The sequence below is a fragment of the Macaca thibetana genome, chromosome 3, assembly GCF_024542745.1.
Source record: "Macaca thibetana thibetana isolate TM-01 chromosome 3, ASM2454274v1, whole genome shotgun sequence".
Taxonomy (NCBI): Eukaryota; Metazoa; Chordata; class Mammalia; order Primates; family Cercopithecidae; genus Macaca; species Macaca thibetana.
The window spans coordinates 145,272,918-145,344,757 of record NC_065580.1 but is presented as its reverse complement, the minus strand read 5'-3'; the positions used below and the strand labels follow the sequence as shown (position 1 = coordinate 145,344,757).

Below are 71,840 nucleotides of genomic sequence, written 5' to 3'. Positions count from 1 at the left end.
TGCAATAGCCCAATTTTACTAAATTTTACCGATTTCCCAATAGCCAAACCAGTGGCACCAATGATATGCTTCGAGTATGATCAGACTCAATACAATTGTAAGCACTATTGGTGGCACCAAAGTGCCGGCTGCCCTTATAACTATTGTATCGTCCATAAATACCAATGGTGGGGTGGAAAAGAACAGATAGATCCCAGATGGCCCTTCCATCGTAGACAAGATGGAGACCTTTCATATACATGGATAGTTAGAGACCCCTGGAACTCCCGCTGGACCACGCCTCAACATGGGGCTGTATACTACTCCTCCGCCTCCACATGGCCTAGCAGTCACCTCTATCTGTGGCGGGGTCTAGTGCAGGTACGGCCCCTGGTCCATGGAAATATCCAGTGACAAGAAAACCGCCTGACACAAGATTTATGTCCTTTTTCCTGGTTAAAATTATTGCAAGAAGGATTAGAACTTGCTAACTTTACAGGACTTCACAGCCTGTCTGGCTGCTTTCTGTGTGCCACTCTAGGGCGTCCACCGCTAACCGCTGTCCCCCTGCCGTGGGGATCCTCTACCTCTGCCCAAGCTAACAACCACCGAAACCTCTCATATGCCCCTATCCCTAACGTGCCACTATACCTAAACCCCAGTCAAGAAAAGTTTCCCTACTGTTTCTCAGGAACTAATTCCAGCCTCTGCAGCATCACTGCAACGCCCCCTAATATCACCTTAAGGGCTCTGTCAGGCATATTCTTCTGGTGTAATGGAACATTATCTAAAAACCTATCAAGCCCCTCTGTTACCAACCTACTGTGTCTTCCTGTCACATTAGTTCCCCAGTTGACTCTACTTACTGCCGGAGAGTTCCTAGGGTATACCGGTAACTGGACTAGTGCTGTTATTCACCCAGTCCCTAGACCGAGACCTGCACGAGCCATATTTCTCCCCCTTATTGCAGGAATCTCCCTCACCGCATCCTTCATGGCAGCCGGACTGGCGGGGGGAGCCTTAGGTCACACCCTCATAGAAAGTAACAAGCTGTACCAACAATTTGCCATTGTTATGGAGGAGTCAGCTGAGTCCCTTGCCTCCCTCCAGCGGCAGCTCACGTCCCTAGCACAGGTAACCTTGCAGAACCGGAGGGCCTTAGACCTACTCACTGCTGAAAAAGGGGGTACGTGTATGTTTCTAAAGGAAGACTGTTGTTTCTACATAAATGAATCAGGACTTGTGGAGGACCGGGTCCAACAGTTACGCAAGTTAAGCACAGAAGTAAGAACACGGCAGTTTGCTTCAGCTGCAGACCAATGGTGGAACTCATCTATGTTTTCTCTGTTAGCCCCCTTCCTTGGACCCCTGCTGAGTCTTCTATTTCTGCTTACCGTAGGACCTTGTGTTGTTAACAGAATTTTGCGGTTCGTTAGAGAAAGATTTGACACTGTACAACTCATGGTCCTCACAGCCCAATACCAACCTGTAGACGCTGAAACAGAATCAGACTTGTAAGACCCAAGATTGGCTCTAGAGATACCTGAAAAGAAGGGGGGAATGAGAGGAGCCGGGCACATTCCTCAGCCCCGGGCTCAAAACAAACAAGCCCAATACAAACACATCCCATCCTCCCATCCCACCACATATCGCCATATATCTCTCAAACTTCCTGAGCCCAGTACAAACACATCCCATCCTCCCATCCCACCACATATCGCCATATATCTCTCAAACTTCCTGAGCCCAGTACAAACACCACCTGGAAAAGTCTCCGATAAGAAGGCAGCCGTTCAAAGTTTTACTGAAAGCGCGGGAACCAAAAGAATTCCTTTGTTCCCCTGTAACTTTCGGGCTATAAAAAGCAAACACTCGCATTGTTCGGGGCCCTCTTGTATGCTGTGTAATGGAGGGACCAAGTTCGAACTTGTCGTAAAGATCCTTGCCGCTTGGCTTTGACTCTGGACTCTGGTGGTCTTCTTTGGGGAACAGAGGGTCTGGGCATAACACTACTACCCACCACACTTCAGCCAACCTACAGAGCCAATCTACTCCTTCCCACCGTAACCACCCCCCATTTTTCCTTCTACACCCACCCCACTATCCATGATTAAATCACTCCCTCCCACTTCCTCATCTTTCTGTCATGCTCTAATGCCTCCAAAACCACCCAATCTTTGCTAGCCACTACTGAGCCTGCTTCTACTTTTTCAGGTATCTGTATAGCAGGTTGGTTATGTAGCAATAACACAAAACCCCATTTAAGGGGAAAAATTCAAGAAGATTTCAGAAATTTGCATATCAAGAAGCCCTGTGCTAATAGCCCAGACAAAGGGAAAAAGGCCTTGAAGGTATTTCACACCTCTCTCTGCAGTTCTAATTTTCTGTATTATTGCAAACCAAAGAGATTTAATTGACTCATGGTTCTGCAAGCTGTGAAGGAAGCAAAGTGCCTTTCCTGTTTCTGGGAGGAATCAGGAAGCCTCCTAATTATACCAGAAAGCCAAGGGATAATGAGCTGTCTCCTAATGCAGGAGTAGGAGCAAGACAGAGTGAGGAAAGAGGTTCCACAGCCTTCTAGACAACCAGATCTCGTGAGAACTCACTCACCATCAGGAGGACAGCGTCAAGGTGCTTTATCATTCATGAAGGATCCACCCCTCACCCTTTTATGACTAAACCTTTTTCCACCTAGGCCTCCCCATGTGGAGTAAAATTCCACATGGGTTTTGATGGGGACATAGAGACAAACCATATTATTCTGTCCCTGACCCCACGAACGTCATGTCCTTCTCACATTGCAAAATACGGTCATGCCTTGCCAGCATGAGTCTTAACTCATTTCAGCATTAACTCAAAGTTACAAAGTCCAAGGCCTCATCTGAGTCAAGGTTACAGCCTCTTTCGCCTATGAGCCTCTGATATAAAAAGCAAGTTCACTCCTTCTAAGGTATAATGATGGTACAGGCATGGTGGAAGCTTTCCATATCCAAAAGGAAGACATTTTCCAGAAAGTTTATTTCTATCTGAGACCTCCTCAGCCTGGCCTTCGCTGTCCATGTTTCTGTCAGGAATTTTGTCACAACCACTTAACCAGTCCCTAAGACACTCCAAAAATTTTCTCGTCTATCTTTCTTTTTTTGAGGCCTCCAAACTCTTCCAACCTCTGCCCAGTACCTGGTTCCAAAGTTGCTTCCACATTCCCAGGTAGCTTTACAGCAGTGCTCCAATCCTCATTGGCCATTTTCTGTATGATTTATTTTGAAAAAGAGGTTTAATTGGCTCATGACTCTGCAGGGTGGACAGAAAGCACAGTGGCTTCCAATTCAGGAAGTCCTCAGAAATCTCTCAATCTTCATGCAAGGCAAAGAGAGAGTGAGTTGTCTCACATAGCAAAAGAAAAACACGGCGAGTAGGGAGGTGACAGAGTTTTCGGTGACCAGGTCTCACGAGAAGTCACTCATGATTGTGAGGATGGTACAAGGGGATGGCGCCGAACCATTCATGAGAAATTTGCCTTCATAATTCAATCACCTTATACCAGGATCCACTTTCCACATTAGGAAATATAATTAAATATGAGATTTCGTGGGGACACATATTCGAATTGTATCATCAATCTCTGAGTATCAAGACATCCACAGCGGGCTTTATCCAGCCAACTTCCTTGAGATTCTTTATAGGGTTTGAGGTCTACAGCATAGACACTACAATATTCACACTTCAAAAAGCAATAAAGTGGCATTCTCATTCATTCCAAAAGGTACAACGGTAGTGCAGGCGTTCGTAGCATGACTTAGTTCATGTTTGCTACTGTTTCTCTTCTACCACCATATTAACTCTTACCTACACAGTTCCGTATTCAGCTGGATTTCAGTTGAGCACAAAACCATCCTGGCACTACCACCGATAGCTGGCACTAGCTCTTTGTTAGTGTTATTATTCTGCTGTAGAAAGTATCCTTGAACTGGAAACAGTCCACAATCAAATATCTAGTCATTCAAATCTATCAAATCCTGGGTGACTTTTTAAAAAAATAGTCTCTCTTTTGCAAGAAATGCTGCATCCGTGATTTCATGTCTCTCATTCAAATTGGATGGAAGCAGCGAATTTCCACTGAAGTAGCGAAATAAATGCTGTTCCTGTGATTCTGACGTCATCAGCCTCCGCACCTCTATCTTCTCTTCTGCCACGTGTTGCCTGCTCTCTGTGACTTTGGTAAGAGCTTCCTTGTGTACATGGATGAAGTTCAGGATGTTGCCTGGTGTCCCTGAGACAGCACTAACAGGTCCATGACTGGGTCCAGGTCCTGCCTGGAATGATTGGCAAAACGCTCACTGACAGTGTGTAAGGCATCTGTGGTGAAGTGGGTGGCGTGGTCCAGCTCCAAGGACTGGCTGAAGCTTGAAGACGAACTGGCCACCTTCCGATGCTCTTTCTTAAAGCCTGTCATTATCACCTGCTTGTATGTCAACTCATTGGCTGTGAAGATGAGCTGAGTGCCCTGTTGTCCACCTTCTTAGTGAAGCACTTGAAACTGTCCATCTTGCTCTCCCACTCCCAAAGGTTGAGTGTCACCCTGGGGTTAGGCTCAGGGCCAGGGAGAGTCTGGCACTCACCATCTCAGCCTTCCTCTTGTCCCGTCTCCAGGCTGTCTCTTCAGTGCTGGTGGGGCACATCAGGAAGTGACAAAAGCTGTGGCACTGTGCCCGCACCACCCAGAAGCTGGCCGTGTGCTTCATCGACCAGATTGGGCCCTTTCTACACTTGAACACAGATGTCACTTCACCACAGGTTGGCTCACAGCAACCTCTGTCTCCTGGGTTCAAGCGATTCTCTGGCCTCAGCCTCCTGAGTATCTGAGATTACACATGCCTGCCAATATGCTTTGCTAATTTTTGTATTTTTAGTAGAGATGGGTTTCATCATGTTGGCCAGGCTGGTCTCAAACTGCTGACCTCAAGTGATCCACCTGCCTTGGCATCCCAAAATGTTGGCATTAGAAGTGTGAGCCACCGCGCCCGGCCAAGCACAAAGCTTTTCACATAAAAATGGAAATGAACTTTTTAGTGTTTCATGTAATTCATAAAATGCAATTATTTTGGATTCTACTATATAATAAACATCCATATGTGGGCTAAAGTGCTTGGATGCCAATAATTCAGTTGTGATTGTGGGTGGGAAGAGTTGAGATGGTGCAAATAAACTTTAAATATTTTTTTTACTTTCAAGATGGAGTCTCGCTCTGTCACCCAGGCTGGAGTGCAATGGTGCAATCTCAGCTCACTGCAACCTCTGCCTCCCAGATTCAAGCAATTCTCTCTCTCAGCCTCCCTAGTACCTGGGATTACAGGTGCCCACCACCACACGCGGAAAATTTTTTTTTTTTGAACTTTTAGTAGAGATGGAGTTTCACCAACTTGGCCAGGCTGGTCTTGAACTCCTGACCTCATGACACACCTGCCTTGGCCTCCCAAAGTGCTGGGATTACAGGCATGAGCCACCATGCCCGGCCACTGCAAAGAAACTTTAAAAGTGACATAAGCCAGGCACGGTGACTCATGCCTGTAATCCCAGCGCTGTGGGAGGCTGTAGCAGGCAGATCACAAGGTCAGGAGTTCGAGAACAGCCTGCTCAAGATGGTGAAACCCTGTTTCTACTAAAAACACAAACCTCAGTCAAGTGTAAGAGCGGATGCCTGTAGTCTCAGCTACTCGGGAGGCTGAGGCAGGAGAATTGCTTGAACCTGGGAGGTGGAGGTTGCAGTGAGCCGAGATGGCACCACAACACTCCAGCCTGGGCGGTGGAGTGAGACACTGCCTCAAAAGAAAAAAGAAAAAAAAATGTGGTATGAACCACAGCTAAACTACAGTCAAATAGAGAGTAAACCAAAACATCTCAAAGTATATCATCAGTTATCAGGCAATAACATGCAATTTCTAAAACCTAACTTAAATGCAGCTTTTAAAGACATTTTAAACATGTCAGTTGAGTCAGATTTGTTGAATAAAGTTAGCAAATGGATATCTCTTGAAAATGAGAGCTCCAGGGAATTAAAAAATATAAAATTCCCATTTCCTTTCTGTGTTAACAGAGCTAATTATGATCTTTACTTAACATGCATAAGTCAACAGAACAACTCAGTATTCCACCAAATTAAAAACAAGGATTATATTAGAGAAGTGTAACCCAAAAGAGAAACGGTCATATAACTAACCTCAGTCAAGTCGTTCTTGCAGTCATTTGAAGTCTGTGGGTTGGAAGTAGGAATTCTTACGGGCAGCTGGGGAATCTATTTTCCGTTGAGTCCTATACTAGAAAGATTTTCAACACAAGGTGACTCTGGGTCTCACCTTGTAGGAAGAGTGCTGAGAAAATATTTCACCCGTTCTTTCTCCATAAGGAGCTTGGTGCTGATCATTGCTCTTTTCTTATTCGATCTGTAAAGATAGCAAAGACAAAGGCTTAGTGTTTCATTTTTCCTTAAATGATTCTTAATGACTTGCAGTTTTTAAAAACTTGCCCTGAGAGTAAACCAAATAACCCACTAAACAGAGCTTTCACACCGAGGATGTGTGAGGGCATACCTGTTGTAAGGAATTATAACTTTAAAATCGTTCTAAAGGAGCACCTGTGTTTCTAAGGTGTTTTATACTAAACAAGCAGTTCAAACAAAGTAGACACGGAAGGCAAATGGCTATCAGTGATGTATGGCTCAAAGACAAAACTTGCTGCCTTCTAAAACGGCTCTATTTGTAAGATTCTGAAGATTCCATTAGAAATACTTGTATTTAAAGGGTAACAGCATGGGACAATGAATATGTTGATTTGCTTGATTATAAGAACCACTTCACTAGAAATAATTTTATCAAAACGTCACATTGCACTCCTTAACATAGGTTAAGAAAGCTAAAATGGACAGAAAAAAATCTAGGAATACTTGCGTTCAGTAAACCAGTTTCAGGCTTCACAAGGGTGAATGGTACATTTCACCCATTATCTAGGAACAATTAAACATTTGGCACTGAGGAATAATTCAGAGCCACAACCCCTAGAGGAGAACTAGATTGGTTGGGGATCAAAAACAACTAAAGCGTCTCTGAAGGCAATTAGCCCCCAACACTGTGACCAAGGCACTGGAAGTGGGGCTTGTTCTTTCTGCCTTCCGCACACCTCTTCAGGCTGAACAAGGTGTTATTTTCTAACGACTTTGTGAATTACGCTTCTTTAAATTCCTGTGATAATCATTCCCTATTTCACAAGGACGCCTTTCTGTAACATCTTGAAAATGTTACACAAAGAGGCTTTCTAATGATAATACTAAAGATCACCGTCAAAAATGATTGTGCCCAGAGTAGCAGTACCACTTGACACTTTGGGTTTAGGTTGTGATCTACCGAAAAATAAATTAAAATAGTTAATATTTCTATTTAGGGAAATTCTGACAAGTTAATCTTATAACAAGATCACTTTATTAATTAAAAAAGTTCAAAAATACTTAGTGAAAAAAATTCACAGATCAGGTTATCTACATGAGACTTTTCAGGGGAAAAAAGCCATATGAAAACAACAACAACAAAAAAAAATGAGAGGAGAGACAGAAACTACTCTTGACTATTAATCTCTATCTCTCTCTGATTATCTTTCTGATGAACATCATCTAGTTGCTGCTCAAGCCACGGATTTTCACCTTGGAGTTGACATATCCTCTCTTCTACACAGTTTTCAGTGGATTTACTCACCTTAGCTTCTGCATTTTGATACATCTTTTTCATTTTCCTAGTCTGATTCTTTGGTCACCCCGAAGTCTATATCCTCACTCTACCAGGGTTCGGGATCATCTCTTATATTGTAACATACTACTCCGGAAAAAAAGAACAATTTGACTATATGGGCATAGTCTGAGCCATGATATCAATTGGATTCTTAGGCTTTATTGTATGAGCCCATCACATGTTCACAGTGTGTACAGAGGTAGATACACGAGCCTACTTCACCTCTGCCACTATAGTTATTGCTATCCCCACCGGTGTTAAAGTTTTTAGCTGACTTGCTGCACTCCACGGAAGCAATACCAAATGATCCCCCCGCAATACTTTGGGCCCTAGGCTTTATTTTTCTCTTCACAGTGGGAGGCTTAACGGGCATTGTATTAGCAAAGTCATCATTAGACATTGTATTACATGACACGTACTATGTTGTAGCCCACTTTCACTATGTCCTATCAATAGGAGCTGTATTCGCTATTACAGAAGGTTTTATCCACGGATTCCCCTATTTTCAGGCTACACACTAGACCAAGCTTATGCCAGAGCCCATTTTGCCATTATATTTATAGGCGTAAATTTAACTTTTTTTTCCACAGCATTTTCTCGGCTTATCTGGAATACCCCGACGCTATTTCGACTACCCTGATGCATATACCACATGAAACATTCTATCATCTATGGGCTCCTTCATTTCCCTAGTAGCAGTAATATTAATAATCTATATAACCTGAGAAGCTTTTGCCTCAAAACATAAAGTCTTACTAATCGAACAACCCTCTACTAACTTAGAGTGGTTGCACGGCTGTCCCCCACCCTACCATACATTTGAAGAGCCAACCTACATAAAACCTAGATGACGGCCGGGCGCGGTGGCTCAAGCCTGTAATCCCAGCATTTTGGGAGGCCGAGACGGGCGAATCACGAGGTCAGGAGATCGAGACCATCCTGGCTAACATGGTGAAACCCCGTCTCTACTAAAAAATACAAAAAAAAAAAAAAAAAAAAAAAAAAAAAAAAAAAACTAGCCGGGCGAGGTGGCGGGCGCCTGTAGTCCCAGCTACTCGGGAGGCTGAGGCAGGAGAATGGCGTAAACCCGGGAGGCGGAGCTTGCAGTGAGCTGAGATCCGGCCACTGCACTCCAGCCTGGACGACAGAGCCAGACGCCGTCTCAAAAAGAAAAAACAAAACAAAACAAAACAAAAAAAACCTAGATGAAAAAGGAAGGAATAGAACCTCCTAAAACTGGTTTCAAGCCAACCCTATAACCCCTATAACTTTTTCAATAAGGTATTAGAAAAACTATTTCATAACTTTGTCAAAGTTAAATTATAGGTTGAATCCTGTATATCTTAATGGCTCACCCAGTTCAACTAGGTCTTCAAGACGCCACATCCCCTATTATAGAGGAACTAATCACCTTTCATTCACGACCACGCTCTTATAATAATTTTCTTAATTAGCTTTCTAGTTTTATATGTCCTCTCCCTAACACTCACAACAAAACTTACCAACACCAATATCACAGATGCCCAAGAAATAGAAACCATTTGAACCATCCTACCCGCTATCATTTTAGTCTTAATCGCTCTCCCATCCTTACACAGCCTCTATTTGACAGACGAAATCAATAACCCTCTTTTACTATCAAATCAATCAGACACCAATGATACTGAACCCACGAATACACAGATTATGGAGGGATAATCTTTAACTCTTATATACTCCCACCATTATTTTTAAACCCAGGAGACCTTCAGCTCCTCGAAGTTGACAACCGAGTAGTTCTTCCAATTGAAGCTCCTGTTCGTATAATAATTACATCTCAGGACATCCTACACTCATGAACCCTTCCTACACTAGCGTTAAAAACAGACGCAGTCCCCGGATACTTAAACCAAACTACCTTTACCGCCATACGACCAGGCGTCTACTACAGACAATGCTCAGAAATCTGCGGTGCCAACCACAGCTTTATACCCATCGTCGTAGAACTAATTCCACTAAAAGCTTTTGAAATAGGACCCGTATTTACTCTATAGACCCACCACACTCCACTCTATGCCTCTAACACACCCCACCCATAAATCTTTACAAAATATCTCTACAGACCCACTGTATAGCTGCCCCAGCATTAACCTTTTAAGTTAAAGACCGAGAGAAGCAACCCCTCTCTACTGTGAAATGCCCCAACTAAATACAACTACATGACCAACCATCATCACATCTATACTCCTCATCATACAACTAAAATTACTAAACACAAATTACCACTTATCCTCCTCACAAAAAATTAACACACAAAACTACAACAGCCCTTGACAATCAAAATGAATGAAAATCTATTTACCAAATTCATCGCCCCAACAATTCTAAGCCTGCCTGCTGCAGTACCTATTATTCTATTTCCCTCCTTACTATTTCCAACTTCCAACCACCTTATTAACAACCGGCTAGTTACCGTTCAACAAAAACTAACTCCACTTGCCCTAAAGCAAATAATAGCAATTCACAATACCAAAGGGCAAACCTGATCCCTCATACTAATATCCCTAATTATCTTTATCACTATAACCAACCTTCTTGGACTTCTACCTCACTCATTTACACCAACCACCCAATTATCCATAAATTTAGCTATAGCAATCCCCCTATGAGCAGGCACAGTAATCATAGGATTTCATTTTAAAACTAAAAACTCTCTAGCTCACTTTCTACCACAAGGTACACCCACACCCCATATCCCCATATTAGTCATCATTGAAACCATTAGCTTATTTATTCAACCAGTGGCCTTAGCTGTACGCTTACTGCCAACATCACAGCAGGTCATTTACTCATGCACCTAATTGGAAGCACTGCATTAGCATTATCAACTGTTAGCCCCTCTACCACCTCAATTATCTTCACACTCCTAGTACTCTTAAGCATTCTGGAAATTGCCGTCGCTCTAATTCAAGCCTATGTCTTCACACTCTTAGTTAGCCTCTACCTACACGACAACACCTAATGACCCACCAATTCCATGCCTACCACATAGTTAAACCTAGTCCCTGACCACTAACAGAAGCCTTCTCAGCCCTCCTAATAACATCTGGTTTAATTATATGATTTCACTTTTATTCCAACACCCTATTAATACTAGGCCTCCTAACTAATATGTTAACTATGTATCAATGATGACCCGACATTGTTCGAGAAAGTACTTACTAAGTCCATCACACAATACCCGTCCAAAAAGGCCTCCGCTATGGAATAGTACAATTTATTATTTCAGAAGTCGTCTTCTTCACCGGTTTCTTCTGAGCATTTTACCATTCTAGCCTCGCCCCTACCCCACAATTGGGAGGACACTGACCACCAAGTCTTATTTTGTCAACCCACAAGAGTGAGTTAAAAAAGTCTTTATTAAAGGTCTTGAGTGGACTGATTTCTTTGTTATTTTAAAACAGCCCTCATGCTTACTGTGCACTATGACTCACCAGGTATTATCAACATCCTTCTTAAGCAAAATGTTAACAGCTTACTCAAGACGTGTGGATGAGAGGCCGAAGATTACACTCTTGTGGGTTGACAAAGTAAGTGTTTATGTTAAAAGATCAGTTAATACTAAATTGAAGTTTAAAATAATTGCAACTATTCCATCTTATATATTAGGTGAGAGTTCATAGTTTGGTTCTGGTAGTTTGAAATAGCAATGAGTTAGTCTACCTTTTAGTCAGAAATGAAGCAGAAGTCTAGATTAGTTAAAAGTAGAGGGCAAGCTTTCTTCAGGATTTTTAAGACCTTTATCCCTAGGGATCTCAATGTTCATTTTAGTCTAAGTATAATCCCCATGCATGGGATAAAAGGAGCCACATCTTTGACTTCTTTTATTTTCTTTTTTTCTTTTTTCTTTTCCTTTTTTTTTTTTTTTTTTTTTTTGAGACGGAGTCTCGCTCTGTCGCCCAGGCTGGAGTGCAGTGGCCGGATCTCAGCTCACTGCAAGCTCCGCCTCCCGGGTTTACGCCATTCTCCTGCCTCAGCCTCCCGAGTAGCTGGGACTACAGGCGCCCACCACCTTGCCCGGCTAGTTTTTTGTATTTTTAGTAGAGACGGAGTTTCACCATATTAGCCAGGATGGTCTCGATCTCCTGACCTCGTGATCCGCCCGTCTCGGCCTCCCAAAGTGCTGGGATTACAGGCTTGAGCCACCGCGCCCGGCCTTTCTTTTCCTTTTCCTGGTAGAGACAAGGTCTCACTCTGTTTCCCTGGCTGGTCTTGAGCTCCTGAGCTCAAGTAATCTTCCTGCCTTGGCCTCTCAAAGTGTTAGCCACCATGCCAGGCCTGAGTTTTCTAATAGTATGTTGGGTGTTGAAATGTTCAAGTTAGACCAGGCGCGGTGGCTCAAGCCTGTAATCCCAGCACTTTGGGAGGCCGAGACAGGCGGATCACGAGGTCAGGAGATCGAGACCAGCCTGGCTAACATGGTGAAACCCTGTCTCTACTGAAAAATACAAAAAACTAGCCGGGCGAGGTGGTGGGCGCCTGAAGTCCCAGCTACTGGGGAGGCTGAGGCAGGAGAATGGCGTAGACCCGGGAGGTGGAGCTTGCAGACCTGAGATCCGGCCACTACACTCCAGCCTGGGCGACAGAGCAAGACTCCCTCTCAAAAAAAAAAAAAAAGTTCAAGTTAGTTGACTATTTGTTGAGTAGCTCCAAGGAAGCAGTGTGAGTGAAACCAAAACGGGAGACACCCAATACTGAAATTATAATTATCACTCTAAAACTGTTGATGTACAGTGATCTCTGAAATGAGAGCAGAGCTGAGTAACAAGGGGATGTTACATGTTGTTGGTACATGTCTTGGAAATGGGAAAATGCCAACTTGCCTTGCCTTCATGGAACTGAAAAACAAAAAAAGCAGGGTTTTGTCTTGTCTGGTAGTTGGAGAGGACCATGGAGATCCAGCATCCTAGCACGGATCTGATGGCCCAGAGTGTGAGGAGGTAGAGAAGAAGCTGTAGTTATTCCAGCCAGGTTTTGATACCTGTTTGTTTTCTGTCCTTGGTGTGATTGATGAGCTCAGTGATAGGAGACAATTAGGTAATCTATTTTAATGAGATTTTATATATATATATTTAATATACACATCAATATATATATATATATTATATATTTATATGCTTATATATTAATATATATTAATATAGTTGTATACTAAATATATACATATATACACACATATATATATTATTACAGAGGAAGGACTTTGCTGTACGAAATTGCATTGCCCAAAACTAAAACCATGCTACTTACTCAACTGAGGTAAAAAATGGAAGACTATCACGCCTGCAATCCCAACACTTTGGGAGGCCAAGGTGGGTGGATCGAGGTCAGGAGATGGAGACCATCCTGGCTTACATGGTGAAACCCCGTCTCTACTAAAACTACAAAAAATTAGCAGGGCGTGGTGGGGGGCACCTGTAGTCCCAGCTACTGGTGGGGGCTGCAGCAGGAGAATGGCGTGAACCCGGGAGGCCGAGCTTGCAGTGAGCCGAGATCGCGCCACTGCACTCCAGCCTGGGCGACAAGAGCGAGACTCCGTCTCAAAGGAAAATAAATAAATGAAATAAAAAATAATAATACTAATCAAAAAGACTAAGGGGGGACTCTCAAGGGTCAGGACAAGAATAAATACCTTGGAATATTAATATCCATCTCATGAAGCCCGAGTTTTAATTGCCCCCTTTCAAATAAAACAATACCGGCAGGGCACGGTGGCTCACGTCTGTAATCTCAGCCGTTTATGATGCCAAGGCGGGTGGATCATGAGGTCAAGGGATCAAGAACATCCTGGCCAACAGGGTGAAACCCCATCTCTACTGAAAATACAGAAATTAGCCGGGTGTGCCGGCGTGCGCCTGTAGTCCCAGCTCCTCGGAAGGCTGAGGCAGGAGAATCGTTTGAACTCAGGAGGCGGAGGTTGCAGTGAGCCGAGCTCGCGCCACTGCACTCCAGCCTGGCGACAGAGTAAGACTGTTTCAAGAAACTATTCAAACAGAGTAACATTGCTACTATTCTGAACTCTTAAGTTAGGATAAGTATGTAAGATTTAAATTTTTATTGATGTATATAGCATGCATACAGAAGTATATATGCAATAAAATATTAATGTAATGTTCAATAAATTATAACAAAGCTAATACATTAGTGTAACTATAGAATGGAAATACCTTTGTTTTTGTCCACCAACTATTTCCTCTTCCTCCTCCCTAAATGTAAGCACAAGCCTAAGAGCTAGTGTTCTAGATGACTTTTCTTTTTTATACTACTGTTTTATTGGAGCATGTTTTAAATTCTTACACACAATGTCCAAAATAGTGCAATAGGCTGATGCTCAGCCTCAACATCTACTAATTCTGTCTCATTTCTGTTTAATTTCTGGTTCAGCTCCTTCCCCACACCCACTTTATTGTTGTGTTCATTTTCTGTAAGATAAGATGTATATGCATTGAAACATACAGTCTTTGTCTTTCTGACAAATCAATACAGCCATATATCCATTTCCCTTTCAAATATAGAATCACTGCCACCTAACAATTGTTTACGTGCGTGTGAATCACCTGGAAGTCTTTGAAGTTTAGATTTTGATACAGTGTATCTGGGTTTTGCCCTGCCCCTCCCTGCCCCGCCCCGCCCCGCCCCGCCCCGCCCTGGCTTCGCCTCGCCCCAGCTTGACCCCGCCCCAGCTTGACCCCTCCCCAGCCTCGCCCCTTCCCCTCACGGCCCCCGCGCCCCGCCCCGCCAGCGGTTCTGGGGAACCTAGAGTCGCAGACGCGTTTCCAGAGGACGGAATTCGGCGTCGGACTCGGAGCCCCGCGTAGTTCCGGAGGCGACTGCGACGCATGGCGGCGAGCAGTGTGGAGAAGACGCGCGGGTGGCGGGGCCTTGCACTGGGGCGGCCCTCCGGCACCCTCGTGCTGCCCGCCTTCCTCCAAGCCCTAGGACCTCATGCCCGGGAGGCAGCGTGGGCCCCAGGCCCGGGTACTCACTGCGCCTCCCGCAGACGCCGGCTTCCCGGCCCGGTTTCCAACACCGGGAATCCTTCCACTGTCTGTCTCTGCCCAGGACAACCCGCGCGCAGTAACACCGACCCCAGAGCGCACCCGTTAGGCGATGAAGGCACAAAAGAAGAGGAAGAAAACCTGGAACAGGGCCTCGGTGGCAAATGGAGGCGAGAAGGCCTCAAAGAAACCCGCCCCAGAGGAAGTTCCCGTAAGCGCTGAGGCTGAGGCAGGGGCGGGCGTCAGTCGGGAAGGGTGGAATCCCCCGGTGCGAATCCACGGGCACGTGTGATCCACGGGTCCGCGGAGTTAAGGCGGGGAGGGGGATGGAGTGGTGCTGGGCGTTGTGTTGTGTCCCAGCGCCCTCTCACAGCCGCTGCCCCCAAATCCGTCACAGGTACAAGCAGTTGGCCCAGGGATTGGCTTGGTGCGTGGAGCGACTGCAGCTGGGTCTCAAGAGGCAGAAATTTCCATCCCGACACAGAGTAAGGGACGTGGATTGTGTGATGCCCCATTATTTTATGTTATCAATAAGATAATTTTTAAAATGCTACAAATGATTTTGAGTCTAGCTCGAGCAACTTAGTGAGACACCTGTCTCTAACAACAATAGCCAAAACAAACAAACAATAACAAAACCCTCAAGGTTCGGATATACTCCTGATTAAGAAACCCAGAATAGATAAGTGCAATATATAAACTTCTGTATCTCAAAAATGTTAGAAGAGTTGGCATTTGATAGGTACTACTTCCTTCAAAGTTCTCCTTTTTAATCTGCTTTTCAAGACTTATCTGTCTTTCCACATAGCAGCTGCCCATTTTTCTTTTCTATGTTTCTCTTTTTCTTACAGTCTATGGGACTTCATAAATTAGGAAAATAAGCTTTTTAGGACATAAGTCGCAAATATTTTGCCCCAGTTTGACTGTAAAGTATTGTAATAGAGAACTTAAATTTTAAAATTTCTACACTGTAAATATGCACATGGTATTAGATGTTAAAATTAAACCTTAACGAAGTTGTTTTTAAAATATCACACATCTTTTAATTTTTTTTTTTTTTTTGTGAGATGGAGTTTTACTCTTGTCACCCAGGCTGCAGTGCAGTGGCATGATCTTGGCTCACTGCAACTTCTGCCTCCTGGATTCAAGCCCTTCTCCAGCCTCAGCCTTCTGAGTAGCTGGGATTACAGGCATGTGCCACCATGCCTGGCTAATTTTTGTATTTTCAATAGAGACGGGGTTTCAGCATGTTGGCGAAGCTGGTCTCAAACTTGTGACCTCAGGTGATCCCTCTGCCTCAGCTTCTCATAGTGCTGTTTAATGGGTGTATATATTACTCAGTTATAACTACATAACAAACAATCCCAAAACATACTAGCTCAGGATTGAGCAGGTTAGAAATTTAGGCTGGGCTCAGGTGGGCTATTCTCCTAGGCTGAGATTGGCTCCTTCAGGTGTCAGTGGTCAGCTGCTTGTGAATTAGGTGGCTCTGCTTCTGGCAGTGAGCTTTATGTAGACTGAGGCTCTTTGGCTTTTCTCAGCATGCTATTTTATCCTCCAGAAAGCTAAAATGGGCTTGTTCTCATAGACATGGAAGAATTCTGAATAAGATAACAGAAGAATCTAGGACCTTTTAAGCCTGGGCCCCAAACTGGCACACTGTGCCAATGCAAATATGTCAAGAGAGATTCAAGGTTTATACATTGTAGGAGGTGCCTAGTGTGAAAACTCATTCCCCTATCAAAAATACCGTGAGTTATTTTCAGTAGGTGAAAAGTTCCCAGAGAAAACTGTCCATTTTACAACCGTATCCACCTGTGTAGGTAGGTTGCTTACTTGGAAGTGGGAGGTGGGTTCTGTGTTCTTGAATGGGAAGACACATTTTTCTCAACATGTGAGCTCTTTCTGTGTTTATCAATTTTACGTAGACCGAATGAAAATACCAAGGTTTTAACATTTTTGTATGACACCTGCAGTCTTTCACTATTGTGATGACAGTTTTAAAAATCTCATAATGGAGTGAAAAAGCACTTGCTCCTCTAGATAGCAAAATGTGCTATTAATGTCTACAATTAATTGTTTACTGACAGCTGAAAAGAGAAACACATGGAACAGAGTAGGAAACCCAGAAACTGAAATTATGTAGGCTAGAAGTAAGGATTGATGAGTAGGAAAGGATGAATTATTAATGAAAAAATGCCTGCTGTTTGAAGAAAACTGATGAACTTTTATGTCACAAACATGAGTTCCTGATGGAATAGAGATTGAAATTTTGACATATGCAAATGAGTAAGATACCAGAAGAAAACACAAATGCTTGTTTTACAGGTACCTTTTATGTTGACAAAGGCCTTCCTAAGAATGGCCTCATAAGCAGACATCCTGAAGGTTGATTTAGCCAACTAAAAATTAAAACTGCCTGTGTTTCAGGAAAAAAAGTAACAAAACAAAAGAGAGCTTACTTGAAAAATATTAACTATATTATATACATATGTTCAGAGGAAAAGTATGTTTTCATTTTTTAGGGCATTCATTATATGTGTGTGTGTGTGTGTGTGTATGTATGTATATATATATATATATATATATATTTTTTTTTTTTTTTTTTTTTTTTTTTTTTTTGCTCAGTCTCGCTTCTTTGCCCAGGTTGGTGTCCAGTGGCACGGTCTTGGCTCACTGCGACCTCTGTCTCCCATGTTCAAGCAATTCTCCTCCCTCAGCCTCCTAAGTAGCTGGGATTACAAGCAGGTGCCAGTATGCCTGGCTAATTTTTGCATTTTTAGTAGAGAGGGAATTTCACCATGTTGGCCAGGCTGGTCTCAAACTCCTGACTTCAAGTGATCTGCCTGCCTTGGCCTCCGAAAGTGCTGGGATTACAGGTTTGAGCCACCGTGCCTGGCCTATTTTGTTTATTATATATGATATGATATACATATATTACTGATACATATACCATCTATACATATAGCATATATACCTTAATCAGCAACTTAAACTTTAAGCAGGAATATAAAACGTCCTCACAAATATTGTGAATAGAAAACTGTTTCATTCCTCTTTTAATTTAAATTCTTATACCAGAAACGTGAAGGAATTTTTCCAGTGTACATAAGTAACTTCTAGATCTGGAAAAAAGCACTTTGCGCAATTTTAGAGTTTTTGAAGGTTTGATTTGAAAGAATTCTCTGTAAAATGAAAACATACTTTTCATCAACTGTGTATATATACGTATTACTTGTCATCTAACGTGTATATATAACTTACATAGCAGTATATCTGTAATATATATGGTATATGTATCAGTAATATATATCATATGATAGGTAATAAACAATATAGGCCGGGCACAGTGGCTCACACCTGTAATCACAGCACTTTCGGAGGCCAAGGCAGGCAGATCACTTGAGGTCAGGAGTTTGAGACCAGCGTGGCCAACATGGTGAAATCCCCTCTCCACTAAAAATGCAAAAATTAGCCGGGTATACTGCCACCTGCCTCTAATCCCAGCTACTTGGGAGGCTGAGGGAGGAGAATTGCTTGAACCTGGGAGTTCTCTACTAAAAATGCAAAAATTAGCCGGGCATGCTGACACCTGTCTGTAATCCCAGCTGTTTTCTAGAAACATTCATATTGTAGAACATATTGCCAATCACCCAGATCCTCAATTTTTTATTTGGTTGAAATAGGATTGCTGGTTATTTCACATTATTTTCTGACATTATTGTTTCATTTTTTCCTTTTATGGGTTTATTCAATTGGATAGATACAGAAATACAAGAATCTCCAAATCAAGTATCAAGGTGACAAAAAAAAAAAGAGATTAGGGAAAGTTATTTTGTGAAATAACCATCTGGTTACGGTTACACGTATCATATCAACTTAATAAAATCTTATGCAGTGCTTACGTGTCTAGGTTTCCCACGACCACCCCCAGGTTTGGTGGTTCATCGGAAGGACTCACAGGACTCAGCAAATAGTCATACTCAGATCTTTAACTGATTACAAGAAAGGAGACAAGTAAAATTAGTAGAGAAAAAGGTGCCTGTGGTCAAGTCTGGAGGAAACCAGGCACAAGTTTCCAGGAGTTCTCTCCTGTGGAGTTCCCAGGATCTGCTTAATTCTCCCAGGCTCACATTTTGACAACATAGGTGCAGTGATGTCTACCACTACCAGAGTCTCATTAGAGACTAAGTACCCAAGTTTTTATATGGAGGTTACTCTCCCTCACATGTACCCAAGTTAGAGACTTCTAGAAGGAAAGCAGCTGTTCAGAGTAACCACACTGTTTGTATAAACACGTTAGACACAGTGAGCCAGTCTTCTCAGGGAATGGTGAAAGCCCTCCCAATTCCAATTTCCTAAACACCAGCCAAGGGCCAGCCTTGTATACTGGCCTTTCTAAGGATGGAAGTCTCTTACCTGCTATATGAAATCTTTTCTGCACAACACTTATAACCCGAACTTAATTTTTGGTGTTGTTTTATAATTTGATTTTAATAACACTCAATATTATAAGATAAGGTAACTTGATACTAGTTTCTGTTGTATGATCCATCTGAAGTTGTAATGCTAATTGCTTTTTTGACTTTTGGTGACTAACAGGTATTTGTATGTAAGTTGCCATAGCAATGTTAGGTAATGATAATCTGTCCTTTGTAACTCATTAATCTTTCAGCAAAATTGTTAAATAAGCATAATAATTTCTGAGTTAAAATTAGAATAAAAATTGTCCTTTATTTTGATTACATGAATAATCTAGTTTTCATATGGTGCTAAATCCCTGTTTAGAATTATGAAATAAGATAGTCAATCATTTATCAACATTTTCTTGCCTACACATGCAATTAAATTTATTTATTTTATGTAGATTATATACTTCAATTTGCAAAAGAATGACCACACGCTGTTCCTTTGGTCTTTAATGATGTCTAATTTTTAGGGCCACTGTGTCTTGCTTAAATTTATCATAATAACAGTTTCTGTGAATATCTTTTATTTTTTATCTTCATTTTTGAGACAGTTTAGCTCCGGTCACCCAGGCTGTAGCACAGTGACACAATCTCGGCTCACTGCAACCTCCACCTCCTGGGTTCAAGCAATTCTCTGGCCTCAGCCTCCCAAGTACCTGGGACTACAGGCATGCACCACCATGCCCAGCTAATTTTTTTGTATTTCGTAGAGGTGGGGTTTCACCGTGTTTGTTAGGCTGGTCTAGAACTCCTGACCTCACGTGATCCACCCACCTCGGCCTCCCAAAGTGCTGGGATTACAGGCATGAGCCACTGCACCTGGCCATCTTTTTTTCTTTTTAAATTTTTGTTCTGGAGATCCTGGGATGCATAGACAGTGAGTATCTTTGCTTGTTTGTTTGTTTTTTCTTTGCTTGCTTGCTTGTTTGAGATGAAGTCTCACTCTGTCACCCAGGCTGTAGTGCAGTGGTGCGATCTTGGCTAACTGCAACCTCCACCTCCTGGGTTCAAGCGATTCTCCCACCTCAGCCTCCCGAATAGCTGAAATTACGGGAGGCTGCCACCATGCCAGGCTAATTTTTGTATTTTTAGTAGAGATGATGTTTCACCATGTTGGCCAGGCTGGTCTAGAACTCCTGACCTCAGGTGATCCACCCACCTCTGCCTCCCAAAGTGCTGAGATTATAGGTGTGAGCCACCATGCCCAGCTGTGAATATCTTTGTTAAATCAATAACTTTATTTCTTAGAGCAGTTTTAGGTTCACAGTACAATGGAGAGGAAGGTACAGAGATTTCTCATATGTTCCATGCCTCCCACACCTGCGTAGCCTTCCCCATTGTTAGTATTTTCCACCAGAGTGGTACATTTGTTAAAACTGATGAACCTACATCAACACATTGTAATCACTTGAAGTTTATGGGTTACATCAAGCTTCACTCTTGATGCTGTACATTCTGTGAATTTGGACAAAAATGTATAATGATACATATCTATTATTGTAATATTATTGACAGAACAGTTTCACTACCCTAAAAATTCTGTAAAACATGCCTGTTCATTTCTCACTTTCTTCCTGGCAACCATTGATCTTTACTCTGTCTTCTTAATTTTACTTTTTTCAGAAGAGTCATATAGTTGGAATAATACAGTGGATATATTTTTGAATAGTTATTAAAAAAAAAAAAGCTCCGTCGCAATTGAATGTAGTCGTTTAAGATGTTCATTGTCCTTTTGTTTTTCTTTTGCTTCTGTTTTTTTTTTGTTTGTTTGTTTTTGAGACGGAGCCTTGCTCTGTCGCCAGGCTGGAGTGCAGTGGCTGGATCTCAGCTCACTGCAAGCTCCGCCTCCCGGGTTTACGCCATTCTCCTGCCTCAGCCTCCCTAGTAGCTGGGACTACAGGCGCCCGCCACCTCGCCCAGCTAGTTTTTTTTTTTTTTTTGTATTTTATAGTAGAGACGGAGTTTCACTGTGTTAGCCAGGATGGTCTCGATCTCCTGACCTCGTGATCCACCCGTCTCAGCCTCCCAAAGTGCTGGGATTACAGGCTTGAGCCACAGCACCCGGCCTCTTTTGCTTCTTTATCATTGTAAAGAAAGATATATGCTGATGACGTATGCTTTACATATTTAGAAAACAAGATTGTATAAGTATTTGCCACATAATGGAAAGGATTGAGGAAAAGGACACCATACAGTACCACACAGCACAAACTGGCCTCTTGCTCCATGAGATGGGTCCAGATAGACTCTCTAGCAATGAAAGGGGACAAGTTCAAGGGATTGTATTTTATAAAACTGGAATCACAAAGTCTTTCTTACTTACCTTCGGTTAGAAATAAGAGCAGACGGTGAATGCTATAGGTAAATAGATAGGTTCCTCACTGATCCTCCTCCTTTGAGGGATGAGTTTGACAACAGGCTAGTATAATGACATGACTCACCTACAACTGGATTCTGTCACGAGGGATGGCAAGAGAGTTTTGCTTTATGTAAGGTGAAAAAGAATTTTTTCCCCTACCGGGGAGAAGGGCAAACATTGGAACATTCTGGTAGTTAAAGGGCACTGATAGAGTTTTCTTTCTATATACTTTTCACATCATATAGTATTGCCTGGCAGCCTGCCATACCTCCCCAGTGTTTCTTAAGCTTCTCTCTGAATGTGAGGTGTGGTTCATAGTGGATAAGCTCTCCAGTATGCTTTTTTATAATATGTACTAGGGTGACTAGCAACAGAAACATTAGCAGAATATTCTTTCCTTACTACTTTTCAAGTATATGCATTCTTTTGAAGATGTTGAAGTGAGAAATTAAATATCTGAGAACTAGAAAGGAAAAATAATCCAGAACATAGAAATGTTATTAGGATAATAAACAACATATGAAGAGGTAGATCATAGGATGAACTTTTTATTTTTTAACAAAATGAATTTTAAGATAAATGTCTTTATCTGCAGAGGCACCTTAAAGCAAGAAAATGAACAAAAAAAAATGTTGATATGCTGTACAAAAAAAGTAGAGAAGAATTCGAAAGGAAAGGGAATGTGTGTATGTGTATGTATAGGTGTGTGTATGTGTTTGTGGCATCTTTGATTATTAAAAATGAGGAAAGTATTTTCTAACTGGTAGACAGTCTTTTAGAATGGTGATTTTGAGACTTTGTGATATTAAGGTTTTTGAAACATGATTGCATAGAGGCTACCGACATCATAAATTGGTTGTTTTTCATCTCAATGCCCTTTTGAAATCTTTAACTATATTGTGATGTCCAGAAATAATGTGCAGAATTTGTATCTGTGTCCTAAAATGGTATGTGAGTGGTTATACACTTTACATACCTCTCTGCCACTTTCTTTGGTGTACGTTGTATTATATCTTCCAGGTGTATCCAGAGTGATATGAGTATCTCTGGTTTAATTCATTTTACACTTTTCATTGTATTCCCTTAGACCACTTTAGCACATTTAGACTCTCCTGTTGCTGGTAAATGAAGAAAGAGATAAAAACAAATATAATGTCAGATTAAAAAGGCTTTTATTCAATCAGTTTGTATCTACTCATGTTTACTATATGAGAGTTTAAAGCTGAAAAATTCAGAATGCAAGCATGCACCACCATATTTTATAAATGCCCTTAGAACTATGACTCACGAGCCTTTAGCCTCTGAAGTTAAGACAATTCATTTCTCTGAAGAAGATTGCTGTGCTCTTCTCAGAAAAGAAAACAGAAAAGAGCAAATGGCATTGTCTTACTTGACCTCTTGGACATCCTTGAATGAAACTGAAACTCCGGGGATACTCAGATCAAAATTTAGAACTAATGTTTTGAGTAACATATATAGTTTGTGAACATTTGGTGATGATGAGGCCTTGGTGGTGAAATGAACGTTCAAGTTTCACTTTGGCATTTTTTGCTCTTTTCCTTGACTTGTCTTAAAAGCTTAAATTCAACAGTTTTATTTATACAGAAACCAGGAATATAACTTGTTGAATATATTTCTGTCCTGTCTCACAGCATTGTATATGTTTCAGATCTCGTGTGAACTAGACTTGTTCTTATATGGGAACAATTAGGTTTCTTGTTTGTTTGTTTGTGTTTTTGAGACAGAGTCTTGCTCTGTCACCCAGGCTGGAGTGCAGTGGCTCAGACTTGGCTCATTACAACCTCTGCCTCGAGTTCAAGCAGCTCTCCTCCTCAGCCCCTCGAGTAGCTGATCCTACATGCATGTGCAACCACAGCCCGCTAACTTTTCCTTTTTTTTTTTTTTTTTTTTTTTTTGAGACGGAGTCTCGCTCTGTCGCCCAGGCTGGAGTGCAGTGGCCGGATCTCAGCTCACTGCAAGCTCCGCCTCCCGGGTTCACGCCATTCTCCTGCCTCAGCCTCCCGAGTAGCTGGGACTACAGGCGCCCGCCACCTCGCCCGGCTAGTTTTTTGTATTTTTCAGTAGAGACGGGGTTTCACCGTGTTAGCCAGGATGGTCTCGATCTCCTGACCTCGTGATTCGCCCGTCTCGGCCTCCCAAAGTGCTGGGATTACAGGCTTGAGCCACCGCGCCCGGCCAACTTTTCCATTTTTATTAGAGATGGGGTTTCACCAAGTTGGCCAGGGTGCTCTCCAACTCCTGACCACAGGTGATCTGCCCAACTCAGCTTTCCAATGTGCTGGGATGACACAGGGGAGCCGCTGTGCAACAAAGAAGATTTTTAAGGCTATTATATTTTATACAAATCTATGGTCTATATTTAAGGCTTAACATATGAATTCTGAAGGTATTCATGCATTGAGGAAAGATCATCTCAGTTTAATGAAAGTAGTTTTTAATTTAATGTATATTCATTAAAATATCTTTTGAAGATTTTGTCTCTAGTACACGAAAACACACAATAATGTCAAGGCTATTTAACCTTAATGTGTTTATGCACAAAGTTATTCAAATATTTTTTTATCTCTGGAGAGATAAGAAAATATTTGATAAGATTACTAATAAACAAATTTCTCATAGAAAGCAAAATATATAATAGACATCATTGAGTGATTCAAGGTAAATTGTAGTAAATGACAAAAGCTTAGTACAAAGTGCGAGACTCTAGTTAAGTAAACTTGTCTGAGTTAATAGCAATTATAGGACTTGTAACATTAGACCTTGAAGGAGTAGTGTGTTTGTGGGGGTAGAAGTCAATATGGTACTGCTTCAGTGAAGAAGTAAACGTTATACTTTAGTACAATTTGCATTACTATTTACATCGTAGTAAATAAAACCTTTATTTTCAGATATTTTAGATTATATTTCTACTACTTGAACCATCAATAGTAAGACTTTCCAAAAATTTGGGAAGCTGTGCGATGATGATACCTATCTATCGCCCTAAGTGTTCAAAAACCAGACAGCAACAACAGACTTTGGACACACGAACTTCATAGTTAAAGAAAGGATTAATCTTGGAGCTGTGTTTCTATCAGGGAATTATACTCTTCATTACCTGTGTGAATCACAGCTTTTGAGTAGAAAGAGCAAAGAAGGGAAAGAAGCATAGAAAATTTTATTCTAGATTCCTTCAATTGTCTTCATGCTACCATAATTCTGAGTTGTAAAAAATCATTTTGTGATCAAATGTAGTTCATCTTTACTCCCCTTATGCAGTCTATAACCAAACAGAATGCTTATTAGCAAAGCATTTGTATTCTTCCTGTAAGGAAAGCAACATATAGATAACAAAGAGAATGAGGAGAAAGAGGAATCTCATTGAGATTACCATTGAACATAAATTGGAGCGTGGGTACCATGGGGCTGGATGGGAAAACCATGTAGACGTCTACAGATTTCCTACTCAAACACAGTGTGGCTCTGATTTATTTTTACATCTCCCATTTTGCAATTATTAAGTACAACTATATGCAGTGTCACTGAAAATACCTTCTGAAACCAAATATTAAATAATGTCTATGGCTTTCTGTACTAGAATATTGATTTTCCCAATATTTATAGGGACTGTTGAACATTTGCCTTGTGGTGTCTCCTCAGCTGTCCTCACACATTCCATCACCTTGTCTTAATGGATGATCGTGCACTAGGAGTACGGGTTTTCAGCAGAGCTGTATCACTTAAAGGTAACACACGAGCATCAAATTTATTTCTGTGAGAACACCCAGTCTATTGATTACCTGCAGCTACTATGGGGTCTACTTTACATACAAGTTAAATTCAGTGTCCTTAGTCATATGCTTAGATGAACAGTAATAAATTATACAATATTTTTTCACCCCTATAGTATTAATTTCTTTTTCCTCTTATGTCTAGAATTAACATTTTGTTGTATAAAACGTGATGATAACCTTCTAGAGTAGTGATGACAAGCCATAAATCCAAAGTTTCTTACCCACGCAAATGGCTTGTTTGCTTCTATTATCTCATGAGCTTGGTAGATCCAGGAAGCAGAACTTTTAAAACAAAATCCCCAAATGTGGCCGGGTGTGGTGGCTCGTGCCTGTAATCCCAGCAGTTTGGGAGGCCGAGGTGGGCAGATAACCTGAGGTTGGGAGTTTGAGACCATCCTGAGCAACCTAGAGTAACCCATCTCTACTAAAAATATAAAAGTAGCTGGGCATGGTGGCACACGCCTGCAATCCCATTTACTCGGCAGGCTGAGGCAGGAGAATAGCTTGAATCCGAGAGGCAGAGGTTGCGGAGAGCTGGGATCGCACCATTCATTGCACTTCAGCCTGGGCAGCAAGAATGAAACTCCATCTCAAACAACAACAGCAACAACAAGAACAACAGCTGCAGCCACAAAACCCAAATGCATTTTCTCGGCACAGTAAAACTGAAACAGAAAAAGTATGAAGTAAATACAAGTAACTGAAACAGTTTATGTTTTACTTCTTATTTGATAACTTTTGTAAAGTAATGAACAGAATGTATTTCTCCAGGGACCCAGATATACACATGTGTTCATTCAATAAAAATTCATTCTTATAATGGGCACTGATACTTACATTCTAAATATTTCTAAAAACGTCTCCTCAGGCCTGCAGCATCTTTGCAACATTGCCTTATATTTTATCTTTGTTCATTTATTTATATGCCTCAGAATTTTATGCTCCTCACAGTATTTAGAGTTAATTATCTCGAATGCAAAGAGATCTGTGAACCACTCCTGAATACCTAAGGTCCAAGCATCTTAAAGGTTTATATAAGGCTTTCAGAAAGTACATCCTGGGTTGGGCACGGTGGCTCATGTCTGTAATCCCAGCACCTTGGGAGGCTGTGGTGGGTGGATCATTTGAGATCAGGAGTTCGAGACCAGCCTGGCCAACATGCTGAAACCCCATCTCTACTAAACATACAAACATTAGCAGGCAGTACTGGCACGTGCATGTAATTTCAGCTCTCTGGGAGGATGAGGCAGGAGAACTGCTTGAAGCTGGGAGGCCGGGTTGCAGTGAGCCGAGATCATGCCCCACTGCATTCCAGTCTGGGAAACAGAGTAAGACCATGTCTCAAAAAAAGAAAAGAAAAAAAGAAACCGACTTCTGCCCAAATCTCCATCCGTAGCCCTTTCCCCATCTGTCTTTTTTTCTGGAATTACTGAGCTGCAGGTAATGCCCCCCTCACCATTCCTCTTTTGTAGAGAAATAGATACGCTCTTGGAGGCTTCTCTCCCTCTCTTGTTGCTGCCTGGCATGTGCTCACCTTTCCTGCCCTCTGCCTGATTGAATCTGGCTAACATCACTCTAAGCCTCAGCTCATGCATGATCTTTAGGAAAGCCATCCCTCACAGCGTGTATTTATCGTCCTTATACCCCAGTGCCTAACACTTGACAGGAACTCAATAACTAATGATTTAGCAAAGTTAAGACTGTTTATAGAAAGATGATTCAAAAGATTGTCTTCTGCAGTCTAGCAGCAAAGGGGATGGACATCTAAAGACATGTGCAGTTCAGGTGGTAAAGTGACACTAGAAAAATTGACAGAGTACTAAGGGAGCCCCAAGAAGCAGACACCTGTGTATGTGGCTCAAGATAGCTAGAATCAAGGAAGACTTCACATAGCATTCCGAGCCTTTTTTTTTTTTTTTTCTTTTTCTGTTGCTGGAGACAAGTTCTTACTCTGTCTCCCAGGTGGAGTGTAATGGCACGGCTGAGACTCACTGCAACCTCAAACTCCTAGGCTCAAGGGATCTTCTCACCTAAACTTCTTGAGTAGCTGGGACTACAGGCACATATCACCATGCCTGTGTAATTTTTTGTAGAGTCAAGGTTTAGCTGTGGTTCCTAGGCTTGTCTTAAGCTCTTGACCTCAAGCAATTCTCCCTTTTTGGCCTTCCAAAGTGCTGGGATTACAGATATGAACTATTATGCCCAGCCTACTTTCTGGGTCTTAAAAGATGAAAATAAATTTCTCAGAATAGTAGAATATTTGCAATGTAAAAACATGGGGTGCACGCTAATTAATGTATAAACAGCAATGATTTTGCAAATTATTAGTAACTGCCAGCTCAGTTAGTGTTTTGTTAAAAAGATACTATTAGGAAGTACAGTAAAGTGTTACATTGTATATTTTGACTGTATTTTAAAATTTTGTTTCCAACACTTTTGTTTATTTATGTTGGGTGGAACAATTTGTGAGTGACCCTGAGACAGTGCATGGCTTGAACCTGGTGATATCTAGTGTCTGCCTAAGTGGTTTGTTGAAGTTTTGGATAATTAAAAGTATTTCTTAAATAAGTAAATATTTCAGTAAACATTAAACTTCCTTTAAACTCTTAAATATAAAATACAAAGAAATCTTATTCTCTATTTTTATGAGGATTAGAGTATTTAACTGTTCTTAGTTCATTTGAACTCAACCTACGAATTTTTCAACAGAACAAGGCTTACTAGTGGCTTCAGAGGAAGAGTGAGAAAGGCTTGAAAGAAGTGAAAAGAACAACCACAGGTATATAAATATTTAAGTTTCTGGTTTCATATTAGCTTTTTTTTTTTTGCTTTAGCAACAAAGCATAGTCCAAATGACACAACCTTTTAGAATCCATCTTTCGAATCCAATAAATCAAAATTTTATATTTAATTTTTAAAACATGTTAACCAGTTATGAAACTTAACATATTCCTACCATCTGTAGTAACTCATAGCTCTCTTTCCCCTTGGAATTAAGGCAAGACATTTCCAGAATTATCTTGCTTTTTCATTTTTATATCCTTACTCACAATACAGAGGGTAACATAAAATATTGAGTCATATTACTAAGGAAGAGAAATTATGAATAATTTACAAATGATGGCCACTGAGTTAAACTAATGTTAAAGGAGTCATCATTGCCAGTGGTTCAAATGTTGCAGTTTTATATTGCTGGTCACCAGTGCCGAGTTTGAGGATTTCTTCTGTTTTGTGGTTGTCAGTTGACTTTGGTGTCTGCGTTCAGGGAATGAATGGGGTCATAAAAGTCAACCCAGTTGCCTATTAAGAGAATTATACCTTCCAGAATGGGACCATTGGTGTCAGGGTACAAGCAATCACTTTATTTCAACATAAATAAGTGGTAATATTACCAAAATTTTAAAAATCCGTCCACTATCACTAGTGGAATGTAAACTCAATTGGAAGTGGATACAAGCAGAAAATCTCTCTAGATACATAGCACTATGGTAGTATATCATATGAATTAGAATTTAAAATTTTGCTTCTCTTTCTGATTGGTGTTCAGTTTGGCTCTTAATAATTTAGTGTTTGCCTAGTCTCTAATCTTCAGAGATATAAATGCACTGTAGGGGCTCACTCTTCTTGGTATGCTGAGGTAAAATCTTGTCAAGAGAGGAAGCTTTTGTAATTCCACATATCATCTTTGAATTCAATTCTGGTAGGTTTAACACATAATGAATTAAGTTTAGTCCAAACAAACACTGAGAGTTCAGCTTGCCGGTTCATGTTTTTCTCTTATGTTAAGCCAAGGCAAATTGTTTCACTTTTTAGTTATGATCCTGTCATTTAAGAGTAGCAACACATAGATTAAGTTTCACAGTTAAATTTTAATGATTTTCTAATATTTCTTGGTTTACACGTGATTAAAGTTAATGTTAAAACATGCACTCTGACAGAAAATATATCTGAGAAAGAAAACAAGAAAATTGGTGTTCAACTTTTGCACCTGTGGAAAAAGAAAGTCTCAAGAACCAGAGCCTGGTAGGAATTGTGATAAAGGGAATGTATCTGTATGTTCAGTACTTCCTTTAAAATTCATTACAAAGAAGTTCAAGCTGAATATTGGTAAGTTTTGAAAACGCCACAATTTCTGCTTGCCCTGAGGAAGAGCTCCTACATAGTAACTCTAAAGAGGGACGAACTTAAAGGCAGTTCCCTCTAATCTGATGAATCATATCCCAGGTTGTGAGGAGGAAGATGCATCTGGAGGGTCTAACTCTGTGGCATTCCAGGCAGCACCTGAACAGAGGTGTCAGAGCCCATGTCAAATGTCTTCTCCTTCTATTCACACTTCAGGTCCCTGAAATATACTTAGCAATTATGTTCTGAGCTTCATTGAAATGAAAATAAACCAGACTCTAAAACTGATAACAAACCAGACACATAGCTTGTTTCTAACAGAGATGAAGAAAACTTTTGTAATGATAAAGAAATGGAAAAATTAAGGAACCCAGTAATTATGATTGAAATGAAAGAGATTGAGTTTAACATGCAAATGGCAAAAAATAGAAAGCCAAATACCATTAATTGGAAATTAGACGTTAGGCATTGGCCTCAGTCTAGAGATCCTAAAAGTCTTTTTGATTTGTGGTTTACACACCCCAAAGCAATGAAGCGTATGATTCAGATAGAAAGCCACAGTAAATCTGCTGTTACAGATATGTATAAAAACAGAAAACCAATACAGTGCTTGTTCCAGAAGCCACGATATGACAATCCCAGTGCTAATAACTACAAAAGCATGAATCTTGAATTATAAAATGTGAGTTATTCTCTACCACATAGTGAGACAACATAAAAAGTATCTAGCTAGAAGACTTACAGCAAGATATTCCAAGATTTAAGGATGAGGTAGGCAAGCTACAAGTAGAGTTCCTGGCTTTGGGGATAGAGACAGTTCCATGTCAAAAGACAGAGGTTCACTTGCTGCTTCTCTTTTCTCTCTTTATCGATTATTTGATCCGTCTAATTTTCTATTCAAGAAAATCTCATGTGTACAGTTACAGTGGGGTTATCTAAATGTGTAATTATGTGTCAAAGTAGATTAGTTCTGCGATCTAAATAAGGGTTCTGGAGAATGTTCTCATAATATTTGTTCATTAATCAACCTAAATCTCACTATCAGTCTTCCAAGTGGCATATGAGCTGGGAAACGAATTCAGCCATATACCATGTGACCTTCTGAACCAGAGAAACAAAGAAATTGCTGAAGAAACAAGCTCTAGATTCTAGATTCTTTTTTCTGTATTCATTTAGATATGAATTACATTTCTTTAATGATAGAATGAGAATACAATGGGAGGGAAGCAAGAAATGAGTCAGAAGAGCCAGAAAAGCACATCTAGCCTTGAGAGTTGGAATGAATATTCCCAGCCAAAGGAGTCTGTTTAATGTGTTTTCATGCATGCGAGTTTATCTGCTTAGCTCAAACTGTTTGAACTTATAGTCCCATCACGGTTATTTCAAATATTTTTGAAAACAAATATATACTTCCACATATTTAAAAAAATTACCACTCTCCAATATTTCTGTTGAATCAGACCTTTATGGTATGTTGTTTAATAAAGTATGGTAAGTTGTGACATGTATGATTTTTATCATGTAAGAAGCATAACTTCTCAGCCAAAAAATTAGCACTTTGACTCTTTAGTAGAAAGTTGAGTTCTGTACCCTGTGTTCTAACGATTGACAACAATCTGGAGGTTTACTTCATTCAAAGTAAAGCAGATGAGGCCTTTTTCCACCCTCTGAGGCATCAAATGGCTTTGCTTAAGTTAGACTTTTAATATATCTGACTAATTTGATACATTTATTTGGTAATTTATGGAATTCAGCAATATGGAATTGTGTCATGTTATTTGATGCCATGAAATGCTAGGGAATGCCACCTGAGGAGCTTTGGATGAAACATTTAATATGTCTTGGCTGGTTTGACTCCCGTTATCAGTAGATAATGGGGCTAAAGTAGGTAACTGTACCATATGTTTTCCACCTATAAACTTTTGTGGTAACTGAATGTGAAATCTGGGAATCATCTCATTTTCCAGAATTCTGCCCTAGAAACTCAGCAATTTCACTCTGCTTTTTGTGTTGTGGCAGCTTTTGTTCCTATAGTTCAGGGAATACCTTTGCTTTTTTGATGTCCCAGGATTCAAATGAAAAAGAAAAAAAGAGATAAAAGGCAGTGGGGAAAAGAATAGCTTTGTGCAGAAAAGGGAAAGCTGCTTTTCTGTTCCTGAGGCCCTACAAGGTCACAGCCTCTTAATCTGGCTATTTCGTGTAAAATCCAGGTGGTAAAAACAGAAGACATATGTTGCGTGTGTGTCTTTTTATTTCTCTGTTTCTGCCAGTCAGATAGCATAAAAATGTGTATCAGGGAGCAAAGAGTGGATGGGAATAAAAGCACGAAATGGAGAAGAGCCCGTTTTGAAATTTTGAAATATTCTTCTATTCACTCAAACAGAAATAAGCAGACTTTAAAAAAGTTTCAATGATGAAATCATAAGAATATCTTATGATTATGATGATTATGTAAAATTATTAAATTAAGCACACAATATTTTTATGATGAAGATGGTGACAGTTAACCTGAATCAAGTGAAATAAGGAAAAAGTTACTTTTATTGAATAAAATGATGATGATTATTATTTAAAAAGTATATAATTATTATTATTAAAAGTAATAAAAATATTACTTGTATTAAATGTCAAAGAAGGAAATAATACAAACAAAAGTGAAAAATACAAATATCAGAAAAACTATGTGATAGTCCATTTTCTGCTGCTGCTGACAGATTAGCCCAACAAACAATGATTAGTAACACATATCCTTAGCAATTTCCCAAGAAGCTGAAGGAAGAGCATGATAGGTAAGCCTATTGTTTGTTTGTTCGTTATGTTTTTTGGTATTGAGATGGAATTTCTCTCATTGCCCAAGCTCGAGTGCAATGGTATGATCTCAGTTCCCTGCAACCTCTGCCTCCCGGGTTCAAGCGATTCTCCTGCCTCAGCCTCCACAGTAGCTGGGACTGCAGGCATGTGCCAGTATGCCTGGCTGATATTTTGTATTTTTAGTAGACATGGCGTTTCACCACGTTAGCCAGGCTGGTCTCGAACTCCTGATCTCAGGTGTTCTGCCCATCTCGGCCTCGCAAAATGCTGTTTACAGGAGTGAGCGACCATGCCTGATCGCCTGTAGCGGTATTTAGCAGCAGATAATTGTCATTGTGCTATAAACTAATTCAAACTTGAACTAATATTCTTTGATTAACAAGTTTTATACTATTACCAGGGATATTTAGCCCTGTCTGGTCATCAGAAAAATGCAAATGAACCTAAAATAAGATACATTTTTTAAGGTCATGCTGATATATAAAAGGTAATTACTAGTGTTGGCAAATGTGAGGAAAAAGGCATTCTCATACACTGTCGGTATATGAAATTGGTAAATTATTTCTGAAGGGTAACTTAGTGCTGTGTATCAAAATTTCAAATAACCTGACGTCGCTTTAACTCGACAACTTCCTTCTGGAACTAGATTTCCCAGGAAAACATAACTTGTGTAAACAGACCCACACTTATTAAGGGTATTAATTATATATTGCACATAATGAACAATAGGCCAATAAATACATAAAATGTGGATGTAATAACAGAGTGAATTGAAGGTATTAAGAAAGAAATATGAAAAGTGTGGAGATGTTAGACTCTTTAGACTAGTTTTGGATTACAGTCATCTGCAGAGTTTGTGTGAAAGACATCTGAAGGTGCCATCTTACACTGTCAATCATTTGGGGAGATACCTGCAATGTTTCATAAAGATTCAAATTGATGCTTGTCAGTAAATAGTAACTTTAAAAAATCAGTTAATTGTAAATGATCTTTTTAAATTCGGGAGTAATTATGACTGCATGATTAGAAAGTTAATTTTGAACTTCTAACTTTCCTGAATAATCTCCAGTATGCTTTTTTATAATATGTACTAGGGTGACTAGCAACAGAAACATTAGCAGAATATTCTCTCCTTACTACTTTTCAAGTATATGCATTCTTCTGAAGATGTTGAAGTGAGAAATTAAATATCTGAGAACTAGAAAGGAAAAATAGTCCAGAACATAGAAATGTTATTAGGATAATAAGCAACATATGAAGAGGTAGATCACAGGATGAACTTTTTATTTTTTAACAAAATGAATTTTAAGATAAATGTCTTTATCTGCAGACGCACTTTAAAGCAAGAAAATGAAGAAAAAACAAATGTTGATATGCTGTACAAAAAAGCGTAGAGAAGAATTCGAAAGGAAAGAGAAACCATGTAAGAAAGAAGTTGAAGCAAAACAACTTGGACCAACTGTTCAATCACGAGAGATGAAACCGGAGACTCTCAGAAGTACTCCAAATCAGGTAAATCAATCTGTGGTAAAAATTCTAGAGTTTAAACTTCATTTTATCAGTCTTGCTTATAATATCCACTTGGTTTCATATATACGGTTTAGGTCGAAAACAAACCAGAAATGTTGTCTCATTTTTAAAAATGAATGACGACACTTACAGGTACAATTATTAATATTTATTATAAATCTTGACATCCACATAGAAAATTATTTTATTACAAAGAGCTTTTGCAAACAATAATATGCCATAATATATACTTAGTGATAAAAATTGTGTTCCCAGTAAAATGGTTCCTTTTACTTTCCCCTCTTTCATACTGATTACTGCACCTAATGTGAAAAAGAAGAAACAGAAATTATTTCAATCACAAATAATCTCGTGATATTCGAAGAAGAGTTCTATAAATTTTATCTTATTTACGATGAGTGTTTTGAAATAAAAGCTGTCTTTTGTATTGATATATTTACATCACAGAAATCACTGCAATCTGTTGGAAAACTAGAAGCAGAGTCAGAAGTCCTGGGGAAAACACTGTAGCTTGCTTATATTTTTAACCTTTCTTTTTCAAAATTGAGGTGACTAGATGAGTTCATCAATGAATGTATACAGGAGTGACTAGTATAAGGTCTAGATTTATGAGTTAGTAAAATGTAATTCTTATAACAGATGATAAAAGTGTTAAAAGAGTCTAATTACAGTCGAATATTATCAGTGAAATGGAACTGTAATAACTTTGGGAAATTTTATCTGTCCAAATACGTGTGAACTAAGGTTCTTACTGTAGGGTGGTGTATGGGTTAGCTATCAAAATGTAAATGCCATTTTTTGGATATATTTTAATTTAGTCAAATTTGTTAACGCTTTAATTTCTGCTTTTGGGTTTGTTGTAATTCAGGGAAAGGCTTTTCCAATTCTGATACTGTGAAATATCTGGTGTGCGTGAGTGCGTGCATGTGTGTGTGTGTTTACTTTTCTAAATTAATTGACTTTAAATACATTTCTGAACTTCTTGAAATTTATGCTCTCCAAGGTTCAAAGTTTTGTTTCAACTTTTTCTCCAGTTCTACATCCACTTACAGTAACCTTGTTAGTGTGTGGATGTGCAGGTTATTTATTAACTTCAGAGGTAATCATGATATGTTATTTCATTGGGTACTAGCTAAAACTTTCTTTCCTTTTACTTAGGATTTTCATAATCAAGAAGAAATGAAAGATCTGATGGGTGAAAATTGCATTTTGAAGACAAATATTGCTGTACTCAGGCAGGAAATATGCACAATGAAAAATGACAACCTGGAAAAGGAAAGTAAATATCGTAAGGACATTAAAATTGTTAAAGACATAAACGCTGCCCTTGAAAAAAGTATAAAACTCAATGAGGAAATGATAATAAAAACAGCATTCCAGTATCAACAAGAGCTTAGTGACCTCAAGACTGAGAATACAAGGCTCAATTCCAAACCGTTGAAGGAAAAAGAAAGCAAGGAAAGACTGCAAGCTGAAATAGAATCTTATCAGTCTAGACTCTGCTGCTGTAAGTAAACACGGTGAAAGTATGAAAACAGAAAGAAACCTAAGACTCCCTTTAGAGAGAACACAAGACGTTTCTCTACAAGTAAAAATGAGTTCTGATACTTCCAAAGTAGAAGATAAGAATGAGTTTCTTACTCAACAGTGTTCTAAAAGGCAAATTAAATTCAATACCTTAAAAGACAAGTTTCATAAGACAAGAGATACTCTCAGAAAAAATTCACTGTCTTCAGAAACTGTACAAAACTACCTAAGCCAAACACAGCAGCAAATAAAAGAAATGAAAAAGATGTATCAAAATGCAGGAGCTAAGGTGAGTAAATCCATTGGAAAGTGGAACTGTGTAGAAGAGAAGATATGTCAACTCCCAGGTGAAAACTCCTGGCTTGAGCAGCAACTAGATGATGTTCATCAGAAAGATAATCATAGAGAGATAGTGATTAATAGTCAAGAGTAGTTTGTCTCTCCTCTCATTTTTTTTTTGTTTGTTTTCATATGGCTTTTCTCCCCTGAAAAGTCTCATGTAGTTAACCTGATCTGTTAGTTTCTTTCGCTAAGTATGTTTGAAGTTTTTTAATTAGTAAAGTGATCTTGTTATAAGATTACTTGTCAGAATTTCCCTAAATAGAAATATTAACGATTTTAATTTATTTTTTGGTAGATCACAGCCTAAGCCCAAAGTGTGAAGTGGTACTGCTACTCTGGGCACAATTGTTTTTGTCTGTGATCTTTAGTATTATCACTAGAAAGCCTCTTTATGTAACATTTTCAAGATGTTACAGAAAGGCCTCCTTGTGAAATAGGGAATAATTATCACAGCAATTTAAAGAAGAGTAATTCACAAAGTCGTTAGAAAATAACACCTTGTTCAGCCTGAAGAGGTGTGTGGAAGGCAGAAAGAACAAGCTCCACTTCCAGTGCCTTGGTCACAGTGTTGGGGGCTAATTGCCTTCAGATACGCTTTAGTTCTTTTTGATCCCCAACCAATCTAGTTCTCCCCTAGGAGTTGTGGCTCTGAATTATTCCTCAGTGCCAAATGTTCAATTGTTCCTAAATAATGGGTGAAATGTACCCTTCACCCTTGTGAAGCCTGAAACTGGTTTACTGAACGCAAGTATTCCTAGATTTTTTTCTGTCCATTTTAGCTTTCTTAACCTACGTTAAGGAGTGCAGTGTGACATTTTGATAAAATTATTTCTAGTGAAGTGGTTCTTATAATCAAGCAAATCAACATATTCATTGTCCCATGTTGTTACCCTTTAAATACAAGTATTTCTAATGGAATCTTCAGAATCTTACAAATAGAGCCGTTTTACAAGGCAGCAAGTTTTGCCTTTTGAGCCATACATCACTGATAGCCATTTGTCTTCCGTGTCTACTTTGAACTGCTTGTTCAGTATAAACCACCTTAGAAACACAGGCGCTCCTTTAGAACGATTTTAAAGTTATAAATCCTTACAACAGGTATGCCCTCACACATCCTCGGTGTGAAAGCTCTGTTTAGTGGGTTATTTGGTTTACTCTCAGGGCAAGTTTTTAAAAACTGCAAGTCATTAAGAATGATTTAAGGAAAAATGAAACACTAAGCCTTTGTCTTTGCTATCTTTACAGATCGAATAAGAAAAGAGCAATGATCAGCACCAAGCTCCTTATGGAGAAAGAGCGGGTGAAATATTTTCTCAGCACTCTTCCTACAAGGCGAGACCCAGAGTCACCTTGTGTAGAAAATCTTTCTAGTATAGGACTCAACGGAAAATAGATTCCCCAGCTGCCCGTAAGAATTCCTGCTTCCAACCCACAGACTTCAAATGACTGCAAGAACGACTTGACTGAGGTTAGTTATATGACCGTTTCTTTTTTGGGTTTCACTTCTCTAATATAATTCTTGTTTTTAATTTGGTGGAATACTGAGTTGTTCTGTTGACTTATGCATGTTAAGTAAAGATCATAATTAGCTCTGTTAACACAAAAGGAAATGGGAATTTTATATTTTTTAATTCCCTGGAGCTCTCATTTTCAAGAGATATCCATTTGCTAACTTTATTCAACAAATCTGACTCAACTGACATGTTTAAAATGTCTTTAAAAGCTGCATTTAAGTTAGGTTTTAGAAATTGCATGTTATTGCCTGATAACTGATGATATACTTTGAGATGGTTTGGTTTACTCTCTATTTGACTGTAGTTTAGCTGTGGTTTATACCACATTTTTTTTTTTTTTTGCTTTTTGCTTTTTTTTTTTTTTTTTTTTTTTTTTTGAGACGGAGTCTCGCTCTGTCGCCCAGGCTGGAGTGCAGTGGCGCGATCTCGGCTCACTGCAAGCTCTACCTCCCGGGTTCACGCCATTCTCCCGCCTCAGCCTCCGAGTAGCTGGGACTACAGGCGCCCGCCACCACGCCCGGCTAGTTTTTTTTTTTTTTTTTTTTTTGTATTTTTAGTAGAGACGGGGTTTCACCATGTTAGCCAGGATGGTCTCGATCTCCTGACCTCGTGATCCACCCGCCTCGGCCTCCCAAAGTGCTGGGATTACAGGCTTGAGCCACCGCGCCCGGCCTGCTTTTTTCTTTTGAGGCAGTGTCTCACTCCGCCGCCCAGGTTGGAGTGTCGTGGTGCCATCTCGGCTTACTGCAACCTCCACCTCCCGAGTTCAAGCAGTTCTCCTGCCTCAGTCTCCCGAGTAGCTGAGACTACAGGCATCCGCTCTTACACTTGACTGAGGTTTGTGTTTTTAGTAGAAACAGGGTTTCACCATCTTGAGCAGGCCGTTCTTGAACTCCTGACCTTGTGATCTGCCTGCCACAGCCTCCCACAGCGCTGGGATTACAGGCATGAGTCACCGTGCCTGGCTCATGTCACTTTTAAAGTTTCTTTGCAGCGGCCGGGCATGGTGGCTCATGCCTGTAATCCCAGCACTTTGGGAGGCCAAGGCAGGTGTGTCATGATGTCAGGAGTTCAAGACCAGCCTGGCCAAGATGATGAAACTCCATCTCTACTAAAAGTTCAAAAAAAAAAAAAATTTTCCGCGTGTGGTGGTGGACACCTGTAATCCCAGCTACTAGGGAGGCTGAGAGAGAGAGTTGCTTGAATCCGGGAGGCAGAAGTTACAGTGAGCTGAGATTGCACCACTGCACTCCAGCCTGGGTGACAGAGCGAGACTCCATCTTGAAAATAAAAAAAATATTTAAAGTTTATTTGCGCCATCTCAACTCTTCCCACCCACAATCACAACTGAATTATTGGCATCCAAGCACTTTACCCCACATACGGATGTTTATTATATAGTAGAATCCAAAATAATTGCATTTTATGAATTACATGAAACACTAAAATGTTCATTTCCATTTTTATGTGAAAAGCTTTGTGCTTGGCCGGGCGCGGTGGCTCACACTTGTAATCCCAACATTTTGGGAGGCCGAGGCAGGTGGATCACTTGAGGTCAGCGTTTTGAGACCAGCCTGGCCAACATGATGAAACCCATCTCTAGTAAAAATACAAAAATTAGCAAAGCATATTGGCAGGCATGTGTAATCTCAGATACTCAGGAGGCTGAAGCCAGAGAATCGCTTGAACCCAGAAGACAGAGGTTGCTGTGAGCCAACCTGTGGTGAAGTGACATCGGTGTTCAAGTGCAGAAAGGGCCCAATCTGGTCGATGAAGCACACGGCCAGCTTCTGGGTGGTACAGGCACAGTGCCACAGCTTTTGTCACTTCCTGATGTGCTCCACCAGCACTGAAGAGACAGCCTGGAGACGGGGCAAGAGGAAGGCTGAGATGGTGAGTGCCAGACTCTCCCTGGCCCTGAGCCTAACCCCAGGGTGACAATCAACCTTTGGGAGTGGGAGAGCAAGATGGACAGTTTCAAGTGCTTCACTAAGAAGGTGGACAACAGGGCACTCAGCTCATCTTCACAGCCAGTGAGTTGACATACAAGCAGGTGATAGTGACAGACTTTAAGAAAGAGCATCGGAAGGTGGCCAGTTCCTCTTCAAGCTCAGCCAGTCGTTGGAGATGGACTAGGCCATCCACTTCACCACAGATGCTTCCACACTGTCAGTGAGCGCTTTGCCAATCATTCCAGGCAGGACCTGGACCCAGTCATGGACCTGTTAGTGCTGTCTCAGGGACACCAGGCAACATCCTGGACATCATCCATGTACACAAGGAAGCATTTACCAAAGTCACAGGGAGCAGGCAACACGTGGCAGAAGAGAAGACAGAGGTGTAGAGGCGGATGACGTCAGAATCACAGGAACAGGATTTATTTCGCTACTTCAGTGGAAATTCACTGCTTCCATCCAATTTGAATGAGAGACATGAAATCACGGATGTGGCATTTCTTGCAAAAGAGAGACTATTTTTTCAAAAAGTCACCCAGGAATTGATAGATTTGAATGACTAGATATTTGATTGTGGACTGTTTCCAGTTCAAGGATACTTTCTACAGCAGAATAATAACACTAACAAAGAGCTAGTGCCAGCTATCGGTGGTAGTGCCAGGATGGTTTTGTGCTCAACTGAAATCCAGCTGAATACGGAACTGTGTAGGTAAGAGTTAATATGGTGATAGAAGAGAAACAGTAGCAAACATGAACTAAGTCATGCTACGAACGCCTGCACTACCGTTGTACCTTTTGGAATGAATGAGAATGCCACTTTATTGCTTTTTGAAGTGTGAATATTGTAGTGTCTATGCTGTAGACCTCAAACCCTATAAAGAGTCTCAAGGAAGTTGACTGCATAAAGTCCGCTGTGGAAGTCTTGATACTCAGAGATTGATGATACAATTCGAACATGTGTCCCCACGAAATCTCATATTTAATTATATTTCTTAATGTGGAAGGTGGATCCTGGTATAAGGTGATTGAATTATGAAGGCGAATTTCTCATGAATGGTTCGGCACCATCCCCTTGTACCATCCTCACAATCACGAGTGACCTCTCGTGAGACCTGGTCACTGAAAAGTCTATGTCACCTCCCTACTCTCCGTGTTTTCTTCTTGCTATGTGAGACAACTCACTCTTTCTTTGCCTTGCATGAAGATTGAGAGATTTCTGAGGACTCCCTGAAGTGGAAGCCACTGTGCTTTCTATACACCCTGCAGAGTCATGAGCCAATTAAACCTCTTTTTCTTTCTTTCTTTTTTTTTTTTTTTATTATACTTTAAGTTCTAGGGTACATGTGCATAATGTGCAGGTTTGTTACATATGTATACTTGTGCCATGTTGGTGTGCTGCACCCATCAACTCGTCAGCACCCGTCAACTCGTCATTAAACCTCTTTTTCAAAATAAATCATACAGAAAGTGGCAAATGAGGATGGGAGCACTGCTATAAAGCTACCCGGGAATGTGGAAGCAGCTTTGGAACCAGGTACTGGGCAGAGGTTGGAAGAGTTTGGAGGCCTCAAAAAAAGATAGACGAGAAAATTTTTGGAGTGTCTTAGGGACTGGTTAAGTGGTTGTGACAAAATTCCTGACAGAAACATGGACAGCGAAGGCCAGGCTGAGGAGGTCTCAGATAGAAATAAACTTTCTGGAAAATGTCTTCCTTTTGGATATGGAAAGCTTCCACCATGCCTGTACCATCATTATACCTTAGAAGGAGTGAACTTGCTTTTTATTTCAGAGGCTCATAGGCGAAAGAGGCTGTAACCTTGACTCAGATGAGGCTTTGGACTTTGTAACTTTGAGTTAATGCTGAAATGAGTTAAGACTCATGCTGGCAAGGCATGATTGTATTTTGCAATGTGAGAAGGACATGACGTTTGTGGGGTCAGGGACAGAATAATATGGTTTGTCTCTATGTCCCCATCAAAACCCATGTGGAAAAAACACCATGTGGAGGCCTAGGTGGAAAAAGGTTTAGTCATAAAAGGGTGGGGGGTGGATCCTTCATGAATGATAAAGCACCTTGACGCTGTTCTCCTGATGGTGAGTTCTCACGAGATCTGGTTGTTTAGAAGGCTGTGGAACCTCTTTCCTCACTCTGTCTTGCTCCTACTCCTGCATTAGGAGACAGCTCATTATCCCTTGGCTTTCTGGTATAATTAGGAGGCTTCCTGATTCCTCCCAGAAACAATAAAGACACTTTGCTTCCTTCACAGCTTGCAGAACCATGAGTCAATTAAATACCTTTTATTTGCAATAATACAGAAAATTAGAACTGCAGAGAGAGCTGTGAAATGCCTTCAAGGCTTTTTTCCCTTCATCTTGGCTATTAGCACAGGGCTTCTTGATATGCAAATTTCTGAAACCTTGAATTTTTCCCCTTAAATGGGGTTTTGTGTTATTGCTACCTACATAGCCAACCTGCTATACAGATACCTGACAAAGTAGAAGCAGGCTCAGTAGTGGCTAGCAAACATTGGAAGGGTTTGGAGGCATTAGAGCATGATAGAAAGTTGAGGGAGAGGGAGGGAGTGATTTAATCATGGATAGCGGGGTGGGTGTAGAAGGAAAAAAGGGGGGTGTTTAGGGTGGGAAGGAGTAGGTTGGCTGTAGGTTGGCTGTAGGGTGGTGGGTAGTAGGAAGTGGGAGTAGCCTTCTGCAGAGGCAGAGCCTCATGGAAAAGTCCTCCTAGGGCAATGCACCTGTGGCTTTGCAGGTTTGAGCCCCCATGGCTGCTCTCATGGACTGGGCTAGTGTTGAGTGCCTGTAGCTTTTCCACCCTGAGGGTGCAAGCTGTTCGTTGGTCTATGAATCTGTGGTCTGGAGGGTGGTAGTCCCCTTCGTGGGGGCTCCAAGTCCATATTTTCCTTCTGCACTTTCCTAGTAGAGGCTTCCCAGGAACTCTGCCTCTGCAGCAGTTTTCTGCCTGGAAACATTGGGAGGTGGGGGTGGGAGGCATATCCTTCACCAATGGTTAAGCACTATCTTCTTGACGCTGTCCTCATGATAGCACGTTCTCATGAGATCTGGTTATATAACAGGGTGTGGCACCTCTTTCCTCTCTTAGTCTTTCTTCTACTCCTGCCACAAGAAACATCTCCTTGCCCCTTGACTTTCTGGTATGGTTGTGAGGCTTCCTGAGTCTTCCCAGAAGCTGAAGCCACCGTGCTTCCTTTACAGCCTGCAGATTTAATTGGCTCATTTAATATGAGCTAATGAAACCTCTTTTCTTTATGATCATACAGAAAATTAGTATATGAAGTGGAGCTATGAAATGCCTTCAAGGCCCTTTCCGTTTTGTCTTGGCAAGCAGCACTCAGCTACTTTTTATGCAAATATCTGAAGCCTTCATGAATTTTCCCCTGAAAATGGACCTGTCTTCTTTTACCACATTGCCAGGTTGTGATAAAGATAGCTGACAATGTAGAAGCAGGTTCAGAAGTGGATAAAAGACAGAGGTCAGGAGAGTTGGGAAAGCTTAGAAGACAGCAAGATGAGGAAAAGTTTGACCACTATAGAGCATTGTGAAAAGCTGGTGATGAGAAGGCTGACGGAAGGATCAACACTGAAGTCCTGACTTAAAAGGTCCCAGATGAAAATGAGGAATTTCCTGTGAAGAGGCAAGGTTCCATTTCATTGGCCTTAGCAAATAATGTGGCTGCACAGTGAACCTGCCCTGGAGATCTGTGAAACTATGAACTTGGGGGTGAAGATTTAAAATGTATCTGGTGGAAGGAACATCTCTGCAGTATAGTGCAAGAGGTGTCCTCTCTGCATTGAGCAGCCTGTGTTCTTATGTGTGACCTAAGAAATGACTTCAAGTTGGAACTTCCATTTAAATGACAAGTGGAGATCTGAAGTTTGGAAAACCTTCAGCCTGAGCAAGTGGTCAAAAAGAAAAGCTGATTTTCAAGGGGAAAATTCAAGAAGGCTTAGAATATCTGCATAAAAAGGAGTGCAGTACAAATAGCCAAGAAAATGGGAAAAAGGCCTTGAAGGCATTTCAGAAACCTCTGCAGCAACCCTTGCTGTCACAGGCCCTGGGACATGGTAGAGAAGAATGGTTTGCTGGGCAAGCTCTATGGCCGCTGCTGCGTGCATCCTCAGGACACTGCTGCCTGTATCCCTGCAACACCAGCCCCAGCCATGGCTCAAAGATGCACAAGTACTGCTTCAGAGGTGGCCCCACGCCTTGATTTTCTCTGTATAATGTTAAGCCAGCGGGTGTACAGAGCAAAAGACTAGAGGCTTGGAAACCTCTGTTCAGACTCCAGAAGATGCACAGAAAAACCTGGATGTCCAAGAAAAGAAGCTTTTCCAAGAGGCAGAGCCTCATGGGAAAAACCTCTACTAGGGGAGCAAAGAAGGGACATATAGGGTTGAAGCCCCCACACAGGGAGGCATCTTTCTCCAAACCCCAGATTCATAGACCCACAAACAGCTTGCACCCTCAGCGTGGAAAAGCTACAGGCACTCAACACCAGCCGGGTCCATGAGAGCAGCCACGGGGGCTGAACCCTGCAAAGCCACAGGTGCAGATCTGCCCAAGGCCTTGGGAGCCCAGCCTTCACAGCCCTGTGCCATGGATGTGGGACGGGGATTCAAAAAGGATGATTTTGGAGCTGTAGGATTGAGTGACTGGCCTGCTGGGTTTCGGACGTTTATGTATCCTATGAGTCCCGTCTCTGTTTTGTACTTCTTTCTAGCATTTTTTCTTCTTCTGTTGGCTGGGAATGTGTATCCATTGCCTGTAGAATCATTGTACCTTGGAATTATAAAGTTAACTTGCTTTTTAATTCAGTGGCTCATGGGCAGAAGGGGCTGTAGATTTGTCTCAGATAAGACTTTGGGCTTTGGACATTGGAGTAAATGCTGGAATGAGTTAAGATCTGGGAGACTGTAGGGAAAGCATCATTATAATTTTCAATGTGAGAAAGACATGAGATTTGGGGGACCAGGGACAGAATAATATGATTTGACTCCGTGTCCCTACCAAAACTCATGTGGAATTGTAATGGGAAATGTTAAAGTGGGGCTGATGCAAGATGATTTAGTCATGGTGGAGAGTGGAGAGTGAAGGTTGGAAGTTGTGGGAGTGGGGAAGATTCGGGGGGATTATGGTGGGGTTGGGGGTGAAAGGCAGGGGTGGGGGTGGATCCTTCAGAAATGGTTAAACACCATCTCCTTAATGCTGTCCTTCTGCTAGTGAGTTCTCTGCATGATTTTGGAGCTGTGAGATTGAATGAACACTGGTCTGCTAGGTTTTGGATGTCCATTGTGACTGTGGTCCCATTTCTGTTATTTTTCTTGGAAATTTCTTCCGTTTGGATTGAGAACACTTACCCAATACGTGTACCATCATTCTACCTTGAAAGAAACGAATGCCCTTTTAATTTCAGGGACTCATAGAAGAGACTATAGCCTTGTCTCAGATGAGACTTTGAACTTTTTACATTTAAGTTAATGCGGGAATGACTTAAGGCTTTTGGAAACTTTGGAAAAGGCATGTTTGTATTTTACTATGTGAGAAGGACATGAGATTCGGAAATGTCAAAGTCAGCATAATATGGTTTGGCTGTGGGCCCATAGAAATGTCATGTGGAATTGTAATCCCAAATGTTGGAGTTGGGGTCTGGTGGGAGATTAGTTAATCATAGACAGGAGAGGTGGGGATGGAAGGAGAAAGGGGATGGAAGGAGAAAGGGGGTGGGTAGAGTTGTTAAGAGTGGGCTGGCTGTAGGTTGGTGTGAAGGTGGCGGGTAGTAGGAAGGGGGAGTAGCTGCTGCAGAGACAGAGTCTCATGGGAAACCTCTACCAAGGCAGTGCCCCTGTGGTTTAGCAGGCTTTAGCCCCCATGGCTGCTCTCGGGGGCTGGGCTGGTGTTGAGTGCCTGTAGCTTTTCCATCCTGAGGGTGGGAGCTGTTGGTAGGTCTATGACTCTGGGGTCTGGAGGATGGTGGCATCCTGGGTGGGGATTCCAAGCCCATATTTTTCTTCTGTGCTGCCATAGAAGTCTAGTAGAGGTTTCCCAAGAGGCTCTGCCTCTGCATGAGGCTTCTGTCTGGAAAGGGGTGGAGGTGTGTTGGGGGGCGGATCCTTCACCAGTGGTTAATTTTCTTGCTGCTGCTCTCCTGAGAGTTCTCATGAGATCTGGTTGTATAACAGGGTGTGGCACCTCCTTCCTCTCTGTCTTGCTCATACCCCTGCCATATGGAATGTTTCATTGCTATTTTCCTTCTGGTATGATTTGTAGGCTTCCTGAGTCCTCCCAGAAGCAGAAGCCACTATGCTTTCTTTATAGCCTGCAGAATCATGAGCCAGTTAAACCCCTTTTTGTTGTGATCATACAGAACATAAGTACTGCAAAGTGGAGCCATGAAATATCTTCAATGACATTTCCCCATCGTCTTGGCTATTAGCACTGGTTTTTTTTTAAAATGCAAATATCTGAAGCCTTCTAGAAGTTTCCCCCTGAAAATGGACTTCTTTTTCTTCTACATCGCTATGCTGCAACAGAGATAGCTAAAAATGTAAAACACTTTCAGCAGTGGGTAACAGCCGGAGTTTGGAGAGTTTGGAGAGCTTGAAAGAAGACAGGAATATGAGGGAAAATTTGGACCATTGTAGAGACTTGTTAAATAGTTGTGATTAAAAGGCTGACAGAAGGATGGACCATGAAGGCCAGGCTTATGAGGGTCTCAGATGAAAATGAGGAACTTACTGAGAACAGGAGCCAAGGTTACTTTTGTTTTCCTGTAGCAAAGAACGTGGCTGTAGGGTGACCTTGCCCTGGAGATGAGGGTGATGATTTAGTGCGTATCTGGTGGAATGAACTTCTAGGCAGCACAGCACAAGAGGGGTCCTGTCTGCATCTAACCACCTGTGCTCTTATGTGTGACCGAGAAAAGGACCTCAAATTGGAACGTACATTTAAATGACAAGCAGATCTCAAAAGTTTGAAACATTTGCAGCCTGGCCAAGTGGTCAAAAAGAAAAACTGATTTTCAAGGGGAAAATTCATGAAGGCTCCAGAAATTTGCATAAAATGGAGCCCAGGGCCAGTAGCCAAGACAATGGGGAAAAAGTCTTGGAAGCATTTCACAGATGTTTGCAGTAGCCCTTGCTGTCAGAGGCCCTGGGACCTAGGAGAAAGAATGGTTTCCTGGGCCAGCCCCATGGCCCCACTGCTGAGTGCAGCCTCAGGACACTGCTGCCTGCATCCTGGCAGCCTGGCTCCTGCTCCAACCTTGACTGAAAGATGCACAGGTACAGATTGGTTCACTGCTTCAGAGGATGCAAGCTATAAACCTTCATGGCTTCCACATAATGTTAAGCCAGCGGGTTCACAGACCACTTAGGAGTCTTGGGCTTGGGAGTCCAGAGGCTTGGGAGCCTCCGTATAGATTTCAGAAGATGTATGAAAATGCCTGGGCGGGCCGGGCGCGGTGGCTCAAGCCTGTAATCCCAGCACTTTGGGAGGCTGAGACGGGCGGATCACGAGGTCAGGAGATCGAGACCATCCTGGCTAACACAATGAAACCCCGTCTCTACTAAAAATACAAAAAAATTAACCAGGCGTGGTGGCGGCGCCTGAGAATGGCGGGAACCCGGGAGGCGGAGCTTGCAGTGAGCCAAGATCGCACCACTGCACTCCAGCCTGGGCGACAGAGCGAGACTCCGCCTCAAAAAAAAAAAAAAAAAAAGCCTGGGTGTCCAGACAGAAGACTGCCAAAAAGGCAGAGCCTCATGGAAACCTCTAAGGCATTGCAGAGGGAAAATACGTGGTTGGAGCCTCCACACTGGAGGCCACCATCATGCAGACCCCAGATGCATAGACCCACCAAGAGCTTTGTACCCTCTGTGGGTAAAAGCTACAGGCACTCAACACCAGCACAGCCCATGAGGGCAGCCTGTGGGGCTGAACACTGCAAAGCCACAGGTGCCGAGCTGCCCAAGGCCTTGGGAGCCCAGCCCTCACACCAGTACAAGGATTAAAAAAGGATGACTTCGGAGCCATGGGTTTGAATAACTGGCCTGCTGGGTTTTGGACTTTCATGGGACTTGTAAGTTCCATTTGTGTTTTGTTCTCTCTGGCAAATATCTTCCTTTTGGGTGGGAACTCTTATTCAATGCTTGGATAATCATCGTATCTTGGAAGTAGTTAACTTGCTTTTATTTCACAGGCTCAGGGGCAGAAGGAACTGCAGATTTGTCTCAGGTGAGATTTTGGGCTTCAGACATTTGAGTAAATGTGGGACTGACTTAAGATCTTGAGGGCGTTAGTCAAGATGATGGGGAAAATCAATGAAGGCTTTTCATAGCTTCACTTCCCGGTACTAATTTTCTCTATGACCATAACAAAAAGGGGTTTAATTGTCTCATGGTTCTGCAGGCTGTAAAAAAGGATAGTAGCTTGGGGAAACGGTAGATAAGGCATCATTGTATTTTGCAAAGTGAGAAGGACATGAGATTTTGGGAGGCAGGGACAGAATAATAAAATTTGGCTGTGTGTCCCTACAGAAACTCATGTGGAATTGTAATCAGAAATGTTAAAATTGGGGCTGGGTGGAAGGTAATTTAATCAAGGAGGGCAGTGGGTGTTGGAAGGTGGGGATTGGGGAGAATGGGGGGATTATAGTGGGGTTGAGGGGTGAAAACTGGGCATTGGGAGAGGATCCCTCACAAATGGTTAAACACCATCTCCTTAATGTTTCCTCATGATGATGAGTTCTCCTGATGGTTTTGGAGCTGTAATATTGAATGGATACTGATCTCCCAGGTTTTGGACTTGCACTGGGCCTGTGATCCCATTTGTGTTATTTTCCCGGCAAACTTCTACCCTTTGGATTGAGAAAACTTACCCAATGCCTGGACCATCATTGTGGCTTGAAAGAAAAGAATTCCCTTTTAAATTCAGGGACTCATAGGCAAAAGGAACTGTAGCCTTTTCTCAGGTGAGATGTTGAACCTTTACACTGGAGTTAATACTGAAATGACTGAAGACTTGGCAGCTTTTGAAAAGGCATAATTGTATTTTACTCGGTGAGAAGGATATGATATTCGGGGGATCAGGGTCAGAATAATATGGTTTAGCTGTGTGTCCCTACCTAAATTCATGTGCAATTGTAATCCCAAATGTTGCAGGTGGTGCCTCAGGGGAGGTGATTTATTCATGGATGGGAGAGGGGTGGGGTCAGAAGTAAACAGAGGTGGGAAGGAGTAGGCTGGTTATAGAGTGGTGGGTAGTAGGAGGGGAGCAGCCTGCTGCAGAGGCAGAGGGTCATGGAAAACCTCTACTAGGGCAGTGTACCCGTGGCTTTGCAGGCTTTAGCCCCCATGGCTGCTCTCATGGGCTGGGCTGGTGTTGAGTGCCTGTAGCTTCTCTATACTGATGGTTTCAGCTGATGCTGGGTCTATGACTCTGGGGTCTGGTGGATGGTGGTATCCTACATGGGGGCTCCAAGTCTATATTTTCCTTCTGCACTGCCCTAGTAGAGATTTTCCAAGAGGCTCTGCCCCTGCCTCAGGCTTCTGCTTGGAAACAGTGGGGGGTGGATACAGGGTGGTGGGAGGATCCTTCACCAATAGTTAAGCACCATCTTCTTGATGCTGATCTCCTGATAGAGCTCTGATGAGATCTAGTTGTGTAACAGGATATGGCACCTCTTTCCTCTATCTTGCTTCTACTCCTGCCATATGAAACATTTCATTGCCGCTTGGCCTTCTGGTATGATTGGGAGACTTCCTGAGTCCTTCTAGAGGCAGAAACCACTATGCTTTCTTTACAGCCTGAAGAACTGAGAGTCATTTAAACCTCTTTTCTTTATGTACGTACAGAAAGTTAATGCTGCAAAGTGAAGCTATGAAATGTCTTCTAGGCCTTTCCCACAATCTCTTGACTATTAGCACTGGGCTTTTTTGGAGGCCTTCTTGATGTTCCCCGCTCATAATGGACTTTTTTCTTTTACCAGTTGCCAGGCTGTGACAAAGATACCTGATAATGTAGAAGCAAGTTCTGAATTGGGTAATGGCCAGAGGTTAGAGAGTTTGGAGAGCTTGGAAGAAGACAGGAAGATGAGGGAAAGTTTGTACCATTGCAGAGACTTGTTAAATGGTTGTGATTAAAAGGCTGACAGAAGGATGGACAGTGAAGGCCAGGCTTAGAAGGTCTCAGATGAAAATGAGGAACTTACTGGGAACCGGAGCCAAGGTTTTTTGTCTTGCCTTAGCAAAGTAATCGGCTACGCTGTGACCCTGCCCTGGAGATCTGTGAAACTTTGAACTTGAGGGTTTTGTGTCTGGTGGAATGAACTTCTGAGCAGCAAAGCTGGAGCCTACGTCGAAAACCCTATGTTCTTATGTGTGGTCAAAGAAATGACCCTAAGTTGGAACTCATATTGAAATGAGAAGCAGAGCTTAAACCTTTGGAAAATTTGCAACCTGGACAAGTGGTCCAAAGGAAAAGCTGGTTTTCAGGGGGAAGATCCAGAAGGCTTCACTATTTGCATGAAAAGGAGACCAGTGCTAGTAATTCAAGACAATGGGTAAAAAGGCCTTGAAGGCATTTCAGAGACCTTTGTAGCAGCCCTTACTGTCATTGGCCCTGGAGCTTAGGAGAAAAGAATGGTTTCCTGGGCCAGCCCCATGGCCCCACTGCTGTGTGTAGCCTCAGGACACTACTGCCTTTATCCCTGCAGCTCCAGCTCCAGTCATGCCTGACACATGCATAGGTACAGCTTGTGTCACTGCTTCAGGGGTACAAGCTCCAAGCCTTGGTGGCTTCCCCATAACGTTAAGCCAGCAGGTGCATAGAGCACAAGACTAGAGGCTTCGGAGCCTTCGTCTAGACTCCAGAGGATGTATCAGAAAGCCTGGGTGTCCAGTCAGAAGCTTTTCCAAGAGGCAGAGCCTCGTGGGAAACCTCTACTCGGGCAGTGCAGAGGAGAGTACAGGGTTGGAGTCCCCATACCCATTCAGGGAGGCAGCCTTTCCAGGCCCCAGATTCATAGACCCACCCACTGCTTGCACCCTTAGTGTTGAAAAAGTACAAGTACTCAACACCAGCCCAACCCATGAGGGCAGCTGCAGGGGAAAGATTCTGCAATGCCACAGGTGCAGAGCTCCCCAAGGCCTTGGGATCCCAGCTATCACACCACCCTGTGCTCCGGATGTGGACATAGATTCCCAAAAGATGATTTGGAGCTGTAGGATGGAATGAGTGGCCTGCTGGGTTTTTGACTTGCATGGGATCTGTGAGTCCCATCCGTGTTTTGTGCTGCTTTCTGGCAAATTTCTTCCTTTTGGCTTGGAATGCGTATCCAATGCCTGCACAATCATTATCCCTTGGAATGAGTTAACTTGCGTTGTATTTCAGAGACTCAGGGGCAGCAGGGATGGCAGCCTTATCTCAGAAGAGACTTTGGGCTTTTGACATTTCAGTAAATGCTGGAATGAGTTAATCCATTGAGGGACTGTAGAGAATGCATCATTGTATTTTGCAGTATGAGGAGGACATGAAATTGGGGGACGAAGGGGAGAATACTATGATTTGGCTCTGCCTGCCTACCAAAACTCTTGTGGAATTGTAATGGGAAATGATAAATGTGGGGCTCGGTAGAAGGTGATTTAATCATGGTGGACAATGGAGGTTGGAAGTGGGAGGGTGGGAGAATGGGGTTTCACGGCGCAGGTGGGGGTGGAACGTGGGGATTGGTGGCAGATCCTTCACAGATGATTAAACAGTATCTCCTTAATGCAGTCTGCGTGATAGTGAGTTCTCATGAAAAATGATTGCTGTCCTGGTGGGTTTTGGACTCGCATTGGGCCTGTGTCCCAGTTGTGTTATTTTTCTGGGAAAATCTTCCCTTTGGGTTGAGAAAGCTTACCCAGTGCCTGTGCCTGCACCATCACTGTAACTTGAAAGAAAAGAACTCCCTTTTATATATTCAGGGACTCATAGGCAGAAGGGATTGCAGCCTTGTCTTGGATGAGACTTGAACTTACTACATTTGAGTTACTACTGGAATGAGTTAAAACTTTTGGAAACTTTTGAAAAGACGTTTGTGTTTTTCTCTGTGAGAAGGACATGAAATGTGGGAGTATCAGGGTCAGAATATGGTTTGGCTGTGTTTCCCTACAAAAACTCATGGGGAATTGTGTTCCTGAATGTTGGAGGTGGGACCTGGTGGGAGGCGATTTAATCATAAACGGGAGGTTGGTAAGGGTGGAAGGAAAAACAAGTGGGTAGGATCAGAGGAGTAGGCTGGCAGTAGGTTGGTGAGAGGGTGGTGGGCAGTAGAAAGGGGGAGTAGTCTGCTGCAGAGGCAGAGCCTCATGGAAAAACCTCTACTAGGGCAGTGCACTTGTGACTTTGCAGGCCTTATCCCCCATGACTGCTTTCATGGTTGGGCTGGTGTTGAGTGCCTGTAGCTTTTCCACACTGAGAGTGCAAGCTGTTGGTCGGTCTGTGAATTGTGTGTCTGGAGGATGGTAACCTCCTGTGTGGGGCCTCCAAGCCCATATTTTTTTTTGCACTGTCCGAGTAGAGGTTTTCAAGAGACTCTGCCTCTGCCTCAGGCTTCTGCTTGGAAACAGTGAGGAGTGGGGGTGGTAGGGGGCAGATCTTTCACCAATGGTTAAGCAACATCTTCTGATGCTGACCTTGTGACAAGGAGTTCTCAGGAAATCTGGTTGTGTAAGAGAGTGTGGCATCTTTTTCCTCTCTCTGTCTTGTTTCTACTTCTGCCATATAAATTATACCATTGCTGCTTGGTCTTCTGGTATGATTGGGAGGCTTCCTGAGTCCTCCCAAAAGCAGAAGCCTCTATGATTTATTTAAAGCTTGCAGAACCATGAGCCAGTTCAACCTCTTTACTTTCTGATTATACAGAAAATCAGTTCTATGGAGTTATGAAATGCCTTCAAAGCCTATCCCCTTTTGTCTTGGCAGTCAGCACTCAGCTTGTTTTCAGGCAAATATCTGAAGCCTGCATGAATTTTTCTCCCGAAATGGACTTGTCTTCTTTTACCACATTGCCAGCCTGCAACAAATGTAGCTGAAAATGTAGAAACAGGTTGAGAAGTGTGTAACTTCCAGCGGTTGGAGAGTTTGGAGGTCTTCGAAGAAGACAGGAAGATGAGGAAAAGTTTGGACCAGTGTAGAGACTTGTTAAATAGTTATAATTAAAAAGGTGACAGAAGGATGGACAGTGATGGCCAGGCTTAGAAGATCTCACATGAACATGAGGAGCTTACTGGGACCAGGATCCGAGGTCGCTTTTCTTTTGCCTTAGTAGAGAATGTCGCTGTATGATGCCCCTAATGCAGAGACCTGTGAAACTTTGAACGTGGAATGAACTTTTAGGCAGCAAAGCTCAAGAGGTGTCCTGTCTGTGTGGAACAGCCTGTGGTCTTACATGTGACCAAAGAAATGACCTCAAGGTGAAAGTTATATTTAAATGAGAATGAGAGCTTAAAAGTTTGGAAAATGGCAGCCTGGCCAAGTGGTCAAAAAGGAAATCTGATTATCACTGGGAAATTTCAAGAAGGCTTCAGAAATTTGCATAAAATGGAGTTCAGTGCTACTAGCCAATATAATGTTAAAAAAGCCTTGAAGGCATTTCAGAGACTTTTGCAGTCACCCTTGCTGTCACAGGCCCTGAGGCCTGGGAGATAAGATTGGTTTTCTTCTCCTGTCCCATGGCCCCCGCTGCTGTGTCCATCCTCAGGACCCTGCTGTCTGCATCCCTGCAGCTTCAGCTCCAGCTCCAGCCATGGCTGAAAGATGCACAGGTACAGCTTGGGTCACTGTTTCAGAGGATGCAAGTTGCAAGCCTTGGTGGCTTTCACATAGTGTTAAGCCACCAGGTGCACACAGCACAAAACTAGAGGCTGAGGATTCTTTGTCTAGACTCCAGAATATGTATGGAAAAACCTGGGTGTCCAGATCAAAACCTTTCCAAGAGGCAGAGCCTCATGGGAATCCTCTACTACGGCAGTACAGAAGGAACATATAGGGTTGGAACCCCCCACACAGGGAAGCACCATTCTGTAAATGCCTGATTCATAGAGTAACAGCTTGCACCCTCCCTGTGGGAAAGATACAGGTACTCAACACCGCCCAGCCCATGAGGGAAATTGTGGGGGATACACCCTGCAAAGCCACAGGTGCAGAGCTGCCCAAGGCTTCACACCCTTGTGCTCTGGATGTGGAATCTGGATTTAACAACAACAACAAAAAAAGATTTGAGCTGTAGGCTTCATTGACTGGCCTGCTGGGTTTTTGACTTGCATGGGGTCTGTAAGTCCCATCTGTGTTTTTTGCTTCTTTCTGGCAAATTTCTTCCTTTTGCCTGGGAATGCTTACCCAATGCCTGTACAATCATTGTGCCTTGGAAATGGTTAATTTGTTTTGTATTTCAGAGGCTCAGGGGCAGAAGGGACAGCAGCCTTTTCTCAGAAGAGACCTTGGGCTTCGGAAATTTGAGTAAATGCTGGAATGAGTTAAGGCATTGGGAAACTGGAGAAGGCATCATTGTATTTTGCAGTGTGAGAACAGCATGAGATATGGGGGGCCAGGGTCAGAATACTATGATTTGGCTCTACATCCCTACCAAACTCACATGGAGTTGTAGTGGGGAATGTTAAAGGTGGGGCCTGGTGGAAGGTGATTTAATCATGGAGAAGAAGAGTGGGTGTTGGAGGTAGGGGTGTGGGGAGAATGGGGGAGATTATTTTGTGGGTGAGGGTGAAAGATGAGGGTGTGGGAGCAGATTCTTCACGAATAGTTAAACACTGTCTCCTTAATGCTGTCCGCATGATAGTGAGTTCTCTTGATGATTTTGGAGCTGTGAGATGGAGTAATACTCTCCTGCTGGGTTTTGGACTTGTGTTGGGCCTGTGGGCCCGTTTGTGTTATTTTTCTTGTAATTTTTTCCCTTTGATTGAGAAAGTTTACACAATGGCCATACCATCATTGTACCTTGAAAGAAAAGAACTCCATTTTAAATTCAGGGACTCATAGGCAGAAGAGACTGTAGCCTTTTCTCAGATGAGACTTTGAATTTTTTACATTTGGAATGAGTTAAGACTTTTTGCAAGCTTTTGAAAAGTCATGATTATATTTTGCTCTGTGATAAGGACAGGAGATTCTGGGATATCAGTGTCAGAATAATATAGATTGCCTGTGTGTCCCTATGAAACTCATGTGGAATTGTAGCACCTTTGGCTTTGGAGAGTTTAGCCCCTCAGCTGTTCTCGTGGGCTGGGCTGGGCTGGTATTGAGTGCTTTGTAGGTTTTCCACACTGAGGGTGGGAGCTGTTGGTGCGTCTATGAATCTGGGGCCTGGAGGTTGGTGGTGACCTGCGTGGGGGCTCCAAGCCCATATTTTCTTTCTGCATTTCTGTAATAGGGGTTTTCCAAGAGGCTCTGCATCTACAGGAGGCTTCTGCCTGGAAACAGTGGGAGTTGGGGGTGTGGGGCAGATATTTCACCAATGTTTAAACACCATCTTCATGATGCTGTCCTTGTGATAGTGAGTTCTCATGAGATCGGGTTGAGTAAGAGCATGACACCTTTTTCCTCTCTCTGTCTTGCTCCTACTTGTGGCATATAAAACATTCCGTTGCCCCTTGACATTCCGATATGATTGGGAGGCTTCCCGAGTCCTCTCAGATGCAGAAGCCCCTTCTTTACAGCCTGCAGAATCATTAACCAATTAAACTCCTTTTCTTTCTGATCATAGAGAAAATTAGCACTGTGAAGTGGATGTATGAAATGTCTTTAAGTGCTTTTCCCTATTGTCTTGGGAGTCAGCACTCAGCTTCTTTTCATTCAAGTATCTGAAGCCTTTCTGTATTTTCCTCCTGAACATGGGCTTGCCTTCCTTTGCCACATTGCCAGGCTGCGACAAAGAGAGCTGATAATGTAGAAAGAGGTTCAGAAGGGGGGAGCAGACAGAGGTCGGGAGAGTTTGGAGGGTTTCGATGACAGGAAGATGAGGGAACATTTGGATCTTTGTAAAGAATTGTTCAATACTTGTGATCAGAAAGCTGACAGGAAAATAGTAAAGATCAGACTTAGAAGGTCTCAGATGAAAATGAGGAGCTTAGTGGGAACAGGAGCCATGGTTACTTTTGTTTTGCTGTAGCAAAGCTGCATGGTGACCCTTCCCTGGAGATCTGTGAAAGTTTGAAATTGAGGGTGATGTCTTAGTGCATATCTGGTGGAATGAACTTTTGGGCAGCAAAACTCAAGAGATGTCCTGTCTGCATCAGAGAGCCTGTGCCCTCCTGTGTGACCGAGGAAATGACCTCTGGATGGGTCTTATATTAAATGAATCTCAACTCTTATATTAAATGAGAAACAGAACTCAAAAGTTTGGAAGATTTGCAGTCTTTCCAAGTAGTCAAAAAGAAAAGCTGATTTTCATTGGGAAAATTTAGGAAGGCTTCAGAAACTTGCATGAAAAGGAGCCAAGACAATCAGGAAAAGGCCTTGAAGCTATTTCAGAGACCTTTGCAGCAGCCCTTGCTGTCACAGGCCCTGGGGCCTGGGAGAGAAGAATGGTTTCCTGGGCCAGTTCCATGACCCCCCTCTATGAGCAGCCTCAGGACCCTGCTGCCTGCATCCCTGCAGCTCCAGCTCCAGCCATGGCTGAAAGATACACAGGTACAGCTTGGGTCTCTGCTTCAAGCCTTGGTGGATTCCACATAGTGTTAACCCAGGAGGTGCACAGAGCACAAAACTAGAGGATTGGGAGCCTTTGTCTAGACTCCAGAGTATGTATGGGAAAACCTGGGTGTTCAGGCAGAAGCTTTTCCAACAGGCAGAGCCTCATGGGAAACCTCTACTAGGGCAGCACAGAAGGAATATATAGGGTTGGAACCTCTAAACATGGAGGCACCATTCTCCAGACCCCAGATTCATAGACCCACCAACTGCTTGCACCCTCATTGTGGAAAAGGTACAGGCACTCAACACCAGCCCAGCCCATGAGGACGGCTGTGGGGGATAGACCCTGCAAAGCCACAAGCGCAGAGCCGCCCAAGGCCTTGGGAGCCCAGCCATCACACCCCTGTGCTCTAGTTGAGAGATGTGATTCAGAAAAGGTGATTGGATCTGTAGGATTCAGTGACTGGCCTGCTGCGTTTTAGACTTCAGGGGATCTGTAAGTCCTTGGACATTTCAGTAAATGTTGGAATGAGTTAAGTCACCGGGGGACAGTAGAGAGGTCATCATTGTATTTTGCAGTGTGACATGGATATGAGATTTGGGGAGCCAGGGCCAGAGTAATATGATTTGGCTCTGTGTCCCTACCATTACTCATGTGTAATTGTAATGGGGAATGTTAAAGGTGGGACCTGGTGGAAGGCGATTTAATCATGGAGAAGAATGAGTGTTGGATGTAGGGGTGTGGGGAGAATGGGAGAGATTGTTTTGTGGGTGAGGGTGAAAGATGAGGTGGGGGGTGGATTCTTCACAAATGTTTAAATGCTATCTCCTTAATGCTTTCCACATGATAGTGAGTTCTCTTGATGATTTTGGAGCTTAAGGATGGAGTGAATACTGTCCTGCTGGGTTTTGGACATGCATTGGGCCTGTGGAACCATTTGTGTTATTCTTGGAAATTTCTTCCCTTTGGATGGATAAAGCTTACACAATGCGTGTACTATCACTGTACCTTGAAAGAAAAGAAATCCCTTTTCAATTCAGGGACTCAGGCAGAAGGGACAGCAGCCTTGTCTCCGATAAGACTTTGAAGTTTTTACATTTGGAATGAGTCAAGACCGTTGGAAACTTTTGAGAAGGCATGATTGTATTTTACTGTGTGATAAGGTCATGAGATTCTGGGGTTATCAAGAACAGAATAATATTGTTTGGCTGTGTGTCCCTATAAAATTCCATGTGGAATTATTATTCTGAATGTTGAAGGTGGGGCCTTGCGGAGGTGATTTAATAATGTATGGGGGGGGTTGGAGGTGGAAGAAAAGGGTTGGTTAGGGTGGGGAGGAGTAGGCTGGCAGTAGAATGGTGGGAGGGTGGGGGGTAGTAGGAAATGGGAAGTAGCCTGCTGCAGAGTGAGAGGCTCATGGAAAACTTCTACTAGGGCAGTGCACCTGTGGCTTTGCAGACTTTCGCCCCTTCAGCTGTTCTCATGGGGTGGTCTGGTGTTGAGGGCCTGTAGCTTTTCCACACTGAGGGTGTGAACTGTTGGTGGCCATCTGTGTGGGGGCTCCAAGCCCATAGATTCCTTCCACACTTCCGTAGTAGAGGTTTTCCAAGAGGCTCTACCTCTGCAGGAGGCTTCTGTCTGGAAACAGTGGGAGTTGGGGGTGGGTTGTGGGTCATGGATCCTTCAGCAATGTTTAAGCACCATCTTCATGATGCTGCCCTAGTGATAGTGAGTTCTCATGAGAGCTGGTTGTATAATAGGGCATGCTACTTCTTTCCTCTCTCTGTCTTGCTCCTACTCCTGCCACACGAATCGTGTCATTGCCTCTTGACATTCTGGTATGATTGGGAGGCTTTCTGAGTCCTCTCAGATGCAGAAGCCACTATACTTCCTTACAGCCTGCAGAATCATGAGCCAATTAAACCTCTTTTTTTTATAATCGTAGAGAAAGTTAGTACTGCAAAGTAGATCTATTAAATGTCTTCAAGGCCTTTTCCCTATTGTCTTGGGAGTCAACACTCAGCTTCTTTTCATTCAAGTATCTGAAGCCTTCTTGAATTTTCCCCCTGAAAATGGACTTGTCTTCTTTTACCACATTGCCAGGCTGTGGCAAAGAGAGCTAGTTCAAAGGGAGTAGAAGACAGAGGTTGGGAGAGTTTGGAGGGTTTCGAAGACAAGATGAGGGAAAGTTTGGATTGTTGTAAGTAACTGTCCAATACTTGTGATCAGAAGGCTGACAGGAAAATGGACAGTAAAGATCAGACTTAGAAGGTCTCAGGTGAAAATGAGGAACTGACTGGGAACAGGAGCAAACGTTACTTTTGATTTGCTGTAGCAAAGAACATGGCTGCTCAGTGACCCTGCCCTAGAGATCTGTGAACTTTGAACTTGACGGTGACGATTTACTGAGTGTCTGGCGGAATGAACTTCTAGGCAGCAAAGCTCAAGAGGTGTCCTGCCTGCATCGAACGGCCTGTGTTCTTAAATGTGATGGAGGAAATGACCTCTGAATGAGACATTAAATAAGTCCCAACTGTTATATTAAATGAGAAACAGAACTCAAAAGTTTGGAAAATTTGCAGCCTGGCCAAGTGGTCAAAAGAAAAGCTTATTTTCAGAGGGAACATTGAGGAAGGCTTCAGAAATTTGCATGAAAAGGAGCCCAGTGCTAATAGCCAAGACAATAGGGAAAAGGCCTTGAAGACATTTCAGAGACCTTTGCAGCAGCCCTTGCTGTCACAGGCCCTGGAGCCTAGGAGAGAAGAATGGTTTCTTTGGCCAGCTCCATGACCTCCCCCCCACCCCCGCACGCTCATCTATGTGCAGCCTTCAGGGCCCTACTGCCTGCATCCCTGCAGCTCCATCTCTAGCTCCAGCCGTGGCTGAAAGATGCACAGGTACAGTTTGGATCACTGCTTCAGAGGGTGCAGGCTAGAAGCCTTGGTGGCTTCCTCATAGTGTTAAGCCACTGGTGGGTGGAGCATGAGACTAGCAGCTTGGGAGCCCCTCTATAGATTTTGAAAGATGTATGGAAATGCCTGGGTGTCCAGGCAAAAGCATCCCCAAAAGGCAGAGCCTTATATGAAACCTCTACTAGGGCAATGCAGAAAGAAAATATGGAGTTGGAGCCCCCACACTGGAGGCCACCATCATGCAGACCCCAGATTCATGGACCTCCCCCAACAACTTGTATCGTCACAGGCACTCAACACCACCCCAGCCCATGAGGGCAGCCGTGGGGCACAAACCGTGCAAAGCCACAGGCACAGAGCTGCCCAAGGCCTTGGGAACCCAGCCCTCACATCCTTGTGACCTGGATGTGGGACAAGGTTTCAAAAAGGGTGATTTTGGAGCTGTAGGATTGAATGACTGGCCTTCTGGGTTTGGAGTTTCATGGTTCCAGTAAGTCCTGTGTTTTGTTTTTTTCAAAAGATGTCTTCCTTTTGGCTGGGAATGCTTAACTCAATGTCTGTACAAGCATTGTACCTTGGAAGTAGTTAATTTGCTTTATATTTCAGAGGCACATGGGCCTAAGGGACTGTAGCCTTGTGTCAGATGAGACTTTAAGCTTTGAATGTTTGTATAAATACTGGAACGATATAAGATTTTAGGGGACTGTAGGGAAAGCATCATTGTATTTTGCAATGTGAGAAGGACGTGAGATTTGGGGAACCAGGGACAGAAAATAAAATTTAGCTCTGTGTCCCTATCAAAACTCATGTGGAATTGTAATCAGAATGTTAAAGACGGGGCTGGTGGAAGGTGATTTAATCATGGTGGAGAGTGGGGGTTGGAAGGTTGGGGGTCAGGAGAATGGGGGAATTATAGTGGAGTGAGGGGTGAAAATTGGGGGCGGGGAGTGGATCCTTGACAAATGATTAAACACTATCTCCTTGCTGTCCTTTTGATAGTGAGTTGCCTTCACGGTTTTGGAGCTGTGAGTTTGAATGGATACTGGCCTCCTGGGTTTTGGACTTGCACTGGGCCTGTCATCCTATTTGTGTTATTTTCCTGGGAAATTACTTCCCTTTGGATTGAGAAAACTTACCCAATGCCTGTACCATTATTGCACCTTGAAAGAAAAGAGCATCCTTTTAAATTCAGGGACTCGTAGGCAAAAGGTACTGTAGACTTGTCTCAGATGAGGTGTTGAATATTTTGCATTTGAGTTAATGTTGGAATGAGTTAAGACTTTTGGAAACTTTTGAAAAAGCATGAATATATTTTGCTCTATGAGAAGGATATGAGAGTGCAGGGAATCAGTGTCAGAATAATATGACTTGGCTGTGTTTTTTTTTTTTTTTTTTTTTTTTTTTGAGACGGAGTCTTGCTCTGTGCCCCAGGCTGGAGTGCAGTGGCGCGATCTCGGCTCACTGCAAGCTCCGCCTCCCGGGTTCACGCCATTCTCCTGCCTCAGCCTCCCGAGTAGCTGGGACTACAGGCGCCCGCCACCTCGCCCGGCTAATTTTCTTGTATTTTTAGTAGAGACGGGGTTTCACCGTGTTAGCCAGGATGGTCTCGATCTCCTGACCTCGTGATCCGCCCGTCTCGGCCTCCCAAAGTGCTGGGATTACAGGCTTGAGCCACCGCGCCCGGCCAAAAGTCATCACCATTCTCTTTTTTTTTTTTTTTTTTTTTTTTTTTTTTTTTTGAGACGGAGTCTCGCTCTGCCGCCCAGGCTGGAGTGCAGTGGCCCGATCTCAGCTCACTGCAAGCTCCGCCTCCCGGGTTCACTTGGCTGTGTTTCTTTACCAAAACTCATGTGAATTGTAATCCTTGTTGGACATGGGGCCTGGCTGGAGGTGATTTAATCATGGATGGGAGCGGGGTGGAGGTAGAAGGAAAAGGGGTGGGTCGGGTGAGGAGTAGGTCGTTGGTAGGGTGGTGAGATGGTGGTGTAGCAGGGAGTGGGAGTAGTCTGCGACAGAGGCAGAGGCTCATGGAAAGTCTAGGGCAGTGCACCTGTGACTTTGCAGGCTTTAGCCCCCATGGCTGCTCTCATGGGCTGGACTGGGGTTGAGTGCCTGTAGCTTTTCCACACTCAGAGTGCAAGCTGTTGGTGGGTCTATAAATCTGGGGTCTGGAGGATGGTGGCCTCCTGTGTGGGGACTCTAAGCCCATATTTTCCTTCTGTACTGCTCTAGTAGAGGTGCTCCAAGATGTTCTGCCTCTACAGGAGGCTTCTGCCTGGAAACAGTGAGCAGTGGTATGGCCGGATCTTCACCAATGGTTAATCTTGATGCTGATCTCCTGATAGTGAGTTCTCATGAGATCTGGTTGTATAACAGGGTATGGCACCTCTTTCCTGCCTTCCTCCTACTCCTGCCACATGGAACATCTCATTGTTGCTTGGCCTTTTGGTATGGTTAGGCGGCTTCCTGAATCCTCCCAGGAGGAGAAGCCACTATGCTCCCTTTACAGCCTGCAGAACCATGAGCCAATTAAACCTCTTTTAAAAATAATATCACAGAAAATTTATAATCTAAGAGTAGAGCTATGAAATGCCCTGAAAATGTTTTTCCTTTTTTTTTTTTTTTACTGTTAGCATTTGGCTTCTTTTATATGCAAATATCTGAAGGCTTCTTGAATTTGAATTTTCCCCCTGAAAATGGACTTTTTTTTTTTTACCACATTGTCAGGCTGCCACAACAATAGCTGAAAATGTAGAAGCAGGTTCAGAAGTGGGTAATGACCAGAAGTTGCAGTTTGCAGGGCTTGGAAGAAGGCAGAAAGATGAGGGAAAGTTTGCACTATTATAGAAATGTGTTAGTTATAATTAAAAGGGTGACCATAGAGACTTGTTACAATTAAAGGGGTGACTGAAGGATGGACAGTGAAAGCCAGGGTTAGGTCTCAGATGAAAATGAGCAATTTACTGGAAACAGGAGCCAAGGTTACTTTCGTTTTGCCTTAGCAAAGAACTTGGCAGGATGGTGCCTGTGCCCTGGAGACCTGTGAAACTTTGAACTTGAGGGTGATGATTTAGGGTGTATTTGGTGGAATGAACTTCTAGGCAGCAAAGCTCAAGTGGTGTCTTGTCTGTATCGAACAGCCTGTGGTCTTCTGTGTGACCGAATAAATGACCTGAATTTAAAATTTATACTTAAATGAGAAGTAGAGCTTAAAATCTGGACCATTTGCAGCCTGGCCAAGTGGTCAAAAAGAAAAGCTGATTTTCAGTGGGAAAATTCAAGAAGGCTTCAGAAATTTGCATAAAATGGAGCCCAGTGCTAATAGCTAAGACAATATTAAAAAGACCTTGAAGGCATTTCAGAGACCTTTGCAGACCTTCGAATTTTCTTGCACCATTTCCCAGACCGCAGCAGAGCTTGCTGTCACAGCCCTGAGTCCTAGGACCAAAGAATGGTTTCCTGGGTCAGTACACTGGTTAAGCTGCTGCGTCCCTCCTCGGGACCTTGCTGTTTGCATCTCTGTAGCTCCAGCTCCAGCCATGACTGAAAGATGCACGGGTACAGCTTGGGTCACTTCTTCGGGGGTGCAAGCTTCAAGCCTTAGTGGCTTCCACATAGTGTTAAGCCGGTAGGTATACAAAGCACAAAACTAGAGGCTTGGGAGCCTTTGTCTAGACTCCAGAGTATGCATGGGAAAACCTGGGTGTCCAGGCAGAAGCTTTTCCAAGAAGCAGAGCCTCATGGGAATCCTTTACTAGGGCAGTACAGAAGGAACATATAAGGTTGGAGCCCCCACACAGGAATGCACCGTTTTCCAGACCTCAGATTCAGAGACCCACCAACTGCTTGCACCCCCAGTGTGGAAAAGACACAGGCACTCAACACCAGCCCAGCCCATGAGGGCAACTGTCTGGGAAAGACCCTGCACAGCCACAGACACTGAGCTGCCCAAGGCCTTGGGAGCCCAGCCATCCACCCCTGTGCTCTAGATGTGGGATGTAGATGCAGAAAGGATGATTTGGGAGCCATAGATTTCAATGACTGGCCTGCTGGGTTTTTGACTTGCATGGGGTTTATAAGTTTCATCTGTGTTTTTTGCTTCTTTCTGGCAGTTTTTTTTTTTTTTCCTTTTCACTGGGAATGCTTACCCAATGCCTGTACAATCTTGTACCTTGGAAGTGGTTAATTTGTTTTGTATTTCTCTGGCAGCCTTGTCTCAGATGAGACTTTGGGCTTTGGACATTTGAGTAAATGCTGGAATGAATTAAGACTTTGGGGGACTATAGAGAAGACGTCATATTTTGCAGTGTGACCAGGATATGAGATTTGGGGGACCCGGGTCAGAATAATATGATTTGATACTGTGTCCCTACCAATACTCTCATGGAATTGAATGGGGAATGTTTAAGGTGGGGCCTGGCGAGAGGTGATTTAATCATGGGGAAGAGTGGGTGTTAGAGGTAGGGGTGTGGGGAGAATGGGATTGATTTTGTGGGTGAGGGTGAAAGATGAGGTGGGGGTTGGATTCTTCATGAATGATTAAGCACTATTTCCTTAATGCTGTCTGCATGATAGTTCTCTTGATGATTATGGAGCTTAAAGATAGAGTGAATACTGTCCTGCTGGGTTTTGGACTTGAATTTGTGTTATTTTTTTCTGGGGAATTTCTTCCCTTTGGATTGAGAAGACTTACCCAATGCCTGTACCATCACTGTACCTTGAAAGAAAAGAAATCCCTTTTAAATTCAGGGACTCATTGGTAGAAGGGACTGTAGCCTTGTCTCAGATGAGACTTTGAAATTTTTACATTTGTAATGAGTTAAGATTTTTGGAAATGTTTGAAAAGCCATAATTGTGCTTTGCTCTGTAAGGACATGAGGTTCTGGGGTATCAGGATCAGAATAATATGGGTTGGCTGTGTGTCCCCATATAACTCATGTGGAATTGTAATCCTTAATGTTGAAGTTGGGCTTGGGGGAGGTGATTTAATCTTGGACGGGAGGGGGTTGGGGATGGAAGGAAAAAAAGTGGTAGGGTGGGGAGGAGTAGGTTGTCAGTAGGGTGGTGGGAGGGTGGGGGGATAGTAGGAAGGGGGAGTAACCTGCTGCAGAGGCGCAGAGGCTCATGGAAAACCTCTACCAGAGCAGTACACCTGTGGCTTTGCAGGCTTTAGCCCCCATGTCTACTCTCATGGGCTGGGCTGGTGTTGAGTGCCTGTAGCATTTCTATACTGAGGATGTGAGCTGTTCGTAGGCTTATGAATCTGAGGTCTGGAGGATGGTGGCCTCCTGAGTGGGGGCTCAAAGCCCATAGTTTCTTTCTGCACTGCCACAGTGGAAGTTTCCTAAGAGGCTCTGGCTCTACAGGCGGCTTCTGCCTGGAGACAGTGGGCATTGGTGTGGGTGGAGAATCCTTCACCAATGGTTAATCTCCTTGATGCTGATCTCCTGATAGTGAGTTCTCATGTGATCTGGTTGTATAACACGATGTCACACCTCTTTCCTCTGTCTTGCTCCTTACTCCTGCCATATGAAACATTTCATTGCCACTTGACCTTCTGGTATGGTTAGGAGGGGCCTGATCAGTGTGGGCCTGCTCAGTGGACCTAATCAGTTGAGACTTGGTCAGTGAGGCCTTAGTGGGGGCGTGGTCAGCAGGGGTCTGCTTAGAGAGGGTCTCATTAGAGGGATCTAATAGTGCAGGTCTTGGTGAATGGGGACCTAGTGTCAGACAAATGTTTGGTGTCTGGTCAGTGCGAACCTGGACTGTTGGAATTGGTCAGTGGAGACCTGGTCAGCTGGGACTTAGTGGTGGCCTTGTCAGCATGGGCTGGGGCTCTGCTGACCTGGTCAAGGGGTGCTATTCAGTGGAGGCCTGGTCACATGGGACCTAGTCAGTAGGGCATGTCCTCATCAGTGAGGCCCTTGCCAGTGGGGCCCTGGTCAGGGCAGCCTGGTCAGTGGAACCTAATCAGTGGGGGCCTGGTCAGAGAGGATTTGGTCAGTGATGGCTTTTGTAGCATTGGTCTATGGGGTGACCTGGTCAGTGGGGATCTGAGCAGTGGGTGCCTGTTCAGGGGAGCCTACTCACTAGGGTCCCGGTCAGAGGAGTCTAGTCACCTCAGGCCTGGTTAATAGGGGCTTGGACACTGACAGTCTATTCCCTGGAGGCTGGTCAGTGAGGTTTCATCTCTGGGGCCAGACAATGGGGTCCTGATCAGTAGAACCTGATCAGTGAGGCCTTGGCAGCAAGGACCTGGTCAGTGAGGCCTTGTCAGTGAGGCCTTGTCAATAAGGACCTGGTCACCAAGGCCTTGTCAGTAAGCTCCTGGTTAGTGAGGCCTTGACAGTGAGGCCCTGTCAGTAATTTCCTGGTGAGTGAGGACTTGACACTAAGGTCCTTATTAGTGAGGCCTTGACAGCGAGGCCTTGTCAGTGAAGTCCTGGTCAATGAGGCCTTGACAGTGAGGTCTTGTCACTGAAATCCTGCTCAGTGAGGCCTTGACAGTGAGGTCTTGTCAGTAAGGACCTGGTCAATGAGGCCTTGACAGTGAGTCATTGTCAGTAAGGATGTGGTCAGTGACGCCTTATCAGTAAGGACCTGGTCAGTGAGGCCTGGAGAGTGAGGTCTTGTCAGTAAGCTCCTGTTCAGTGAGGCCTTGACAGTGAGGCCCTGTCAGTAAGCTCCTGGTGAGTGAGGCCTTGACAGTGAGGCCTTGTCAGTGAAGTCCTGGTCAGTGAGGTTGTGATAGTGAGGCCTTGTCAGTAAGCTCCTGGTGAGTGAGGCCTAGACAGTGAGGCCTTGTCAGTAAGCTCCTGATCAGTGAGGCCTTGACCTTGAGGCCCTGTCAGTGAGGTCCTGGTCAGTGAGGCCATCAGAGTTAGGCCTTGTCAATAAGCTCCTGGTCAGTGACGCCTTGATAGTGAGGCCATGTCAGTGAGGTCCTGCTCAATGAGGTCTGGGCAGTGAGATCTTGTCAGTAAGCTCCTGGTCAGTGAGGTCTTGTCAGTGAGGTCCTGGTAAGTGAGGCCTTGACAGTGAGCCCTTGTCAGTGAGGCCTTGTCAGTAAGCTCCTGGTCAGTGACGCCTTGAGAGTGAAGCCTTGACAGTAAGGACGTGGTCAGTGAGGCCTTGACCGTGAGGCCTTGTCAGTGATGTCTTGGTCAGTGAGGTCTTGTCACTGAGATCCTGGTCAGTGACACCTTGACAGTGTGGCCTTGTCAGTAAGCACCTGGTAAGTGGGGCCTTGGCAGTGAGGCCTTGAGAGTGAGGCCTTGTAGGTAAGCTCCTGTTCAGTGAGACCTTGAAAATGAGGCCCTGTCAGTAAGTTCCTGGTGAGTGAGGCCTTGACAGTGAGGCCTTGTCAGTGAAGTCCTGGTCAGTGAGGTTGTGATAGTGAGGATTTGTCAGTAAGCTCCTGGTGAGTGAGGCCTTGACAGTGAAGCCTTGTCAGTAATCACCTGTTCAGTGAGGCCTTGACAGTGAGGCCTTGTCAATAAGGACCTGGTGAGTGGGGCCTTGACAGTGAGGCCTTATCAGTAAGGACCTGGTCAGTGAGGCCTTGATAGTGAGACCTTTTCAGTAACCTCCTGTTCAGTGAGGCCTTGACAGGGAGGCCTATGTCAGTAAGCTCCTGATCAGTAGGGCCTTGATAGTGAGGCCTTGTCAGTGAGGTTGTGATAGTGAGGATTTGTCAGTAAGCTCCTGGTGAGTGAGACCTTGACAGTGAGGCCTTGTCAGTAAGGACCTGGTCAGTGAGGCCTTGATAGTGAGCCCTTTTCGGTAAGCTCCTTGTCAGTGAGGCCTTGACAGTTGGGACCTGTCAGTGAGGTCCTGGTCAGTGAGACCTTGACAGAGAGGCCTTGTCAGTGAGCTCCTGGTCAATGAGGCCTTGACAGTGAGGCCTTGTCACTAAGCTCCTATTCAGTAAGGCCTTGACCATGAGGCCTTGTCAGTGAGGACCTGGTCAGTGAGTCCATCAGAGTTAGGTCTTGTCACTAAGCTCCTGGTCAGTGAGGCCTTGACCGTGAAGCCTTGTCAGTAATCACTTGTTCAGTGAGGCCTTGACAGTGAGGACTTGTCAGTAATACCCTGGTCAGTGAGTCCTTGACAGTGAGGCCTTGTCCGTGAGTTCCTGGTCAGTGAGGCCTTGACAGTAAGCTCCTGGTCAGTCAGGACTTGACAGTGAAGCCTTGTCAGTAAATACCTGATCAGTGACGGCTTCACAGTGATGAATTGTCAGTTATCTCCTGCTCAATGAGACCTTGACAGTGAGGCCTTTTCAGTAAGTTCCTGGTCCGTGAAGCCTTGACGGTGAGGCCTTGTCTGTTAGGTCTTGGTCAGTAAGACCTTGACAGTGAAGCCTTGTCACTGAGGTCCTGCTCATTGAGGCCTTGATAGTATGGTCTTGTCAGTAGGCTCCTGGTCAGTTAGGCCTTGACAGTGAGGCCTTGTCAGTAAGCTCCTGGTCAGTGAGGTCCTGATCAGTGAGGTCCTGATCAGTGAGGCCTTGTCAGTTATTTCCTGGTCACTGAGGCGTTCACAGTGAGGCCTTGTCAGTAAGGACCTTGTCAGTGAAGGTTTGACAGTGAGGCCTTGTCAGTAAAGACCTGGTCAGTGAGGCCTTGACAGTGAGGTTTTGTCAGTGAGGTCCTGGTCAGTGAGGCCTTGACAGTGAGGCCTTCTCAGTGAGTTCCTCGTCAGTGAGGCCTTGACAATGAGGCCTTGTCAGTAAGGACATGGTTTGTGAAGCCTTGACAGTGAGGCCTTGTCAATAAAGACCTGCTCAGTGAGGCCTTGTCAGTTATTTCCTGGTCACTGAGGCGTTCACAGTGAGGCCTTGTCAGTAAAGACCTGGTCAGTGAGGCCTTGACAGTGAGGCCTTCTCAGTGAGTTCCTCGTCAGTGAGGCCTTGACAATGAGGCCTTGTCAGTAAGGACATGGTTTGTGAAGCCTTGACAGTGAGGCCTTGTCAATAAAGACCTGCTCAGTGAGGCCTTGTCAGTTATTTCCTGGTCACTGAGGCGTTCACAGTGAGGCCTTGTCAGTAAAGACCTGGTCAGTGAGGCCTTGACAGAGAGGCCTTGTCAGTAAGCTCCTGGTCAGTGATGCCTTGACCCTGAGGCCTTGTCAGTGAGGTCCTGGTCAGTGAAGCAATCAGAGTGAGGCCTTGTAAGTAAGCTCCTGGTCAGTGACGCCTTGATAGCGAGGCCTTGTCAGTGAGGTCCTGCTCAGTGAGGCCTAGACAGTGTTGCCTGCTAAGTAAGCTCCTGGTCAGTGAGGTCTTGCCAGTGAGGCCTTGTCATTAAATACCTGGTCAGTGAGGCGTTGATAGTGAGGCGTTGACAGTGAGGGCTTGTCAGTAAAGACCTGGTCAGTGAGGCCTTGTCAGTGAGGCCTTGACCGTGAGGTCTTCTCAGTGAGTTCCTGGCCAGTGAGGCCTTGAAAATGCGGCCTTGTCCATAAGAACCTGGTTAGTGAGGTCTTGACGCTGAGGCCTTGTCAATAAGGACCTGGTCAGTGAGGCCTTGACAGTGAAGCCTTGTCAGTAAGGACCTGGTCAGTGAGGCCTTGACGATGAAGCCTTGTCAATAAGGACCTGGTCAGTGAGGCCTTGACATTGAGGTCTAGTCAGTGAGATCCTGGTGAGGCGTTGACAGTGAGGCCTTGTCAGAAAGCTCCTGGTCAGTGAGGCCTTGTCAGTGAGCTCCTGGTTAGTGAGGCCTTGACAGTGAAGACTTGTCAGTAAGGTCCTGGTCAGTGAGGCCTTGAGACCACTTGGCTCAAGCTCAGGGGTTTAAGACCAGCCTGGGCAACATAGTGAAACTCCATTTCTACAAAAAACAAACAGACAGACAAACAAAAACAAGATTAATTGGGTGTGACAGCATGCACCTGTAGTCTCAGCTATTCAGGAGGCTGAGCTGGGAGGTCGAGGTTGCACTGAGCTCTGATTGCATCACTATACTCCAGCCTAGGTGATAGAGACTGTGTCTCAAAAACATTCAAATTCCCATGTAATAATTTTTACAACACCAATATACCATGCAACCATCTCCCTGGTAAGCTCAATTGTTTACTGGTCTAGGCACAGAACGTGAAGATATTATGAGGCACATGCAGGAACTAAACCTGCATGAATTTTTATCTTTTGCTAAAATGAGATTTGAGTGAATGAAATAAAACCACCGTGAGTGTTCAGAGGGAAATATATATTTTTTTAAATTTATTTATTATTATTATACTTTAAGTTGTAGGGTACATGTGCATAACGTGCAGGTTTGTTACATATGTATACTTGTGCCATGTTGGTGTGCTGCACCCATCAACTCGTCATTTACATCAGGTATAACTCCCAATGCAATCCTTCCCCCCTCCCCATGATAGGCCCCGGTGTGTGATGTTCCCCTTCCTGAGTCCAAGTGATCTCATTGTTCAGTTCCCACCTATGAGTGAGAACATGCGGTGTTTGGTTTTCTGTTCTTGTGATAGTTTGCTAAGAATGATGGTTTCCAGCTGCATCCATGTCCCTACAAAGGACACAAACTCATCCTTTTTGATGGCTGCATAGTATTCCATGGTGTATATGTGCCACATTTTCTTAATCCAATCTGTCACTGATGGACATTTGGGTTGATTCCAAGTCTTTGCTATTGTGAATAGTGCTGCAGTAAACATACGTGTGCATGTGTCTTTATAGCAGCATAATTTATAATCCTTTGGGTATATACCCAGTAATGGGATGGCTGGGTCATATGGTACATCTAGTTCTAGATCCTTGAGGAATCGCCATACTGTTTTCCATAATGGTTGAACTAGTTTACAATCCCACCAACAGTGTAAGTGTTTCTATTTCTCCACATCCTCTCCAGCACCTGTTGTTTCCTGACTTTTTAATGATCGCCATTCTAACTGGTGTGAGATGGTATCTCATTGTGGTTTTGATTTGCATTTCTCTGATGGCCAGTGATGATGAGCATTTTTTCATGTGTCTGTTGGCTGTATGAATGTCTTCTTTTGAGAAATGTCTGTTCATATCCTTTGCCCACTTTTTGATGGGGTTGTTTGTTTTTTTCTTGTAAATTTGTTTGAGTTCTTTGTAGGTTCTGGATATTAGCCCTTTGTCAGATGAGTAGATTGCAAAAATTTTCTCCCATTCTGTAGGTTGCCTGTTCACTCTGATGGTAGTTTCTTTTGCTGTGCAGAAGCTCTTTAGTTTAATGAGATCCCATTTGTCAATTTTGGCTTTTGCTGCCATTGCTTTTGGTGTTTTAGACATGAAGTCTTTGCCCATGCCTATGTCCTGAATGGTACTACCTAGGTTTTCCTCTAGGATTTTTATGGTATTAGGTCTAACATTTAAGTCTCTAATCCATCTTGAATTAATTTTCGTATAAGGAGTAAGGAAAGGATCCAGTTTCAGCTTTCTACTTATGGCTAGCCAATTTTCCCAGCACCATTTATTAAATAGGGAATCCTTTCCCCATTTCTTGTTTCTCTCAGGTTTGTCAAAGATCAGATGGCTGTAGATGTGTGGTATTATTTCTGAGGACTCTGTTCTGTTCCATTGGTCTATATCTCTGTTTTGGTACCAGTACCATGCTGTTTTGGTTACTGTAGCCTTGTAGTATAGTTTGAAGTCAGGTAGCGTGATGCCTCCAGCTTTGTTCTTTTGACTTAGGATTGTCTTGGAGATGCGGGCTCTTTTTTGGTTCCATATGAACTTTAAAGCAGTTTTTTCCAATTCTGTGAAGAAACTCATTGGTAGCTTGATGGGGATGGCATTGAATCTATAAATTACCTTGGGCAGTATGGCCATTTTCACGATATTGATTCTTCCTATCCATGAGCATGGTATGTTCTTCCATTTGTTTGTGTCCTCTTTTATTTCACTGAGCAGTGGTTTGTAGTTCTCCTTGAAGAGGTCCTTTACATCCCTTGTAAGTTGGATTCCTAGGTATTTTATTCTCTTTGAAGCAATTGTGAATGGAAGTTCATTCCTGATTTGGCTCTGTTTGTCTGTTACTGGTGTATAAGAATGCTTGTGATTTTTGCACATTAATTTTGTATCCTGAGACTTTGCTGAAGTTGCTTATCAGCCTAAGGAGATTTTGGGCTGAGACAAAGGGGTTTTCTAAATATACAATCATGTCATCTGCAAACAGGGACAGTTTGACTTCTTCTTTCCTAACTGAATACCCTTGATTTCTTTCTCTTGCCTAATTGCCCTAGCCAGAACTTCCAACACTATGTTGAATAGGAGTGGTGAGAGAGGGCATCCCTGTCTTGTGCCAGTTTTCAAAGGGAATTTTTCCAGTTTTTGCCCATTCAGTATGATATTGGCTGTGGGTTTGTCATAAATAGCTCTTATTATTTTGAGGTACGTTCCATCAATACCGAATTTATTGAGCGTTTTTAGCATGAAGGGCTGTTGAATTTTGTCAAAAGCCTTTTCTGCATCTATTGAGATAATCATGTGGTTCTTGTCTTTGGTTCTGTTTATATGCTGGATTATGTTTATTGATTTGCGAATGTTGAACCAGCCTTGCATCCCAGGGATGAAGCCCACTTGATCATGGTGGATAAGCTTTTTGATGTGTTGCTGAATCCGGTTTGCCAGTATTTTATTGAGGATTTTTGCATCGATGTTCATCAGGGATATTGGTCTAAAATTCTCTTTTTTTGTTGTGTCTCGGCCAGGCTTTGGTATCAGGATGAGGTTCGCCTCATAAAATGAGTTAGGGAGGATTCCCTCTTTTTCTATTGATTGGAATAGTTTCAAAAGGAATGGTACCAACTCCTCCTTGTACCTCTGGTAGAATTCAGCTGTGAATCCATCTGGTCCTGGACTTTTTTTGGTTGGTAGGCTATTAATTATTGCCTCAATTTCAGAGCCTGCTATTGGTCTATTCAGAGATTCAACTTCTTCCTGGTTTAGTCTTGGAAGAGTGTTAGTGTCCAGGAAATTATCCATTTCTTCTAGATTTTCCA

General features: G+C 43.1%; 2 long non-coding RNA genes and 2 pseudogenes across 8 annotated transcripts; 2 read left to right on the top strand and 2 right to left on the bottom strand.

Moving 5' to 3' along the window:
- The first annotated feature begins 9,006 nt into the window (after nt 1-9,006).
- LOC126950520 (cytochrome c oxidase subunit 2-like) lies at nt 9,007-9,787 on the top strand (annotated as a pseudogene).
- A 288-nt stretch (nt 9,788-10,075) lies between these two features.
- Nucleotides 10,076-10,755, top strand: LOC126950521 (ATP synthase subunit a-like; annotated as a pseudogene).
- Nucleotides 10,756-53,602: 42,847 nt separating this feature from the next.
- LOC126950551 (uncharacterized) lies at nt 53,603-63,336 on the bottom strand. The gene is made up of 2 exons (XR_007724215.1): nt 63,022-63,336; nt 53,603-53,654 (listed from the first exon to the last, which is right to left on the bottom strand). It is a non-coding gene; the product is annotated as an uncharacterized LOC126950551 (long non-coding RNA).
- A 1,817-nt stretch (nt 63,337-65,153) lies between these two features.
- On the bottom strand, nt 65,154-68,499 carry LOC126950548 (uncharacterized). 7 transcript variants are annotated; one of them, XR_007724213.1, is made up of 5 exons: nt 68,449-68,499; nt 68,363-68,405; nt 66,569-66,726; nt 66,311-66,467; nt 65,154-65,507 (listed from the first exon to the last, which is right to left on the bottom strand). It is a non-coding gene; the product is annotated as an uncharacterized LOC126950548 (long non-coding RNA). The 7 variants fall into 7 exon arrangements; XR_007724207.1 differs by adding an exon at nt 67,704-67,746 and having other exon boundaries at nt 66,311-66,396; nt 66,569-66,640; nt 68,220-68,493; XR_007724208.1 differs by having other exon boundaries at nt 66,569-66,654; nt 66,698-66,726; nt 68,363-68,493.
- Nucleotides 68,500-71,840: the final 3,341 nt, after the last annotated feature.